Source organism: Amblyomma maculatum, chromosome 1 (genome assembly GCF_055883805.1).
Source record: "Amblyomma maculatum isolate TAMU_Amacu chromosome 1, ASM5588380v1, whole genome shotgun sequence".
Classification (NCBI taxonomy): Eukaryota; Metazoa; Arthropoda; class Arachnida; order Ixodida; family Ixodidae; genus Amblyomma; species Amblyomma maculatum.
Genome location: NC_139344.1, coordinates 106,777,060 through 106,849,148, shown reverse-complemented (window position 1 = coordinate 106,849,148; position 72,089 = coordinate 106,777,060). Strand labels below are relative to the sequence as shown.

The window sequence follows — 72,089 nt, the reverse complement described above, 5'->3', positions numbered from 1 at the left end:
GCCGCATAGCGACACATTGCAATCGTTGCGAGTGTTCCCTATTGTTCGATAACCAAACTCACGGGCAGAACAGTAGAAAAAAAATTATCACTTGCAATGATTACAGTGGACTTTACCAAATAAACGGGCTCAACGAGCGCGAAAAGCCATCCTGTGACCTTCTGATGAAGTAATAGATTTCTGCCCGTATCCTCATCCACATTGATATGCCTATTCATGTGCATGTCATATATTATCGTGTACTGCAAAACCCCTCTACTCCATTGCTCGTGCACTTCGCTGCGTGGATGTAGGCTGCCTTAAAAAAAAAATACTTATTTTATAGTTAGAGGAAGTGCTGGATTGCATGTTGCGACCTCGTTTTTTCGTACCAATTTTCTTTTGTGCTAAACATAATTATGCAGCGTTTCTGGCTCATTAAAAAAAAAGGGGGAAAATACATCCATACTGATGCACAATATATAGTGCTAATTCACTAAGATCACAGGGAATAGGAAAATGCCCACCGAAATTCAAAAACTATATGTAGTAGGCGTCAAGTACATACATGTAGCCCTAGCTATGTCTGTTAATTGAGGAGCGATAGCAAATACGCAGACGCACTCACGGGTAAGGTGAAATGGCATGGCGTATCCGCGCTGCTCAACCTGTCTTGATGGCGACGACCACGGGCTCTCTGAAAGCCCGCTCGGAGAGGCTGGCCGCTGCGTCAGCGCCGGAACACAGGGCAGCCCACGGATACCTGCTCGCACTCGCTCTGCACCAGACGCCAAGAATAGAACTGATATCGAAGTGAATTTGGCAAGCATGCAGGACCAAAGTAACGCGTCCATTTAAGGAAAAATGCACAGCTGCCCTCTTCTTATCAAAACTGGGAGCACTGATAGAATACCCTCAAAGCACTGCGTATTCAATTTCGATCCTATTGGCTCCGTGCGGCAATGAAGGCTGGATCTCTAGGGCGAATAGCTGCATGCGCGCTATTGCTGCACACTCTGCGACATGTAACAGATTTTCATTCTGGTACTCCTTCAAGGAAGAGAGCTTCCCATTACAAATTAAGTCAGCACTGCTGCGTCTAGCTCTTCTGAGGCAAATTGCTTCGCCGCCAACTCATCGTCACCACAGCCCTGATTCACTATCGCGGAGAATAATAGGCGGAGAAAATTTTCACTTCGCCTCAAACCTTCTAACACAAAATTCCTTCTAAGGAAACCGCGGTACATCCAGCGACTGAATTCAAAAGCAGCAAGATGCTACGAGCGTTATACCGTCCCGCAGAGTGCCGCGTTGTAGCGTGGCTTTAAAGTAGCGCCTTTACCTGACACACGAAGACTCCTGATGGTATCCGGGCGGCAGTCGCAGCTCTGCTCCCTGCTGCGCCGCTAGGGTCAAACCTTTTTCATTCTCAGGCAGCGCTCCTTCACAGCCATTGCAGGACGCTCGCATTCCGCCCTGCACGTGGGGCTTCTTTTTCGTCGTATGCTGACAGCGCGTGCAGCTCTCCGGTCAGAATAATCACGCTACACCCGAAGAAATTCCCTCACTAATACATTTCAGCCGTAAAGTATGATACAATAAATTAAGAGCGGCAAGTTACAATTTAAAACTTCACAAAGAAATAAACCTATGACCCCTCAATATCAGCCTACAGACCGGAAGCACTTTGAGCATTATAAGCGTCGCGCCTGAGTATGTTTCATGAAATCAGTTTGCGGGTGCCTCTTGGTAATGAAACGGTGGTAAAAAATTTTATCACAAAAACATTTTGTTTATTTCTATTAGCTAATAATTTCCGCAATTAGGCATAACATAAAAAAGAACAGATTCATCACCTGCGTCGTCAACGATCCCGGTTGTGCGTATGCGCCATTATATTATTTTGAGGTCAACAACTATCTCCCACATCTTAGGCTTCCTTAGATTCAGATCATGGTCCTGAAACACACATCGCTATGCAGGCAGTGATGGGAAATGCTACGCTCCCGCGAGGTAGGGGCCGAAAAATATCAAGAAAATTACGGGTCACTGAAAATAGCAATAATGTTTTTCTGAAGAATGTCCATCTTGCAATGGTAAATATCAGGAGTAAGAAAGATAATTGCGCAAGTCAACAATAGGTTTTAGTCCCCTAGGTTCCCAGTAATTTACAATCCGAGCTCACTTGAGGATTGACAAAGATTATCAGCCACAAGGGAAGCGATATACGGTGTTAGGCATTCGGCAGGGAGGATAAAATGGAGACTCCGAGGTTGTCCCCGCCAACAGAGCACACTTCTCACTTTTGTGTAAGAAGAATAAGAGGTAGCACAAACATATGTTTCAGAACACGAACTATTGCCCTCGAGACAGGTTCCCGTCCAGTAAACCTAAACAAATTCTGAAGTGGAGTGGCTTACAGCGTCACATATATATGACAATCAGTGATTTTCGTCTGCTCTGACAGATAATTTCCTATTTTCTGCTTTGACTTTCCTACCTTCAATTGACAACCCATAACAAGGTGGATCAATAACTACATTTCCTCTCTATATAGAGAAACTATATAATTTGAATTTATTTCAATATCAGAAACCTAACGAATATTTTTAGCTTTCATTTTTAACGTCTCTACTTGGTCCAATTATATATACCACCCGATGCACAAGATTTTCACGTCCCAATGTTGAAACCATGAAGCCTGGCGTGGTATCGAGGAAGATGCATTGTGTCGGGCATGTCTTGGAGCTGACGCGGGCGCTCTGAGACGTACAGCCTTTGTCAAAAATATGCAGCCCAAAGGTTTCACTTCTGAGCCCCGTAATGGAGCTCGTCGCGCTTCTAGAGCATTCATTATCTTATAGATGGCAAAGCTCGTCCTCACTCTACTCAAGCTTACATATATATTCCTGTACTATTTCTAGTAGCCCCATTACAAGGCAGCGAAGCGAACCCCTTGGGCCGTATATTTTTGACGAAGACTGTACACAGGTCGACAGCTAAATACTGGAGTGCTCTGTGCTTATACTGCAGTATATATACTTCTGATTCGATGCACTTAAAGTTATGGTGCAATCTCTGCGCCGACAATCTCCTCGCCTTTTTGCGGAACCCTCCATAATACCTTGCCGGATGCAATCGAATCTATCCTCTCTTCCTCCTCTTTACCGTCTATATTACTAACGTTTTGCAACCGCTTGTCTCCGGAAAAGAGGAAAGTATCGTCGAAAATCGATAATTCGAACGCGAGTGGCCAAGAGATTTATTCGAATTTCACGAAGTGCTTTTTTTTTAGTAACGTTGATTTTGACCTGACCATAACGTCAGTACGGATGAATTGCCTGTTCGAATAAACGCTGGCATGAATTTATATTTAGTATTATATGCATTGAAATGCAATCATAGGTGGCATTCTTGTAAGTGTTTAAGTCTAATTTGAAAGCTTTGTGTGGCTCCAGTGTTTCATGAATAACTTTGACTAATGCTTTATCTAAACCGATTAGGGCGACACCTCACCGCTCAACCTAGCCACTACTACCCAGCTTATGCAAACAGGGTAATGATGTGCACGTCGCAGTGATGTAAAAAGAGACGGGGTGCGGTTCTGTCGCGACTGTCATTGTGAACGTTAATATAGTGCGAAAACACTCATACCTACGCCCAAGCCCGACAATAAAAAATTATCTTGTACCTGACCCTTGACTGGCCCCCCGTGTCATTACGCCACCGTCCATATGTCTTTGCTCAGGTAAATTAAACACTGCCACAACAACTTAACCACCTTGAACTTTGAGCTCGGACTTCGTTATTTTTAGTGCAAAAGCACTAATTCACGACGTCAAACCCAACCAAAGATGCTGTGACCTGCATCTTTCGCGCTTGGGCGAAAAAAAAAACAACCCTTCTGAGTGTGATGGATGCAGATCGCCCATATTTTGGCGGCAATCTAGTACGAAATGTCGGCTGCCGCCGCAGCCGATCGCCCTGCGTATTACGCAGCATCAACACACTCGCTCTGTGCTTTGGAGAGACAGAGAGAAACTTTATTTGTAAAGAAAGGACAGTGACATGAGCATTCTTTGCAAGACAGCAGTGGCTTGGGCTACCGCTCTTGTCTGGGTAACTATACGTCTAAGCGTAGCAGAGTGGCGTCCCACTGCGCCTCCGTATGTTGTGTGTGTTATGGAGTGAAATTACACAGAGCCGGTGGGGAATGCGAGCTCCCGAGCCAACTAGACGCAGGAGTTACTCGAACGCGACACTTATCCTCAACTCGCGCCTCTGAGTCGCGGCCACGGCAGGTCCGGAAGAAATCGGCCGGGAATGAGCCCGCCAAGTGGCGTTTTACTTAACCCAAACATAAGGCAAAAACATACACTGCGGAAAAATGCCCCATCCAATAAAATAGAGTTCGGGTGGCTCACCAAGTTGTCGTGGTCGTCGGCCCGGCAGAGGAAGTGCAAGTTAGTTCGTCTGGGTCTCCGGGTGCAGGCGGAGCAAGAGAGTCAACTCTCGTCGCGAGCAATCCGGTTTTATTCCTCTCGGTTTGAATGCCGTGAAGTCATCGGTCGCTTCTCGGGGCACAACTACGAGAAGCAATTCCTCTTCGCGTTTGGAATGCACCCTTCCCTAAGTTGCCAGCGCGATGCCGTCGCGTCACAGCGTTGTATAGAGAGAGCGGGAAACGCTAAGTGTTTTCTCCCCCACCCTCCCCGGGCTAGCGCGCGTCGCCTCGTGACTGCCGCGCTCGTAGCTGGTTAGGAAGGAGAGCAGATACACGTGTATCCCCACATCCTCCCCTCCTTAAGAGGCCTCCCGAATGTATAAGTGGCAAGGGGATTGAATTGTGATGTCCGATAGCTCTCTTCGCTGTCACCGTAGGCGACAGCACCGTCAACGCAGCTCAACTGATCCAGGCTTGGCTTCCTGCCAGATGATGTGTGAATGGGTCTTGGTCTCGGCTCATGCCTCCTCACCAAGCGCGGCTGCGCCTCTTAAGTGAACTTGCGAATGCCCACTTACGTATCGGCTACAGATGTATTTGGGCCAGATTCGTGGCCTTGCCTATGTAGTGCTGGGTCAGCTGACTCCTGGACAGAGGAAACAAGCTGCGGCCTTGCTTCCATGCTGATGGTGCTTGGTCTTCCGGCCACGCCCCAGGTTTGTGGTGATAATGGGGCCGCGGTTGCACTGTCTGCCTGGGACTGGTCAGCTTGTACTCAGTGCCTGGCTGCGCGGTGTTCGTGAAAGTAGCAGCTTGCGCTCACGAACGCAGCGGTGTCGCGCGGTCATCAGGTGGGTAGCTCCGATGTGACACAGCTCGCAGATGGCGGCCAAGTATCCGAGATGGCGACTGGTTCTCTTGGGCGAGGCATGGCGCAGGGGGTTGGTAGCAGCTCCCTGACGATGCTCTGCGGTGGCTCGTTGTCAGTGGTGAACGATATCGTTCGAATGTGCCCTACTTATTTCCCCTCTGCGCAGAAAACGCCTGCACAGATGTAAATAACCGACTTAGGGCGTGCTGCGCAGCGGCTCAAACCTCACGACTCTCATGATGGTTAACGCAAGTCACTCTTATATAGGTTGACGAATGGCATGTTTGGCAGATGCGAATGGCACATGCAACAACTGGGGCTGCCAGCCGGCTCACGCCCTCACATTAGGCTGCTCAGGCAGATTCTATGTCTACGGCGCTAGTTATAGCGGGACGTTGTTTTCGCCATTTGATCCCAGCGCAAGTTTCGCGACTGCGGCGTGGGTCGGGCTGGGTCCTATACCTACTCTACGCATTACACCTAAAGCCTCTAGTCGCATAGATGCACGGGCGCGCCGGTCGGTTTCGACCGCAAGTCTTCGAGCCAGTACACGGGCGAAGAAATCTTTTTTCGCTCGCGAAACGTCCCGACTCATTTCGGCAATAGCGAGCTTGGAAACTGTTTTCTAGCGTCGCTGAGGAAGTGTTGGCGCCGAAGCACCTGGGCGGCTACTCTGTAGTGAGCTGCCCGATGCGAGCCGTCGTACTTTGTTTTCTGCTTCGCCCTAGCAGTGTTCGCGTTGCAGCGAGTCTTGCGTAAGGTCCCCATCATCTCAGCTCCGGCTGGTGGAGCGACTGGCGCCATCCTGCTTTCTGGTAGAACCAGGTCCATCGGATTTAGCAGTTCTCTACCCATACTGAGTGAAGGTGGCGCATACCCAGTCGACCCTTTAACAGTCGACTGCAAAGCGAACGCGATCTCCTGCAGATAGGAGTGTCAATGTCTGCCTCTCAGAGAACGGGACAAGCATGTGCTTGTGTTGTGATTGACTCTTTTAATGTGGTTCGACTGAGAATGATAGGTGGCCGTTTTCTGATGCTGAATGTCACGTGCATCGCACGAATCTACGAACAGATTTGCAGTGAAATAGGGCCCGTTGTCCGCCATCAGCTGCTCCGGGAAAACGAACATGATGAATACCGCCAACAAGTTCTCAATGATAACTCGTGCCATGAGCTTTCTAAGGGGGAAAAGTTCTACCCACTTGCTGAAGTCATCCGTGACCACCAGCAGAAACCTGTTCCTTCTCGGTGTCGTGGGATACGGTCCCTTGGTGTCAAACGCCGCGATTTGCCTGGGAACCTGGCTGTTAATCGGCTGCATGAGGCCGGGCGGCCATCCACCGTGGGGTTTCAGGCTTTGGCGCCCATGACGTCATCGGGCGTAAAGCCACACAACTTAGTGTAAGCCTTGGGGAAGCGCACATACCCTGCGATGCACGAGTCGTGAAAGTATATGAAAAGTGCCGTTCTTAACATCCGGGGTATAGCCACCTTATCGGAGGGAATTTTGGAGGGGATAGAGCTCAGCAGGATGTCGTCGGAATCCAGCAAATAATGCAGCGCGCTCACAGCAGTACCAGCTGTTCGAAGCACCGGCCTCATTACCAGTTGCCTCCGTTTTCGCGGTGGCCGCAGGAACCAGTCCGCAGGAAATAGGCAAATTTCCGTCGGAATTTAAATCCTCCATGCAGTAGGCCTCAGGTATATGCAGGCAGCACTAAGTATGTCAGTTAAGTTTTATTTTCTTCACATAGGGGGAGGGGAGGTGGGTCAGCAGGGACGCAGACGCACTTGCCGTCAAGGTGAAGATACACGGCGTGTCCGCGCTACCGAACCTGTCTCGACGGCGATGATCACGGGCTCACTAAAAGCACACTCGGAGAGGCTGGCCGCTGCGTCAGCGCCGGAACACTCGGACGCCCACGGATAACTGCTCGCACACGCTTTGCACCAGAGGCCAAGTAACGCAACTGATATCGAAATGAATTTAGCAGGCAGGTTAAAGAACCCCAAGTGGTCGAAATATTTGGAGCCTTCCACACGTCTCATAGACTGAGTAGCTTTGGGACGTTAAACCCTAAAACCAAACCAAGCCAAACCATGCTAAACGATTTTTGAATTCCGTCGGGAGCCATGGACCGCCATCGCCGGGATCGCTCCGATGACCCCAGGAGGGTGATTGAGCCCCTATCGTACTGAAGCCTCTGATTATATTACTTCCTTCTAATGATAATGTACTGCTCCATGGCACATGTGTGTTTAATTCGTTGCTGTGCTGTTGTATGCATTTCTCGAAGAGAAAAAACAAAGACTGGCATACTGTCGTCATGCGGCAGGGCTGCGCAAGGGATCGTGGTACACGTGGCGGCAAAATAATAAATGGGCGACGGCGGAGGGAGGGGCAGAAATACCTATGAAATGCAATCTTTTAGTACATATCAATCGTTCTTGCCTGATTGACAAAATGTTGGGAATAATAGATATCGCAGAGCTAGCTTAGCAATTGCGCTTGTGATTAAGGCTGATTTTGCTTCATACAAGGACACGCACACCACGCAGCACGCAAAGGGGTAAAGCGCTGCTACATGGCGTTGTGCGTAGCGCTGTGGAGTAACCATTCTTGTCATACACGCTTTATATCGTGAGGCGAAAAAACGCCCACCTCGGGAGCTTTCTGCCGATTGACGAGAATTTTATGCACATTTGACCTCAAAAAATACTGCCAAACTCCCATCCCCTCTTCCCCCTCCCCACCAACTCCCCGAATCCATCCTCTCAAATACTAAAAATAAAAAAACTGATAACAAAGAGTCGTATTTGTACACGGCTCCATTCATTAGGATTCGATAAAGGCCGCATTAAAACGGCGATATCAACCTTTTTTTCGTGCATTGACTGAACTGCAAGTAAACAATGTCTAATATTTTTTACTGCGGGTTATTTATTAGTCCTTTGCTTAATTGTGTAGGGGGGTCTGTGAAGTAAGCGAGGATTATCAGCATAGGTTCACTATCTGCGGGGTCGCACAACCCAAGATAGAAAGACCGGCAAGACTAACATGCACGCCTGAAATCATCGCACACCTGTAATTCTGTTGCTGTGGAAGAGGGTGAAAGCCACAACCCTTGCGAGCGACTGCCTACATGCTATATGTATATTGTTAACCGATGTATATATATATATATATATATATATATATATATATATATATATATATAATTATATATATATATTATATATATATATATATATATATATATATATATATATATATACGAGGAAGGATCTCTAGAATCGCTAAAGACATACAACTAAAGCTTGGCAAAATAGTGAGAAACTTAGAGAAATCAATCTTCTACGGGTGCCAGAACACTCGGGGAACCCAGGCATTACGGTTGCCAACGCATCCACTCGAGTAGAAACCGGCCGAGCTGTGGACGCCGCCTTGGATCTGGAGCTTTTCTGAGAGCACCTCACCCCAAAGCCCCATTACACTACACACTGCAGACTCGGGAAAACAACATACCCATCACTGCACAGTTCCCTATCCAGAGAGGAGCTTAGGGTGTGGATAAAATTTCAGTGATATTTTCTTATATCACTTCTGAGTTCCTTGTTTAAGAATTTAACCCGAATTTCGCTTAGCTGTCCGAGAACTCCTGCCTTACCTAATCACTCACTGGACACGTGGAATGAATTAAAGCCCAACGGCGTCTGACTCGGACATCCAATCCCGAACAATGGCGTGGGCCTGAGTCGCCAGAAATGTTTGTGGTCTCGCAGGTTCGTGCGCACCACCATTCCTTCCCCCTCCTCCCCCCCCCCCCCCTCTTCTGTTCTTTTTCCTCACGCAATAATGTTATGCTTGACTTGACCTGCGAGTCTGCGCTTCCTAAAGCTTGTGTATGTATGAGCAGAAACGGTAAGGTTCAAGTTCAGCTCGCTGTGACGAACAGCGATGTCAGTTATCCGCCCTTTGAAATTACGCCCTTGAAGTTTCAGTGATTAGGGTTGACCTGCGTTCGTCCAATAAAAGTTGAGAATTTCATACTTTATTGGATGATTTAAATTTGAAGCATGTCTTTCCGCGGGCCACCCAGTATCGCGCAAATGAATGACATGCTCACAACATTACTAACTTTAGAAACACAATATCAACCACCAAATCAAAACAACAAAACAAAAAACTCCTGATGCCAGAAACAGAATACCTTCACGGCTAGTATGGCGTAGCATTTAAGGTAACAAAAACTAGTGCCCCGGAGAAAGATCGCTTTCTGCACGAACTGGAGCCACCTGCAATGCAACCTTCCTTGCCAAGCAAAGTACTACATATTGATAGTGCTCCCGAAGAGTTGCAACTGCTACTCAAAGGTCCAAAAGAGTTCGGTTGAGTGGTGAAAAAGTTCAGTGCAGAAGCGGGGAGCCCTACGTTCCTTCACCGATGAGCTCATTACTTGGGGCTTTCCGGCTTCCTCCGAAATCATGGTCACAGAGATCACCTAATACTCTGTAACTGCTTCTGAAAGCCGAGGCCAGGACACAGCTTCAACGTGACATGGAGCAGCCAAGGCGATGGGAGACGATTAATTAGTATTCGATTTTTAGCTCCTGTGAATAAAAAGAAGGAGGTGGCGATTTGTAAAGTTTCAATGCACTTAGGTCCCCTCTCCTCGTATGCCCGCTTGTCCCTTGATAAGCTTGGCTAGTGCTACTATAAACCAGTGAGCAACGCCCATGCGGGCAAATGGCACACTTTCCAAGGTGTAGTTTAACACAGACTGCAGCCAGCTGCATTGCGGGTTTGTCACCAATAGTGCTCTACGGTCATATCTCTCACAATCTACCCTTTCCATTACTACTATTTGTATAATTCCAAGATATATTGGCTCACATTTAGGTGTGTAGTTGGTCAGGCGAACAATCGATGTTAGTATGCACGTATTTCGGGCTGTATGGAAAAGAGAGGGAGAAATGAAAATCTGCCATACTGGCTTCCTCGAATTCTTCACTGCAGCCGTACGTTCCGAATGAGCAGATGAACATCTGATACACCAACATTGCGAAGATGTGAGAACCGTACACTGACAGCCGCACACAACTAAGCGTCGGAGTTAATGGAGGCTGCAGCAAGCGCAATTGGTGAAGATTTTCGGAGGAACAAACTTTCGCGTGGGTAGACGTTCGATGAAATAAATGGTACATTCAATGCCCCCAGTTTACGCCAGCGCTGTGAAACCAGTGCCAGAAAACTTAATATTGTTCCGCATTACGTCTAAGTTAAGGAGTACGCGAGAGTGCCAGTGTAGGTAAGCATCTCAAACGAGAGCGAAAAAAAAAACACCATTACGCAAAGCAAATGACAATCATGGCCCGTAGCCTACGCTATTATGGCATAGCAAACTATCAGTCATTGTGGCTACTTACAGAGCGAAAAAGAAGCAAGAGGAAATTACTCTACAGGAAGGTTTTTGTCAGAGCTAGTCATTTGTTTCGATTCATAATTTGCATAAAATCGACAGGCATGATGAACTGAATATCAAGCTCTGGCGCCAAATACCAAGTGAGTTTGTTTAAAAAAAAATACCATTTACACCACAAGAAACGAAACAAGTAAAATAATCAAGGCGTAACTCAAAAGTTATCTCAACAAAGTGAGTTGCAGAGAGATAAAAATTGCGCAAGCAGCCGTGCAAGAATTAGAGGACACCTAAGTTCTTCTTAAAAAGGACGCGATAGCACCTTCGACCGCACATTTTCATCCAAGAAATTTTTAGTTTTGGGAAACTACTAAGAGGTCGGCAAAGTGTTCAAAGTTTTTTCTGAGTGATTGTTTTTGGGGAAAGAAAGGCGGAGTGTCTGTTTTAATTCTCGTTGGACACCCACACGTGCAATTATGCAATGGACGGCATACATTTGTGGGTGCATATGTCTAAACTGACGTCTTTCTGCAACGACTCCTTAATAATGTCATGGATTTCCTCCTTCCTCTCAGACCATAGTCAGTTTACTGTTATTGGCAACCATCATTCCCCATCCTCTCATGTTATTTTAGGTGTACAACAAATCTTATGTTACTTCAGGTGTACAACAAAAATCTTTCAATGGACCACTCCTATTTCTAGTTTTTATTAATGACATGCAGGCACTTCATCCACAATTGGCCTCTGCACTGATGATTGCGTGCTGTATCGCAACAACGGTTCCCCTTTGCGACCAACCTCTCCTGCAGCAGATTTAAATGTAGAAATCTGGTGCGCCACCTGACGGCGAAACTGAATATGTCCAAATGCAAGAGTATGCAAGTGTAGAGAAAGCATGCCACCCTTAATTATTCGTGCTCAATAAACTCCGCGGCAGTTTCACGTGTTGAGTCATACCTGATCTAGGTTTTGTTAGTAAGAATACACAGAACTGGTCTTAGCATTGTTGGGACCGGAGCTCCGGCCAGACTTCAGCAGCTGACAATGGAGGCGTACTGTTGTAACTGGAGTTCCGGCCAGACTTCAGCAGCTGACAATGGAGGCGTACATAGCGGACGCCGGCGAGCGACCGCGAACAAAAGCAGTGAAGCGGCGGCGACTGCAGGTGTTTCCGGCTGCGACGACCAACCCTTCCCGCCCTCCCCCCCCCCCCCCTCATACAGTATAGAGACCAGCTGCCCTTAGAGCCGTAATCCCCGTGGCGCCCCGACAGCGACAACTGGGCTCCTATTCTTGTGCTTAATAGGCACGAGACGCGTCGCCGAGCAGCATTGGCCCCGCTCGCCGAATTCTCGAGGCAAGCAGGTGACCCCCTTGGAATTTCGCGTGGTGAATGACCACCGTCAATAGGCGACTTCTCGGACCATTTTCCCCCCGGTACCGAAAGTTCATCGCCCGCACAAAATCGTCATAGACATCAGAAGATTTGCCCTCGCCACCGAAAGATTTGCAAGGAGGTTCACCCTCGGCAGTGGGCGGCACCTCGAGTGATCCCTTACCCCCTCTGATTGGATAGCATCGATGAACTTTGTTTCCCCAGCTAGGGAACTGGGGATACCAAACCCTATTCAACTGACGAATATTGTTTGGACAGATAGCTCCGTTTTCCTCTGATGACTTGAACCCTCTTGAGTACGTAGAAAGTGTATAAAACGTTACTTTTTGCCTCTCCTCCCTGGCTGTTTTCCACCTCGATGCATAGTCGCCTCCTGAGCTCGCTGAGGTGAAGCTCTCCCCCTAAACCCGACAAACATCAGCTGGTTGGCTGCGGTGGGATCGTCCACGCTTGTTCCTGGCATCGGAAATGGTGAGCGCATGACTTTCTCAGAGAATTTGCCAGGTTTGATAACTCAGGAACTTTATCAAAACTAGTAGATTTCATTTTGTGCTTTTGAAGCAGCAGTGTTTTACGAAAGTCATCGTTCAAAAATTGTTATGGACATCAGCAAGTTAAAGAAACAGGAGCTGATTTTGCTTTGCGAAGTGCTTCGTATTGAGGTGGGGAAAAGCCACAGAAAGACCCAGCTTATTGAGGCTATTCAGGAGTGTGGGGCGGATGGCAATGAAATTTCGGAGACTTGGGATTTCATTCCGGAGAAGTCCAGGGAGGCTAAAGAAGAGGCCACCAGACTTGAAGCTAAAGAAGAGGCCATCAGACTCGGAAAGCAGAGGAGAGGAAAATTGTACTCAGGCAGTTAGATCTTCCAATTGCTGAGGCAACGCGCGCCGGAAATAATTCTAACAATCAGGCTATTCCGACGGGCGCAACAATAAAAATGAAAGATCTCCTGCAGCCCTACGAGACAAACGAAGACTTTGGGCTGTTCCTAGTAAATTTTGAAAGGATCTGTGAAAAGGAGGGCATCCAGCGGGACATGTGGCCCCAGAAAATATTAAATGTACTTCCTTGTGAAGCGGTTGAAGGAATTGCCAGATTGTTGAAAGAGGATGCCGAAAGGTAGGATAAAGTTAAGGCAGCTCTCTTTAAAAAGTACTGGCTATGAGCTGAGGCATTCCGGCGCCGCTTTCGAGAGGCAGCACGGAAGCAACGCGAGACGTTTCATGACTTTTCGCACAAATTGAAAGCAGATCTAATCGAATGGCTCAAAGGTGAAGAGGCTTATAATAGTCGCGATAGAGTCATTGAGGTAATCTGCCTTGAACAATTTTACGGTTGCCTGGAAGATGAAATGCGCCAATGGGTGCAGGATAGGCTCTGCAAAAAGACCTGGGAACGCGCGGCAGAATTAGCTTACGAGTTCGTGACCAGTCGAAAATCGGAGAAAGCACGCATCAGATCCGGTGAGAAAATCGGTAGGGATAATCGGGCGCATTCTCACACACAGGGAAAAGTGGGAATTGCGTCGTCTAATATCCCGGTTGCACAACAAAAAGGTGCAGTAAGCAGCTCGAAGGAAGACGCGAGGAAAGAAAAGGTTTTAGAATCTAAGAAGCCGGTCGTCTGCTTCCGCTGCCAGAAGCCTGGGCACGTAGCGGCCGGCTGCCGTAATCCAAAAGTGGTGTTTTTGTTTCTGGATAACGAGGACGACAACTTGCGATTGTTGCAGCCTTATCTTAGGGATCTGACCGTAAATGGCAAACCATGCAAAGTTCTCCGCGACTCCGCTGCTACAATGGACGTCATCCACCCTGTATACGCTAGGGCTGGTGAATTCACGGATGAATGCGTCTGGATACGGCAGGCGGTTGAGGAGAATAGCGTATGTCTGCCGATTGCCCGTGTCGATCGAGGGACCGTTCTGGGTGCTTCACACTGAGGCAGCCGTCTCTCAAAACCTACCCCAGCACTAGAAAAGGGGCTGAATTTTGGAGACCATGCTGTCCAGGCTCTCACACGTGCGAAGGCGCGAGAAATCGCAGCGCAGACGAAGCTAGAGGAAAAGGGTAAGCATGAAACTGTAAGCCAAGTGCAGGATCACGGTGGCGAGCAGCAACAGGATTCACTCACTAATAGCGCTGATCTAGAAAGCACCGATAGGGGTGCTGGCTGCACTGACTGTCCCGAATTATGTGCAACTGCTCAATCTGAGCCAGGAGAGGACGTCAGTACGTATCTGATGCTGCCGCATTCAGAGGGTTTTCTCGAGCTCCTTCGGGTGGACCAAGAAATGTTTGCCGATGAGCAAGTGAGAGATCAGTCTGTGTAAAACTTGAGCGACCAAAAAGAAACGGGTGTGTCACACAAAAATGCCGCTTTCCATCGCCTCTCTGGCCTATGGTATCGCCAGTATAAGGATAGGAAAGGAGTAGAACACGATCAGCTTGTTGTCCCGTGTAAGTATAGGGCTCAAGTTCTCGCCCTCTCGCATGGAAAAGGTTGGGCCTGTCACTTGGGTATAAAAAAACTAAAGACAGGCTTCTGAGAGAATTCTACTGGCCCGGATGTTTTAAAGACGTCGAAAAATTTCTTCAGACATGCGACACTTGCCACAGAATGGGCAAACCAAACCAGACCAGAAAGGCACCTATGAAATTAGTGTCCATAATCACAGAGCCTTTTGGCGTGTTGTTGTAGATGTAGTGGGACCGTTGCCTTTAACTGCGTCAGGTTACAGATATATTTTGACTATAATTTGTCCGACCACCAAATTCCCGGAAACTGTCCCACTTAAGAAAGTAAGCTCTTTAGAGGTGGTCGAAGCGCTGCTTCCTGTGTTTTCTCGAGTGGGTTTTCCGGCCAAACTGCAGAGTGATCTGGGCAGCGTCTTTAGCAGCGCTCTGACAACAACCTTCCTTGAGAGATGCGGTATTCGCATTATACACAGTTCCGTGCGGAACCCACAGAGCAACAGTGTAGAGGCCTCGCACTCCGTATTGAAAAGAGTGCTAAGGGCTTTGTGCCATGAAAACAAAACAGATTGGGAGGATTCCTTGCCAGCTACCAAGTTTGCGTTGAGGTCCGTGCCACACGAGGCCACTTGCTTCAGCCCAGCAGAACTAGTGTACGGCCCTTCTATGAGGTCCCCGCTTTAGATGCTCCGCGATGCATGGGAAGGGCGCGGAGAGAACCCCCCAGTGGTTGAGTATGTGTTGCAACTACTAGAACGTCTTCAGTCATGTCGCGAGCTAGAGGAGGCTAACATGAAATCAGCTCAGGGCAAGGCGAAACTATATTACGACCGGAACGCCCGAAAACGAACTTTTGCTATTGGAGACAAAGTGCTCTTACTGACTGCGTCGCGGAAGAACAAACTAGATGTTTTATCGGAGGGTCCCTCAGAGCTTGTATAGCAGATTTCGGACACTAACTATGTTATTAGAATGCCCGGAAGACGGAAAGAGGTGAGGATCTACCACACCAATTTAATGAAACCGTACAGACGGAGGGAAGCCGTTGTGCAGCTCGCTGTAAATGTCCCTGAAGAGAAGGAAAATGATTTTTTTCCCTGAACTACAACTAGATTCCGCACTCGAAAAACCTTGCCAGAAAATGGAATGCGACGCCAAACTGAAAGATAAACAGAAAGAAGAGCTAGAAACGCTTCTGCGAGAGTTCAGAGATTGCTTCGTTGACCGGCCCGGCAGGGCTAACTTGATCGAACATGATATAGAGCTAATTTGCGACAAGCCCATCCTGTGCAGGCCTTACCGGGTTTCACCCCGGCAGAAGGAAATATTGGCAACTGAGATTCAGCGGATGTTAGACATGGGGCTGATTGTACCATCCGAGAGTGAATACACGTCCCCCATCATATATTTGAAGCGCCACGTAAAGACCCTCGTACATGTATCAACTACCGCCGTCTGAATGAGATCACACGCGATCAGAGCTACCTGATTCCGAATCTTGAGGAAAGGCTTGAGGCCATAAGTTGTGCTCATTATATATCCACGCTGGACCTCACTAGGGTGTATTGGCAGGTGACTCTGACCGAGAAAGCGAGCCGAATCGCCACTTTTATTTCCCCTCTAGGAACGTTTCGTCCTCTCGTCCTTACTTTTGTCCTCAAAAACGTGCCCTTTTGTTTTTCCCGTCTCCTGGACCGTGTGCTGCAGGGTATAAGGGACTATGCTCTTCCGTACTTGGATGACATAGCTGTCTTTTCTAAGAAATGGGAGGAACACCTCTGTCATTTGAGGGATATGCTGACAGGGTTACGTGAGGCACGCTTGACTGTGAGAGCGGAGAAATGCCAGTTGGGAAAAGCTCAAGTGACTTAATTGGGTCACATTGTCAGACGCGGTTATCGGAACCCGCTGGAACTAAAAGTAGAAGCAATATCCGAATTCCCCAGGCCATTCACCAAGACAGATATTCGTTCATTCCTCGTACGAACCGGATACTATCAACATTATATCCGCAATTTTTCCGAAATCGCCAGCCCCCTCACCGACAGTTTGCGAAAGAATGAACCTGTCAAAGTAGAATGGAATTCGGACAAAGAATGCTCTTTTCTGGCCTTGAAAGCGGCCCTGGCCAGCCAGCTTGTTTTGAGAACTCCAGACTACACGCGTCAGTTTGTGCTAAAATGCGACGCGAGTGAATGCGGTATGGGGGCCTCCTCAGCCAGCAAGATGACAATGGGGAGGAGCACCCTGCTGTATTTGTATGTAGGAAGCTCACCCTACGCGAGGAGGCCTATAGTGCATCAGAAAAGGAATGCGCCTGTCTCGTGTGGGCGATTCAAAAGCTGCAGTGTTATTTGGCAGGGTCTCCGTTTTTTGTAGAGACTGACCATTGTCCTTTGACTTGGCTTTGTAATGTGTCGGCCAAAAATGGCAGGCTGCTTCGTTGGAGTCTAGCCTTGCAGGAGCACGCATTTGACGTGCGTGATAGAAAGGGGAGTGATAATGCTAACGCTGATGGTCTCAGTCGAAGTTTCCCTGGGTAAAGTTCTCTGGTTGGGCTCCCAGATGTTAACTGGCTACGCATATCATATATTTCCTTTTTTTTTTTCTTGCGTAGTCGTTTTTTTGTTGTTGTTGCTGATGCTGTTCTTATTATCGTTTACCTACCGCTCAACCTTGGCATAGGTTCTCAAAGGAAGTGGCCTTCTATGGCATCTTTAATGTTACGACATGAATCAAAATTTTAGCTAGCATATTTGCCAAAAAAAAAAAAATCTTGTTCTTTCCTTCTCTCTGACATGGTCACTTTTGGAAGAAAACTTAAAATTCTCTGGACGAATTTCATTTTGTTTTCTTCACTTTGAAATGGCAATCATTGTTATGAAGGCAGCCTGGCACTTCTCAGAGTTTGTTTTGCGCTCTCTGCTTGCTGTGTTTTGGGCTTTGAGTGGCTGAGTCTGCTAGCGCTGTTCAACAAGGAAGCAGGAACCAGATGGCCAGGTCTGACGTGGCCAGACCGACCAGGCTGAACCAACTCTAGGTCTCTACGGGGTGCAGCGTTGGCTGCTAACACTACGAGACCTCTTCGGGCGGCGGACGGGCTGTTGTGACTGGAGTTTCGGCCAGACTTCAGCAGCGATCAATGGAGGCCTACTTAGCGGACGCCGGCGAGCGACCGCGAACAAAGGCAGCGAAGGGGCGGCGACGGCAGGTGTTTCCGGCTGCGACGACCAACCCTTCCCCCCCCCCCCCTCATACAGGATAGAGACCAGCTGCCCTTGGAGCTTTAATCCACGTGGCGCCAAGACATCGACAACAGGGCACCTATTCTTGTGCTTAATGGGCACGAGACGCGTCGCCGAGCAGCATTGACCCCGCTCGCCGAATTCTCGAGGCAAGCAGGTGACCCCCTTGGAACTCCGCGGGATGAATGACCACCATCAATAGGCGACTTCTCGGACCATTTTGTCATTGGTACCGAAACTCCATCGCCCGCACAAAATCCTCATAGACATCAGAAGATTTGCCCTCTGAAATCGGAAGATGTGCAAGGAGGTTCACCCTCGGCAGTGGGCGGCACCTCGAGTGATCCCTTGCCCCCACTGATTGGATAGCATCGATGAACTTTGTTTTCCCAGCTAGAAAACTGGGGATACCAAACCATATTTACCTGACAGATTTTGTTTGGACAGATAGCTCTGTTTTCCTCACATGACTTGTACCCTCTTCAGTATGTAGAAAGTGTATATAAACGTTACTTTTTGCCTCTCCTCTCTGGCTGTCTTCCGCCTCGATGCATCGTCGCCTCCTGAGCCCGCTGCGGTGAAGCTCTCCCCCAGAACCCGACACACATCAGCATGTAACAAAACTCGTGACTGATGCATCCAAAACAGTTGGCTTCATACGACGTACTCTTTCCTTATCATCCAGTTATTTCCGAAAACTCGTCTATGGGGTATACATCAGACCTAAACCTGAATTTGGCAGCACAATATGGAGTCCTCATCAGCATTACCTAATTGATTTACTTGAAGGTGCAATTAAATCGTCGATTGATCTCGACTAATTAGCTCATCGAAAAAAGGCATTGTGGCTGGGCTTGTTTCATAATCTTCATTATAACCGCCCTGACCTTCGAGACACCGTTATTGTACCACACACTCAATCGTCCGCTCACCTTTTCAATTCCTGAGTCTACAGAATATAAATGGCTCAACGAACGCCATCAATACATTTACGTTGTCATTGTTTATTGATGAATGGAATTCAGTTTCTGAATGTAGTCCAGGAACGTGACAGCTAGGAATTTAAACAGTTATTATCGGCTAATTTTGGTACAATAAAATAAACAACATTTGGTTTGTCAGATTTTTGTTTTCCCTACTTCCCTCCAGCCTCACACTGCACTACTCGTTAACTTATTACTACTCATTAACTTCACTGACACACTAACGGTTATATTTGTGCTTGCATACTCTTTTGTGAGTGTTTAATAATCCAAATAAATATTCTGTGCGCATATACTGACTTGAATGTATTGGTGCTCTTATTCGTTTTGCTTTTTTTTTTCATTGTTCAGTTGTTACGGTCTATTTGAAATGTCCAACGTTGCCATGTCTTTTTTGTTGGCGTTTTACTGTATAAAAATTTATGGCAATGAACATTATTTCCTGCCCTCCTCCCCTTTATATGATGCCCTGTCTAGGATCCTTAAGGGTCAATAGATGATGATGATGATGATGATGATATGTCGTAGGTTATATGTCCTGTCGGAAATTAGCCTCGAGCCTGAGTAACAGATCCAGGCTAAATGGAAAGCGAATTTGTATCACACTGCACAGAACCCTGCGCAAAGGAAGATTACAACGCTGTTTTGATATCTCACATGCGTATTTTTTCCACCAGGTTTTTCTAGATTTGGGGTTGCGGCGACAGAGACGCCTTTTCGATTGAACGAGCCGAACATGATGCTGCGCAAAACAAAAAAATGCAATTTCTTCTTCCCAATCGGCAGGCATGGCCTGCTCAACAAGCTCGAGTTTTTTTTTTTCTAGATAAAGTGCGCTTAAGTTTTTTCTTGTTCTTATCACCTGTCGATAAATTTTGTTTTTGCGTTCATAGCAAAAAATTCTAAGTTTGCGCTTAAGTCTGCTTATGCGCAGTAATTCGAATGCATTGCGCGTTCTATCACGCCGCTTAGTGGTGTCTCGCTTGCAAACCTCGACCGAACTCAGCGAGTTGGCTTATATATAGGGCGTATTTACATAGGTTATGCTTAGGAGGTGTGCAGATGTCACTTCCATGACGATCAATATATTCACTGAGGAGCGCGGCAGTTTACTGCACAGCGCAAGATTTTGTTGCTGTTTTATACGAGGCGTGATCCCCTGCGGCGATAACCATGTGCTCTCGTGCCGAGGCCAGGCTAGCTCCTCGTCCTTTCCGGGGCGGAATAATTTTTGGCGGGAACATTTTTTTCTTTATTCAGTTCATGCGAACACGCTCTGTCCACAAATCATGTCCACAAGCCCTGCTCACGCCACTCGTGAGCTAATAAATGCGAAGGCATTTTTTGGCGGGAACATTATTTTCTTTATTCAGTTCATGCGAACACGCTCTGTCCACAAATCATGTCCACAAGCCCTGCTCACGCCACTCGTGAGCTAAAAAATGCCTTTGCATTTATTTTGTTGAGAAATATGTGGCTACGACAGCTTTTGTTCCCAAAACCTAACGATCATTGTCGTTTTCTTTTAAGCATCGGCAAGTGTGATCAATGTAGTCACCGCTGCAGCCTAGATGCACTTCTGAAATCAATTATCTACGCTAACACTGTTGTAAGCATTCAATGGCCTGTTTCCAAACGTTACGCCGCGCAAGCTTGAAGAAGCGGCGCAGATGGAAGGGCCTTGTAGCCGCAGAAACAATCGCAGCCAATTGCGCAACCCGGCCGCCGCGCTGCTGCCCCTCGCCCCTGTCGGCAAAGGCGAAAAAGCACTCTGGTCCACGGGCCACGCATACATATCACCGCGCGGACCTGGTCTTCCTCACTTCGTGGTTCGCTTGTGCCTGCTTGTGTCTCTGCTTTAGCCCAACCTGAAGCCATGTGCAGTAAGGGTAAGGCTAGAGTTTCAGTACATGCTGACAAGCAGCATGTGCGAGTGATTCGCAGTTTGGAAATTCACCCTAGCAAGAGCGAGTGATTTCACTCTGCCTGCCTCTCTCTTACAAACATTCCGTACAATCATGCTATATTCGTGGATATTTTAAAGGACAAACACGTCTGTCTGTAAGCCATGCAGTATCACTCGAAGGAAACACGCTGACAACTATACTCACTTTATAACAACGAGGCCAACAACCAACTCAAACAACAAAACAAGAAAACGTTCTTTGCTGGCAAAAATAACACGTCTGCTCATCTATCTCGGCAGAACGTTTGCAGTAACCAGTCACGGAGAAGAACCAAAACAAACTTCTAATGTTAACAAAAATAAAACGTCTGCTCGTCTATCTCGGCGGAACATATTGCCGCACTGTTAACTTACTGGCACTCCCTCGTCTTCTTCGCTCTCGGTGCTCGACCGCCAGTCACTTCCGGGCCTTTTTTTTTTGCCGGTGCCTTTGCGTAGGTGAAAGTAAACCTGGCTACCTAGTTTTATTAACTTCTGTGACATTTTTGGTGGAGTTTCCGGGCGCATAAAAAATACATAGATCCTCCTAGGTGCCCGCTACGCCATTTACACACGGTGGACACGACACATGTACACAAGGCGAGCCGCCGGTTGAGAGGCTTAGTTCTCGAGTGTGGTCCCCTTGTCCCCCCCCCCCCCCCCCCCGCGAACCATGAAGACTACAGCGACAAACCAGATCATTCATCTTCCCATTATTGCCAAGCTGCTAATCTGCCCTACTCAGCGTATGCCCACGCTTTTCCATGGCGACAAGTTTGAAGACGTTGACGACTGGTGGACCAGCTACGACTGGGTCACTGTGTTTAATGCGTGGGACGAGGAGCGGAAGTTGTGGTCGAGGCTACCATTACAACCTGGCAGGATTTCCGGCGGCAGCTGCTCAGAACATTTGGCAACGTTGCCAGAAAAGAAATGTCTGAACTCGCTCTGCCGTCCCGAGCACAATGGCCTAATGAGAGCTACGCCATGTTTTTCGAAGAAATGACTCGGCTTTTAAACCGGGCGGATCAGGCCATGTCAGAGGCAAAAGAAGTGCGCCACCTTATGCGAGGCGTCAACGAGCAGCTGTTTGTTGGCCTTGTACGTGACGCTCCTTGCACTCTGACTGATTTCATGAAGGAGACGACAGGCATCGAGCTCACCCTGAATCAGCGATTTGCGATTTAATTGTTCTGCGAACATCGCTGCTGTGGACTCCCACTTGCCGATGGCCGGAAGCGACCGTGAAGCCTTCGTGAACTCATCCGAAGCATAGTGCGTGAAGAGCTGCCGAAGCTTCCCTCTCTCGAGTAACACCCGCGTTTTGTGGGCATCTCGGATGTTGTGCGCGTAGAGCTCCGCCAAGTAGTGCCATCAGTACTATCACCCCATCCGCCTGCGCCGTACATTATGATGTACAGCGAAGTGTTGCGCACCCGTGCGCCAGAACCATCGGCACCCTGCAACCCTCTTCCTCCCGCTCGTACATGCACCACGATATCCAGGTTCGACTGTTGTGCCAGACGCTCGACTATCCGCTCGCAAAGCACACGCGTGGCGGACGCCGCCAAATCAACCTTTGTGCTTTACTGCGGCGAAGCCGGTCACGTACTGCGACACTGCCCGTACCATCGGATGAGCTTGCGCGGATTTCCACCGGAATCCCCTCGGTCGCGCTATGGCGAACGATCTCCGGACATCGACCAATACCTCATCGAAAACATCCTATCTGCGTCCCTCCAGCGACAGCACTCCAGGTCACCATCGCCGCGACAGGTTTCCCCCAGCTTCCGTTCTTCCTTCAGGCAGTCCCGAAGTCCGCACCGAGAAAACTAAGACGGCGACCCTCGGGGGTAGAGCCGCCGTCGATGAACAATACGACCAATATCCTCCGCTCACCGATTCGATCACACAGACCGACCTCCGACTCTTCGCTCCGACCAACAGTCCGACCAGTTTTCGAAGATCGTTGAAGCTTTCCTCCGACGCCCACAATCGACGCACCGCATGACCAACGAGTCCAACGACCTCCCGACGATCATAAAAGCTTACCTTCGACGCCGCAATTCGACGCAACGAACGACCCGTCCGCCCGACGATCCCTGACCGTGACATGGTGCACTTGGTTTACGGCGAGCTACGTTCCGCCGAGAAACCGATCGTCGTTGATAACCACCACATGCCTGCGCTTATGATTCATGGCCTGCTACCATCCTGCGAAAAGTCCCGACTCCTTGGCACGGAGCGCCGATAAGGACAGCCGGAGGGCATGTGGTAACGCCGCTCGGAGTGTCGCTGCTCGCGTCGAGATTCGCCACGTAACTTTCTCGTGTTGCTTCGTTGTGCTATTAGAGTGCTCCAAGGACCTGATTCTCAGCCTTAATTTTCTTAGAGAAAACGGCGCAATCATCGATCTCCTTGACGTGACTTCACGGTGACGTTTTCCACTCACCGCGCAATTTCCGGCGACTACACACAGCACAGCGACAACTATACAAGCAGGCCAGTCTTTCGAGTCTGCGACGACCATGTCACTCTACCTCCACGCACCAGCTGTTTGTTACAGTGCAGTGCCACAACCCTCCCGCTCTTCAAGGCCTCGCGGAAATGAACGTGAATTTACTGTTGAGCGTACAAGTATGCGTAGCTCGGGCGGGTCTATGCCTTGAGTAATAAACGAACTGAACTGCTTTTTACGAACTTTAGCGCCGAGTACGGCAATTTACCGCGAGGTACAGCCATCGCTTATTTTGACGAAGTCAGTGCACCCTCCGCACACTACGCCCTTTCGGTGGCCAGCGACAACTCTCCCGAGAGCACTGGACATACTGTTCAAACTGACGTGGATCCTGCTTTGTATCTTATCCAGAAACGCCGCCTTCAAGCGATTGGGGACACTTACCGTGACTGCTTTGCCGTCACTTCCAAAGTGAAACAGAAGTCAGTAGCCAAACATCGAATTATATTTGATCCCACCGAGCGTCCTTACCGCCAACACCCCTACCGAGTATCGGCGAAAGAAGGAGGGCCTTTTCGGGCACAGGTTGATGAAATGCTCCGCGATGATGTGATCCAGCCGTCCACAAGCCCATTGGCCTCACCAGTTGTGCTGGTCGCTAAAAGGACGGAACACTCAGATTCTGCACTGACAATAGGAGGCTCAACAAAATTACGTAAAAGGACGCCTGTCCATTGCCTCGAATCAACGACACATTCGACCGATTCAGCCATGCACGATACTTTTCATCGCTCGATCTACGCAGTGGATACCGGCAGGTTTAAGTCGATGAACGTGACCGAGAGATGACCACGTTCATTGCTCCTGACGAACTGTACGAATTTAAGGTGCTTCCTTCGGTTTGTGTTCCGCTTCAGAAACCTTTCAAATAATGATGGACACTGTCCTAGCCAGCCTGAAATGGCAGACGTGCCTCGTCTAATTTGACGACGTTGTCATTTTCACTGCGACCTACGAGGAGCACTTCAAACGATTGACGTCCGTGCTAAATGCCATCCGCATGGCCAGGCTCTCATTAAAACCAGAAAAATGCCACTTTGCATTATAACAGCTCACAATTCTGGGTCACGTCGTGAGCGCTAAGGGAATTAGCCCTGATCCAGAGAAGACGACCGCCGTAGCTGCTTTTCCGACCCCCACTGATAAAAGTTCCGAGCTTCGGTTTTTGGGCTTCTGCGCGTGTTACACGAGATTTGTGCACAATTTTTCCCGAATAGCGGAACCATTTACTCGTCTAACAAAGAACGACCAGCCTTTCATCTGGACCGACAAGCAGCAAAGGGCCTTCGAGGAGTTTCGAAAGCGCCTCCAAACAGCCCCCGTACTTGGCCACTTCGACATTTCGACGTCACAAATGTGTACAAGTCCGGCAAGAAACTCAGTGACGCTGACTGTCCATCCCGAGAGCTTATCCCGTGTTCTTCAATTGAAACAGATGAATCCGTTTCTCTCGGTGCTCTCATGACGCCAGATCTCGCTCAACAGCAGCGAGACGACACCGAACTGCTGCCCGGCCCCTCATCGATTACATTGAGGGAACCGCCTCATCGCCGCCTCGCCTTTTCACGCATGGCCTATCGTCGTTCTGCATGCGTGATGGCGTCCTCTGCAAGAAAAACTACGCTTTCACAGACATGCAGTATCTGCTGGTGGTCCTAAAGCCGCTCCGTACCTACGTTTTGCAGGCATGCCACGACGAGCTTTCTGCCGGACATCTCGGTTTTTCTCGCACCTTGGCACGAGTACGACAAAAGTACTACTGGCCCAAGCTTGCCGCTATTGTTCAGCGCTATGCTAGGACGTGCCGTGATTGCCAACGTCGGAAGATACCACCTGTCAAGCCGGCCGGCCTGCTCCAGCCTGTTCCTCCGCGAGTACCTTTTAACCAAGTCGGTATGGACTTGTTCGGGCCGTTTGATACATCATTGGGCAACCGGTACATTATAGTCGTCACTCATTATCTTACCCGCTATTGTGAGACGAAAGGACTTCCCAGCGGCACGTCTACTGAATTGCGAACGTTTTCATCTTTATTATAGTCCTTCGTCACGGTGCCCAGGCTGCGATTGTTTAACTAACAGAGGCACTGCATTTACTTCGGATCTAAACCAGGAAATGATGCGGCTCAGTGGAACTTGTCATCGCAGAACAAAGTTTATCATCCTCAGACGAATGGCCTTACTGAGCGACTCAATAAGACCAATCGTCGATATGCTTTCTATGTACGTCGACGAAGACCATACGAACTGGGACCAGATATTACCGTATGCAACATTTGCGTATAACACCGCAGTCCAGGAAACGACCTGCTTCACACCGTTTCATTTGTTGTGCGGTCCTGAAGCTGTCCCCATGCTGGACGCAATGCTACTGCCAGATCGATTACCGCTACTGCCCACCGATCGATTACCGCTACTGACCAATTTGTGCAGCATGCCGAGGCCGCTCGCCAGCTGGCCAGACTGAGAGTCCGGACACAGCAAGCTAAAGGTGCTCTACGTTGTAACTTTCATCGCAGGGAGGTAATTTACAACCCTGGCGACACCTCTTAGCCAGCGGGATTGCTCCGAGAAGCTTCTGCGCCGTTACTTCCGCCCGTACGAAGTACAGCGAAAACTCAGCGATGTCACCTACGAAGTGTTTCCGCAGGAAACTGTTCGCTTATCCCGGCGGCAAGCATACTTGAAAGTCGTATATGTCGCCAGGATTAAGCCCTTTTACTCCCGCTAGGACAAACTACATGTGTCTTCTTTTTTTTGCTTCCTTTAACTGCTATATGTGAACGCGGAATCCTCGCCGACTACGGCTATCCTCGACCTCGCCACTCGGTATCGGGTCGATGCCTTTTCCAACGTGAGGGGCACAGCCGCAGTATCATCTTACTGGTACGCGCTCGTCTTCTTCCCTCTCGGTGCTGGCCCGCCAGTCGGTACTGCGCCTTTTTCTGCCGGTGCCTTTGCGTAGGTGAAAGTAAACCTGCCTGCCCAGTTTTAGTCGCTTTTGTGACAATATGCAGTAAACTGTTCAGGAGGAAAACAAAGAAACCTCCTCCTGATGACAAAAATGAAATGTCCTGCCCATTCGCTTGCCGTGATACTTGAGTAAACAAAGAATAAAGCCATCCGTCGAAGCAAGAATTTGAGAACGCTGCAGGGCAGCCTTGATTGGCTAGATTAGCGCAGCACAATAGCCGTGCCACCGCGGAGGTGCAGCTGCTACAACCACCGGATGGGAAGAGTTCTGGTGAGTGGTGAAACAGTTGACTACAGAAGCTGTGTCACATCCCGCCACTGATGAGCTATCATTTCGAGCTTTGCTTGCTCCATAAACAGGGTTGCAGAAGAGCTTCGAATACACTGTGACAATCTCTGAAAGCCAGGGTCGGAGCACGTGGTTCATGGTCAGCAGAGCTTTCTCATCGCACGGGGGAGCCAAGCCGGTGCAATTAGAGACTACAGCGTCCTTGGTATGCCTGTAAATGAAAAGAAGTTGGTGATTTGCAAAATTTTATGGATTGCAGACACCGATTCCGCATATTCCCTATAGTCGCATGAGAAGTCGGCAAAAATCTCTTTAACCGCTAAGTCGGGGATCGACGCGTATGAAGGCAGTGCCACTCTTTCCAAACTTTAATTTAAGTCAGATGGCAACCAGCTGCACTGAGTTGTTCTGGCCGAGCGTATATACCGACCACCACTGCCAAAGGTGGCCATGTCGAATGAATTTCATTTTTTGCGTCCAAGCCGTACATTGCGCCTGCATGGCTGCCTGGAAAGAAGACAGTAAAATGAAAATCTAAAGTTAACACTGCCTTCCAAAGAGTGTTGACTGTGGCTGTGGGTTGCAAGTTAGCATGCAAACACACCTGAGATGGAAATGGAAAGATATTATAAGCGTATGTTCACGCCCCGCAAAATAAGGTCGATTATAGGCTTACGAAGGCTGTGGGCAACGCTCGATGCAATCCCTTTCAGAGGAAGGAAATATCTCATCATATGAGCTTGCTCTTCGGGACGCTCTGAGGGGAAAATAATACGTGGGAATGTCAGTACTGCAGGTCTCTGAAGGTAGAGAAAAGACAATTCAGTATTGTTTAGTACACATAAGCGCAATGGATGCTGCGGCTGTTGTCTGCAAAATGGAGAAATTAATAATCCAAATACATGCAGCTTCGTGTGCTTAACAGCGGAAACACATTTTGGCAGATGAGAATTTGGTGCCCACTGGCCTTGTGGGAAAGCCTATGAAGATTCCGTGCTGGTGAGAATTATTGAATAATGAAAATATCGCAACGGGTACATAATAGAAAATGACATTTTAGTCTGAGCAAGCAGATAGTTTTGAGGAACACGCAATACAGGAATGTACGTGCAGCGAATAAACGAGAATCACACACTGATGCCAATTACCAAATTATTTTGTTTGCCAGAAAACCAATTGTTTACCTCATTTGGAAACAAACAAGTAAACTAAATGAATAATTCATGAAGAAGGAAAACTAGCGGATTGAGACTCACCCGCAGCATATGCAGCTATTTGGATCAGGAACACGTCGCAGTTTCCCTCACCGAAACCCGGAATTGCGATAAAAAAACTGTTATATTCTTACCATTTCTAGGGGTGTATTGCCACTCCCTGAAAATTGCAGCAACGGAAAACCAGGTGTCGTCACTGAAAATTAAAACATAACAAAAAGGAAGTCAATAAAGCTGTTTTTTCAGTATACATTGCAGTCATAAACTAAAATGCATACGCAATAAAATAGTTTGCTGGAATAAAATTGCTTGAAGTATTCCTCTAATCATGCCAATTGCCTCCATCGCGCCATTTTAGTACGTTGAATCAAAACGATTTAAAGCGCATTTAAAGACCGCATTGATACAACAATGATAATACTGCAAAAATGGTCTAAATCTAATATGTGCGTGAATAAAAGAAAACAAAAGCAGTGATATTTCGCCCGAAAAACAAACCAGTGTCTGCTGTATTACATTTAACTCAGACCGACCGGAATAGTTGATCATTTATGATGGCTTGGTGTCACCTTTTCTTCAACTATGTCATGGAAACAACAAGTAACTAACGTTGTGAAGCAATTGGCTAGTGTAACTGGCATGATCGGTTACATACGACACATTCTTCCCAAGTAGCTCAATCTATTTGTTTATACGCAGTTTTGTGTTCTCATCTCAATTACTGCCAACGTGTATGTGGAACTGCAACACACACATGTCTCCGTAAAATTCACACCTTAAAAGAAATTGATTCTTGGCTATGCATTTAATGTTAACTACAGGTCGCCCAGCAAAGGTATCTTTCTTGAAGCTGGTGTGATACCGATCTTTGAGTTGTACCAATACCGCTTAGGCATTCGTTTTAAAGTGGAAAATAAAAATAACATAAATATTTTTCGAAGGTTCGCAAATTTGAAAGAAAAAACAACAAACTACCCCACTGAGAGAGCCTGTAAACTGGATAGTGCCAACTGCACGCCTAAACTCCGGACAAGAAAGCTTGCAACATACACTTCCTTAACTCCTGAATGCTTACTCGTCTTTAAACCTTGACTTCTTTATATGCACCAATCGGATGCTGCGTAGCATGTATGTGGATGGTTTAGCTAAATTTCATTAATGCTGACTTACACCGCTATAACTGATTTTTTTTTTTTTGGTTCTGCGTTATACATCTGACGCATGAAATTATTATACGTTTGTTGAAAGTGATCTATTAGGCTGTTTCTGTTCCGTTCGTAGTGAATGATATTGCAATGTACTCAGCCATTCTTCTTTTGTCTCCTTGCAAACGGCTTTTTTTTTTTTTTGGGTTTCTGTTCAGTTCGCAGTGAATGATGCTGTAGAGTTCTCGGTTATCAGCTGCTCATTTTTTTCCCTTTCCTTCTTTTTTTTTTCATTTACTTGTATAAGACAAGAGAATGAATGCGTCGTTGTTTGTCAGCTGCTACTGCTGCTGCATTGCAAATAGGGGCTGTGGCTCGGTCAAGCTGTTTTTTTTTTACAGCTGTTTCTGCAACTCCTCTGTCCATGTACTTTTTGAGGCAGAAAACAATTATATTATTAATATTATACCTTGTTGTAAGGCAAGTGTTCGATCCCTGTTGGTGCATTTTTTATTTTAAAAAAATTCACAACATTCAAATAAATTACGACCATATTTCCTGGGGTATGTACCCCTTTAGGTTTCTTAATACCACGTTTTTTCTTCTTAACAGCAGCAAAACCATCTGCGACCGCAGCCAGGTTGTGACGGTACGACAACGGTTACACTATACAGTTACCTTCGCCGTAATCAGTTCCTGCCTTCAGTGAGTGTATGTTACCTTTAGGTTTCGTTCAGGGACAGCTCTCAGCAACAATCGCCTTTTAACATGCTGTAGACTATTATTTACGAATTTACGCGCGGCGATTTTTATTGAACGTCAGAAAGATGGCGCGACGTGCGCCACCGATGTATGATCCTCTTTACAGTAAGTGATTTTGATCCATGAAACTATTTAATAATTGTTGCGTTTTAGTTTCCGTACTGCGCTTCATGCTAAGACAAAACGTAAGGTAATTTTCAGTGCTGCACCTGGCACTTCCGTTGCAGCAGTTTTCGGGGAACGGCAATACGCTTTAATCCCTGGATGTCCAGTCGGTTGGAATCGGCTAGTCCGGGTATGCATCCCGGAGGTCGGGACTCTCGCCGTGGGGGGCTGTCCTGCTGCTCCTTGTGCACACTCTGCTGGAACATCAGCTCCTGCTTGTGGTCTCGTGCCTAGTAGGTTATTTAATTGATTAACACTTATTACTAAGAATATTAGTCATTTCTAATCAATTGTAGTTGTTACAAATCGCTGTTATACATATGGACATTACAAGACATTAATAGGTGTTTTTAGTCATTATAGCCTCTACCCATCGCTACTATAACCTCAATAATCGCTAACTATCACTATAACTCATTTTTTTTTCATCTTTAATGTGTTTCCATACAGCGGCCATTTCCTGATGACGCGTCCGGCGGTCTCCAATGGCGGTTACTTTCTGCCGACGCGCCATAAGCCTAGAAAGGCTCTCGCCGTGAAAATACACTCTTTATCGGAAAGCGGTCAAGGAAAATGTAACTTGTCCAGCTGAACACGCAGTCTTGAACTCAAAATTGGGAGCTGCGGTAATAGGTCCATAAAGGAATTCATGCTCTTTACAATACCCATACCATTAACTCGCCACTGATGGTTAAATCTCCCAAGGGAAGGCTGCCACGAGCGAGTATGCCTCCGCGAGTATGCCTCGACATACAGTGACTTGTATAGTGAGAGGCATACCATAATAGGCGCTTTCGTCGGCGGTTCAAATACCTTTCTCAAATCGACTCCAAGGCGACTGATCGTAATGCTAATATAATATAATAAGAACTGGACCTTCGGATCACTGTTAACCACGGCCACTGTCGATAGGTACTAACACCCATCTTCAGCAGTGCTCTCAATAATATATATCTCACGAGTCTTGCGGCAGCTTATGATATGCTTTTGTCTGCTGAGGGTGCATCCGCGGAATTGCTATCAGCTCCCTGATACCACAACCTTGACCATGCAGCTGCTAGCCACTTTATTGAGGTTGAGTCCGAGTCGCGAACGTAAGGAAACACCGCAATCGGTCGCTTTTTTTTTTACCTTTTCCTCCCGGTCTCTATTGACGTGGCCTGAGCTCCATGGAAACTTCTCCTGCACGCTACATAATACACCCCCCCCCCCTACCCGTCCCCTAACTCACAAGTGCTTTCCTGTACTCGACAGGTCCTCGCTTGGTCAGCTTGGGATGCACGCTATGTCAAGGAGCTTATTTCCTTGGGTGATCTGGGATTGAAAATACAGCCTACACTGTCAGCTATGGCTAGACAGAAGTCTTACGTCGAAGCTTTGAAGTCCTTTGTTACTGGGCACTTCTTGTCGGAAAGAAGCCCCTCAGTTTCACTAACGAACATGGCGATGCCGATGACAGTAGTATCTATAGTTGTGCATGAGCTTCTGAAATTATCTTATTTATAAATGAAATTAACATAGCCTTGAACATGTTTAAAAAGCATAGCAAAACTACATATAACATAACCTGGCCATTAATGTACACTAGTACAAGCCAACGTCGAAGGTGTAACAAATGGAAGGAAAAAAAAAGCAACCCGTCGTTGCGATTGGTGGCATTCACTTACGTACGCAAAGAGTGAATGCTTGTTGACAGGCACAAGATTAACGTTGTACCATTTTCCCTGCGCAAGCCACTGCGCGTAGTCACAGTCAACAAAGAAAGGACAGCCATAAGATGTCGCAAGGAAGATGCGATTGTCGTTGCACAGGGCACCACCAATGTCGCGTACATTAGTTGTGTGCTTCAAGGCTGCAGCTAGAGTCGCACACTCATGCAGGTCTACGCATGCAGAAGGAGCATGACCAAACGTTGCAGGCATTGCTAGTATTCCCCATTTTTCGATAACCACCTCTGAAGTGCAGACAATTAGAAAAAAACTCCGCTTGCAATAATTGTAGTATATTCTATCAAGCAAACCGGCTCTCCGAGCGAGACAAGCCATCCTATGATGTCCAGATGAAGAAATTAATCTCTGCACGTATTCTTGGCCACAATTTAGTCGCTATTCATATAGACATTCTATATTATCTTATCCTTGCAAATCTCCTCTTCTCCTTTGCTCGTGTACATCGATGCGTGTATGTAGGCTGCACTTTCTGAAAATCCTACTTATTTTGCAGTCGGAGCAAGATCTGGCTTGTATGTTTCGTCCTAGTTGCTTCGTTCTAACTTTCGTTTGCGCTAAACATTATTATGCAGCGTTTCCGGCCCCTGAAAGAGACCGGAAAATACATCTATACTGAAGCAAATTATAGAGTACTAATTTACTAAGGCCACAGGGCATGGCACAATGCCAGCCAGAATTGAAGAACTGCTTGTGTTAGGCTTCAGGTACATGAAAGCAGCCCTAATTAGGTCTGTTATATTTAATTCTTTTCATATAGAGGGAGGGAAGGAGGGTTAGCAAAGACGCAGACGCACTCACATTCAAGATGATGTGGTATGGCGTATCCGCGCTGTTCAGCCTGGCTCGACAGCGATGACCACCAGCTCTCTGAATGAACACTCGGAGAGGCTGGCCGCTGCGCAAGCACCGGAACCCAGGGCAGCCCACGAATATCTACTCGCGCTCGCTCTGCACCAGAGGCCCAGAATAGTAACTGATATCGAGGTGAATTGAGCAAGCAGGCAGGAACCACGGCCGCTCGATGGAAGCGCACTAGGTGCGCTTCCATCGAGCGGCCGTGCAGGAACAAAGTTGCGCGTCTAGTTAAATTCGAAAAGCGCAGCTGCCCTCCTCCAAGCAAAACTGGGAGCACTGAAAAAATGCCCACACAGCGCTGCGCATGCCTTTTTCATCCCATTAGGTTATTCCGCCATTGAAGGCGGGACCTGTAGGGCGAATGGCTGCAACGCGGGCTATAGCTGCACATTCGGCGACATGTAAGAGATTTTTATTCTAGTACCCCCACAAAGAAGAGAGTTTCCCATTATAAGTTAGGTCAGCACGGATGCATGCACCTCTGCTGAGGCCAATTGCTTCACCACCAAGTCATCGTCACCACAGCCCTGAGTTCGCCTCAAACCTTCTACTACAACATTCTTTCTACAGGAAGCTTTGATATAGTTTGCGACTGAATTCAACAGCACCTACATGCTCCGAGTTTTCTATCCTCCGGCAGGATCCAGCGTTGTAGTGTGGCTAAAAGTAGCGCCTTTACCTAGACACGAAGACTACACTTGGTATCCTGGCGTCCATCGCAGCTCTGCTCCTTGCTTCGTCGCTAAGGTCAAACTTTTTCCACTGTCCGACAGCACTCGCTCGCAGCCATTGCAGGACGCTCGCCTTCCGACCAGCACGCGGAGCTTCTTTTTCGTCGTATATTTGCCAGCGCGCGCAGCACTTTCCTTGAAAAGCGGTCCACGCACCGCTTAGAATAATCAGCCTACGCCAGGAGAAATTCACTCCAAAATACACTTCAATTGGAAAGTAGGCTACGATAAATTACGAGCGGCAAGGTACAATTTAAAACTTCACAAACAATATAAATCTACAACACCTCAATATGAGCCTACAAAGAGGAATTACATTGAGCATTGAGCGTCGTACTTTAAAATGTCTCTTGCAATCTTTTTGCGGGCGCCTCTTGGCAATAAAACATGGTCTAAAAGTTTTGTCACATAAACATTTTGTTTGTTTTTCTTACAAAATATTTTCCGCATTGAGGCATAAAAAAAACACATTCATCGTCTGTTTCCTCAACGATCCCGCTTGTGCGTATGCGCCATTGTATTTTTTCGAGGTCAACTATCTCCCATATCTGAAGCTTACTTAGATTTAGATCAAGTTCTGGAAACGCAAATCACTATGCAGGCACAAACTTAGCACAAACTTATGTTTGCGAATTCGGCACTGTCTTATACCAACTAGAGCTGTCGAATCAGTCTCCTGTCCTGTGTAATTAAACACATTCTGGAATGGAGTGCCTTAATGCGCCACATATAATGCAGTTAGCGATTCTTGTCTGCACTGACAAAAAATTTCCCTTTTTCTACTATCACATTCCTACCTTCCATTTGACTACTCATAAAAAAAGTGAATCAATAAATGCAGTCCTTCACTCTATGGAGAAGAGATATATTTAGAATTTATTTCAATATCGGAAACTTAATGAATATCTACGTCATCTTTAATTTACAATGTCTCTGCTTGGTCCAATTGTATATATCACCCGGTGCTCGAGATTTTCACGTCTCAGAGTTGAAACCGTGATGCCTGGCGGGGTATCAGGTAAGTTGCCGCAAGCAATGTGTCCAGGGCATGTCTTGGAGCTGGAGCAGGCGTGCTGAGAGGTACAGGTCGACAGCTAAGTACTGGAGTGCGCTGTGCTTACACTGCAATGTATATACTTCCGGTGGGATGGCACTTACACTTCAAGTGCAATGTCTGAGCCGACCATCTCTTCGTCTTTACGCGGAAGCCTCCATAAAACCTTGCGTGTTGCAATCAAGTCCATCCTATCTTCTTCTTCTTTGCCATCTTTATTAACGTTTTATAACCGCTTGTCTCCGGAAGGGATCAAAGTATCGTCGACAATTGATAATTATAACGCGATTTGCCGAGAGATTTGTTCCCATTCCACGAAGTGTTTTTTTTGTCACCTTGATTTTGACCGGGCCAAAATGTCAGTTCGAATGAACTGGCTGTTCGATTACACGATGCTTTGAGTGTATTGGTATTAGATGCAATTATAATCAAGGGCAGCAGTCTTTGTAAGTGATTCAGTCACAATTGACAGCTTTCAGTGGCTGCAGTCTTGCATCGATAATTGTCAACTGTTGCATGTCTAAACCGATTAGAGCGACACCTCATCGCTCAACCTTGCCACCGTTATCAAGTTTATGCAAACAGGGTAATCTATAGACGCGTCGTAAAATGAGACGGGGTGCCGTGCTGTCGCGACCGTTATTGTTAACGTTTTTATAGTGCGAGAGCACTCATACCTGGCTCGGCTAATTCGAACACCCTAACAGCAACGTAACAACTTTGCCCTTTGCTCTCGGACTTCGATATTTTTAGTGCAAGAGCACTACTTCACACCGTCCAACCCAACCAAAGATGCTGTGACCTGCATCTTTCGCGCTTGGGCGAAAAAAAAAAAAAAACAAACCTTCTGAGTGTGGTGGATGCAGATCCCCGAATTTTTGGTGGCAATCTAGTACGGAATGTCATTGCTGCCGCCGCAGCCGATCGCCCTGCATCTTACGCAACATCGACACACTGTCGCTATGTGCTTTGCAGAGAGAGAGACAGAAGGAGGGAGAGAAAGAGAGAAACATTTTTTTTTAATGAAAGGACATTGGGGACTGGAGTCTTCTTTTCAAAACCGCTGTGGCCTGGGCTGCCGCTCTTAACTGGGTTACCAGACTACACTGAGTCACTGTAGGCCAGAGCATAGCAGAGTGGCCTCCCACTGCACCTCCGTCTGTTGTGTATGTTATGGGGTCAAACTACACAGGGCCAGCGGGGAAGGCGAGCTCCCGTGCCAACTACAAGCAGGCGTTACTAGTAAGCGACACGTGTCCCCAACCCGTGGCGCAGAGTTGCGGCTACGGCGGTTCCGGGCGAAATAGACAACGAATGAGCACGCTAGGTAAAACTTTGCTAACCGTAAGGTAACACGAAAAACACACTGCGAAAGAATGTTGTATACGATAAAATAGAGTTCGGGTGTCTAACCAGGTCGTCGTGGTCGTCGGCCGGCCAAGGGAAGGTCAGGGTATTCCATCAAGGGTGTCCGGGTGCAGGCGGCGCAAGACAGTCCGCTCCCGTCGCGAGAACTCCGGTTTTACCCCTCTAGGTATTGCATTACATGAAGTCATCGGTTGCTTCTCGGGACCGAACCACGAGGAGCAACTAGTTCCTCCTCGCGTTTGGAATGCACCCTTCTCTAAGTTACCAGCGCGATGCCGTGGCGTCGCAGCATAGTATGGGCAGCGAGACAAAAGCCAAGTGCCTTCTCCCCCACCCTCTCCTGGCGAGTGCGCGTCGTCTCGTGACTCTGCCGCCTCGTAGTTGGTTAGGAAGGAGAGAGGATATCCCTCTAGTAAGCATTCCTTTTACCAGCAGGTTCCCGAAAATCGCGCTACTTTCGTGGACATTTTGAAGGACAACCACGTGTGTCTCTAAGTCATGCGATATCACTCGAATGAAACACACGCTGACAACAACACTCACTTTATAACAACGACGGCAACAACCAAATCAAACAACAAAACAAGAAAAGTTTCTCCTAGTGACAAAAATAACATGTCTGCTCATCTATCTCGGCAAAACATTTGCAGCAACCACTCAAGGAGAAAAGCCAATAAACCTTCTCCTAATGACATAAATAAAACTTCTGCTCATCTATCTCAGCGGAACATATGCAGTAAAATGTTCAGGAGGAAAACAAAGAAACCTTCTCCTGATGACAAAACTGAAATGTCCTGCCCTTTCGCCTGCCGTGATAATTGAGGTAACAAAAAATAAAGCCATCAGTGCAATGTAGCCTTGAGTGGCGCGGATTAGCGCTACAAAATAGGCACGCAACCGCGGAGTTTCAGCTTTTACAACCACAGGCTGGGAAGAGTTCTTGCGAGCGGTGAAACATTTGACTGCAGAAGCGGTGTCGCATCCCGCCACCAATGAACTCATCATTTCGAGCTTTGCTTGCTCCACAAACAGGGTCGCATAAGAGCGTCGAAGACGTTGCGACAGGCTCAGAAAGCCGGGGTTGGAGCACGTGGTTCCTGGTCAGCAGAGCTTTATCGTCGCACGGAGGAGCCAGGGCGGTGCAATTAGAGACTACACGGTCCTTGATGCCTGTAAATGAAACGAAGATAGTGATTTGCAAAATTTTATGGCGTGTAGACACACTTTCCACATATTAAAGATAGTCGCTTGATAAGTTTGGCAAAAGGTTCTTAACCGCTATGTTGGTCGCAGGAAGGCAAGTGCCACTCTTTTCAAATGGCAGCCAGCTGCACTGGGCTGTTCTCGCCCGGCGTATACACCGACCACCTCTGCCATAGGTGGTCATGTCGAATGAATTGTATTTTTTGCGTCCAATTCATATTCACTTAATAGTGTACTCCATAATCCGATCAACGCTCCTTTGACTGCAGTCCTGCATTGCTGCCTGGAACGAACACGGTAAAATGAAAATCTTACGCTAGCCCTGCCTTCCATAGAGAGTTAACTGCGGCTGTAGGTTGCAAGTTAGCACGAGAACACACCTGAGAAGTAAATAAAAAGATACGAGAAGCGTATGTGCACAGCCCCGCAAAACAGGGTAGATTCGGAGATCACGAAGGCTGTTGTCAGTGCTCAGTTCGACGCTTTCGTTGGAAGGAAGTTTCTCATCTGTTAATAGTCTGGATTCTCATTTTGAGCAGCCACTGGGAAATCTGTGCATGAGTATATGACATGGCTCTTCAGGACACTCTGAGGGGAAAATATGATGCAAGACTCTCAGTATTGAAGGTATCTTAATGTAGAGAAAAGACAACACTTCAGCATTGTTTAGTGCACATAAGCGCAATGAATGCTGCGTCAGATGTCAGGACACTAGAGCACTTATTAATCCAGATACTTTCAAATACTCGTGCTAAACAGCGGAAACAATTTCCGTTGAGAATTTGGTGCCCACTGGCCTTGCGGGACAGCCAATGAACCGGCTGTGTTGAGTTATTGAATGGGCAATGAAAATGTCGCAACGGGTACATATTACAAAGTGAAATTTTAGTTTGGGCAAGTAAGTTGTTTTCAGGCACATGCATTAGAGGAGTGTACGTGTAGCGAATAAACTAGAACAACACACTGATGCCAAATACCAAGTGAATTTCTTTGCGAGAAAACTACTATTTTACCACACGTCCACAAACAAGTAAACAAGTAAATAGATCAGCAGCATATTCAGCTGATCGGGAACACTTTGCAGTGTCCCTTGCCGAAACCAAGAATTGAAACAAAGACTTGGTTTATTCGGACTATTTCCAGGGTGCCGCGAAGTCCAAAAAAAAAGCGGTCAGTTATTGTATATACAATACGAAACTACCAAACTCGGAAAAATACTCACCCTTTCCTCCCTCGGTGTCTAGTTGGTTGGAATCGGCCAGTCCGAGAATGCGGCCAGGAGGTCGGGACCCTTGCCGGGGGCGGCTGTCCTGCTGCTTCTTGTGCACACTCTGCTGGATCATCAACTCCAGCTTGTGGTCTTGTGCCTAGTAGGTCATTTTGGTCATTACTAATTATTAATAAGAATTTTAGTCATTTCTAATGAATTGTAGTCGTTACAAATCGCCTGCAGACATATGGGCATTACAAATCATTAGTAGTCATTATTAGTCATTATGACATCTACCAATCTCTACTATAGCCTCAATAATCACTAACCCTCAGTATTAATCATTTTGCCTTATTTAATCTGTGTTCATAAGGCGGACATGTCTTGATGACGCGTGCGGCGGTCACGAACGGCGGTCACTTTCTGTAGACGCACCATATGCTTAGAAAGTCTCTCGCCATAAAACACTCTTTACTGGCAAACGGTCGAGAGAAATGTTACTTGTCCAACTGAATATGGAGTCTTGTACTAAAAACTGGGAGCGTTGGTACTAGGGCCTCCAAGTAACCTGCATACTGTTTCTAGAGGTATTCGCTGGTCGAGTTCCGAAGGACCATGATGTGGGACCGACTCAAAAAACGACGACGCTGAGGTTAGAGAGACGTCAGCTGTCATCAACGCTAGCGGTACAGACCACTATCGTTTTTGGATATTCCCCGTAATATCCCATGGTGGTAAATCGATTCTATTCCCTGTGACAAGCTGTACCACCGCTGTGGACGCCACGTCGGTACCAATGCAATGTCTACAGACTCCGCTCCCGCCATGTCCGCTACTCCTGTCATGGCCAACCTCCGTGACCCCGGAAGCTACTACGGGACCGGCGAAGTAGATGCAGACGACTGGCTGGCCCTATACGAACGCGTCAGCAAACAAAACAGGTGGGATGCCATACTCATGCTCGCGAATATCATCTTTTACTTGATCGGGACCGCGGTGGGGATCGAAACCCATGAAGATGGCCTGATATCATGGGATGTCCGCAAGAAGAAGCTCCACGATCTGTTTGGAAAGCATTTTGGCCGCCAACTCGCCAGCCAAAGTGTTCACCTCTCACGCTAAGACATCCACAGAGTCGTATCTCACATCCAGGGCGTCCTGTCTCTGTGCCGCTAAATCGACCAAATCATGTCTGAGGCGGAAAGGGTCGGCCACAACATAAAAGCCAATGCCGACGATGCCTTCAACCTGCTGTTGTTCAAGGATTGTTCCACCGTGTACTTTATGCTGCAGGTGTGCCGACGTCTCGTGCAAGAAAATCAAAGGTTCATTTCTCACCGTTTCGATAGGCTGCCGAACACGGCCGCTAGCTGCTCCTGTGTGGATCTTCTGATTCTTCGACAACCTACCAACGACAGCACTTTGACCCAAAACATCCACCAAGAACTTGAGGCAATGCCTCCAGCAGACTCTCTATCGCATACTCCGGGCCACACCCTGGCTACTATATTACTCATTCAGGCTGTTGTTCGTCAGGAGGTTGTGAATATGGGCACACATTTCGGCCCGTAGCCGAAACCGTGGATTCCAGACCTGCCAGCCTAGTGATTGCTACTGCCTTCTCCACCACTCGTTTGTCACCTGATAACGGTACCGAAATCCGAATGAATGGCGTACCCATGAGAATTGCCATATCTGGTTTACTTGTTCACTTGTTAGCCACATCTCACATCACTTTTGCAGCCGTTGATACACACCATCTCGTCAGGTCACCTACTTGGACCGTCGTGGAAACTATGCCTCTCGGTAATCCTCACTTCGTGCCCACCAGTCCCGCGTTGACCACGGTGCAACTATTCGTGTTGCCAACCGTTCGCCATCCCGGCAAGCCCGACGCTCACGTTCTCCTCTCCCTCGCCGCCGTCCTCCACCGTACTTTCCCACCCACTTACCAGAAAACTAGCTAATGACGCTCCCGGAGATGACGCTGCATTTCTGACCCGGACCGAAAAACCTCTGCTGACCGCTGCCCAACACAATGACTGCATAGATGTCCTTGTGGATGAAGTTACAGTTACAGCTCTTATATATACCGGTGCCCAACTACCTGTTCTCAGCTGCTCATTTCGCCATCGCCTCAAGAATGTCCTTACACGAACCATCTCGTGCGCAGATCACGTCTCGAATGGCAGCCCTGCTGTTGTGGTTGGCATGTGTACGGCGCAAGTTACCATTGCTGGCCGCCATGCCTCAGTGTTGTTCACCATTCTACAGGAATGTCCCCATGGTGGTATTCTTGATATATACTTTTTAACAGACAGCAGTGCTCTCACTGATTGCTCTGCCGGCCTACTCCGCTTGGACCTTCCGCTCTGCTCACCCCGATTTCGCTTAGCACAGTTCAGCGGCCTTCCTCCTGAATATGCCGTTCACATCTCTATGTCACGATTCCCACCTGTCGCAGGTGGCGACTATCCCACGTGTTTACTGATGTCATTCTGCAGCTGCACGTTATCCTTTCTCGTCTAATGGTACATATCTCCAAGAGCCACATCACTCTCCCTGTCCTCAAATTTAGCTTGTCAACTCAAGTTCTGTTGGAAGGAATTTCACTTGCTGCGCTGTCCCCGTTGATCGATCGTACCGTTTCAGCTCTGACTACAGATCGACCAACTGCCGTTCCTATACAGCCAGTCCTTCGTCCTCCACATCGCGTCCTGAACACGTTGACAGTATGATTGCAGCTGATCTCCAACCTCAATTCGCCGCGGATTTACACAAGCTTTTGCTCGCATATAGTGACCTTTTTGGCTTCGATACCTGTCCGATGGGTGAAACAACGGTTTTCACCAACCGCATTGACAACGGGGACGCCAGTCTTATTCACAGAGGGCCCAGACCAATGGCTTCACGGAACGACTAATCGTACACTCTCAGACATGCTTTCAATGTACGTGTCTAACGACCAACGGGATAGGGACGTTCTGCACCCTTTCTGATGTTTGCCTAACGTCGCTCCATTCTACCGGTGGATGCTCTCTTTTTTACCTGCTATTTGGCCGACATCCGTTATTGCCCTTCGACTCCACACTACCCGCGGCAGATGCCTCCAGCACTTACGCAAATAATGTCCGACGGAATTGCGCATGCCAAGGTCTCTGCATGCCAAAACTAAATAATGCCGGTACAAGAGGCGCCATCGTGTTGTGCGCTACACTCCTGGTTACTCCGCCGGGGTGGCGCAGTGGTTACGGCGCTTGACTACTGTTCCCAAGGGCCCGGAATCGAATCCCGGCCTCGGCTGGCGCTTTTCGATGGAGGGAAAAGCAAAGCGCATGTGTGCTGTGCGATGTCAGTGCACGTTAAAGAACCCAAGGTGGTCGAAATTTCCGGAGTCCTCCACTACGGCGTCTCTCATAGCCTGAGTCGCTTTGGGACGTTAAGCCCCACAAACCAACTAAACTCCTGGATCTCTTGTCTTGCTATGGCTCCCGTGCCGTCGAGTGGGGTCGAGTGAAACATTTTGTTCCGTTACACAGGGACTTACCGGGTTTCGCGCCCCGTGACCGACGTCACATACGAAACTGAAATTGTGCATCCGAGGTCCTCGTCCTGAGTGCCATCGTCTGTTTTGGTGCATGTGTCCCGCATCAAGCCCTATAAATCATATTCTATATAATTAACCTAGAAAGCACAGGGGCAGTGCTTTTCCCGAGGGGCGTCGGGGGGGGGGGGGGGGGTTAGTGTTACTAGCGGTATTCGCTGGTCGAGCCCCGGAGGAGTATGAAGTGGGACAGATTGCCAAAAGGCGACGACGCTGAGGGTAGACAGATTTGAGCTCTCGTCAGCGCTAGTGGTACAGACTGCTAACGATTGTGGATCTTCCCTATAACAATACTACTTACCACCCGTACCACTACTTCGCCATTGACGGCTAAAGCTGGCGGGTAAGGCTGGCACGCGCGAGCTGTATGCCTCCACATGTGATGACTTGAGTGAAAGGCATACCATCGAAGATACTTATGTCGTCGGTTCAAAGCCCTTTCTCCCAATAGGCTCCAACGTGACTGATGTTGACGCCAATATAATATAAGAATTGGACCTTCGGATCACTGTTAACCACGGCTATGGTCGACAGAAACTAGCGGCCATGTTCGGCGGCGCTTTCAGCAATGTATATCTCACGATTCTTGCGGCAGCTTATGATATGCTTTTGTTTGCTGCCGGTGCATACGCGGAATTTGTACGAGATCCTGATAGCACAACGGTGACCTAGCAGCCGGTAGCCACTTTTTTTAGGTTGAGTACAAGTGGGCGAATGAAAGAAACACAATAATCTCTCCCTTTTATTTTTTCCTTCCCTACCCCCCCCCTCCATCTTGACGTTGAGTTCCATCGAAATTGCTCCTGCACGCTACATAATCCCAACCCCCCCCCCCCCCCCTATGAAGGCTATGCATATACTCGACAGGTCCTCGCTTGGCAAGCTTGAGATGCACCCTATGTAAAAGGAGGTTTATTCCATATGGTGATCTGGGATTGGAAATACAGCCTGCGCGTCAACTTAGGCTCAAGAGGAGTCTTCCGTCGACGTGCTAAAATATTTTGTTGCTGGGCAATTCTTCGGCGGAACGACGGCCCTTAGTTGCACTTGCGAACATGGCGATGACAGTATTTATAGTTTCGTGACCTTCTGAACCTGTCTCACTTGTAAATGCAACTAAAATAGTCTTCAACATGTTTAAAAAGCACAACAACACTAGATATCAACAAAACCTGTTCATTAATGTACAGAAATACAAGCAAACATCGGAGGTGCATCAAATGGAAGAAAAAAAAGGAAAAGGAACCTGTCGTTGCGATTCGTGGTATTCACTGACTTGCGCAAAGCGTGAATACTTGTGACAGGTGCTAGATTAACTTTGTGCCATTTTCCCTCGGCAAGCCATCGCGCGTGGTCGCAATGAACAAAGAAAGGCCAGTCATAAGATGCCGCAAGGATCATGCGATTGTCGTTGTTGAGTGAACAATCGATGTTGCGTACATTAGTTGAGCGCTTCAAGGCTGCAGCTATGATCGCACACTCATGCAGGTCTATGCCTCAACGACTGAGGCATGGGACGAAAAAGTTTGGTTTAAATTGGCAATCGGTAGCCGCATAGCGACACGTTGCAATCGTTGCGAGTGTTCCCTATTGTTCGATAACCAAACTCACGGGCAGAACAGTAGAAAAATAATTATCACTTGCAATGATTGCAGTGCACTTTACCAAATAAACGGGCTCAACGAGCGCGAAAAGCCATCCTGTGACCTTCTGATGAAGTAATAGATTTTTGCGCGTATCCTCATCCACATTGAAATGCCCATTCATGTGCATGCCCTATATTATCGTGTACAGCAAAACCCCTCTACTCCATTGCTCGTGCACTTCGCAGCGTGGATGTAGGCTGCCTTTAAAAAAAAAAAAAAAACTTCTTTTATAGTTAGAGGAAGTGCTGGATTGCATGTTGCGACCTCGTTTTTTCGTACCAATTTTCTTTTGTGCTAAACATAATTATGCAGCGTTTCTGGTTCATTAAAAAAAAAAAGAAAAATACATCCATACTGATGCACAATATATAGTGCTAATTCACTAAGATCACAGGGAATAGGAAAATGCCCACCGACATTCAAAAACTATATGTAGTAGGCCTCAAGTACATACATGTAGCCCTAGCTATGTCTGTTAATTGAGGAGCGATAGCAAATACGCAGACGCACTCACGGGTAAGGTGAAATGGCATGGCGTATCCGCGCTGCTCAACCTGTCTTGATGGCGACGACCACGGGCTCTCTGAAAGCCCTCTCGGAGAGGCTGGCCGCTGCGTCTGCGCCGGAACACAGGGCAGCCCACGGATACCTGCTCGCACTCGCTCTGCACCAGACGCCAAGAATAGAACTGATATCGAAGTGAATTTGGCAAGCAGGCAGGACCAAAGTAACGCGTCCATTTAAGGAAAAATGCACAGCTGCCCTCTTCTTATCAAAACTGGGAGCACTGATAGAATACCCTCAAAGCACTGCGCATTCAATTTCGATCCTATTGGCTTCGTGCGGCAATGAAGACGGGATCTCTAGGGCGAATGGCTGCATGCGCGCTATTGCTGCACACTCTGCGACATGTAACAGATTTTCATTCTTGTACTCCTTCAAGGAAGAGAGCTTCCCATAACAAATTAAGTCAGCACTGCTGCGTCTAGCTCTTCTGAGACAAATTGCTTCGCCGCCAACTCATCGTCACCCCAGCTTGATTGACTATTGCGGAGAATAAAATGCGGAGAAAATTTTCACTTCGCCTCAAACCTTCTAACACAAAATTCCTTCTAAGGAAACCGCGGTACATCCTGCGACTGAATTCAACAGCAGCAAGATGCTCTGAGCGTTATATCGTCCCGCAGAGTGCCGCGTTGTAGCGTGGCTTTAAATTAGCGCCTTTACCTGACACACGAAGATTCCTGATGGTATCCGGGCGGCAGTCGCAGCTCTGCTCCCTGCTGCGCCGCTAGGGTCTAACCTTTTTCATTCTCAGGCAGCGCTCGTTCACAGCCATTGCAGGACGTTCGCCTTCCGCCCTGCACGTGGGGCTTCTTTTTCGTCGTATGCTGACAGCGCGTGCAGCTCTCCGGTCAGAATAATCACGCTACACCAGAAGAAATTCCCTCACTAATACATTTCAGCCGTAAAGTATGATACAATAAATTACGAGCGGCAAGTTACAATTTAAAACTTCACAAAGAAATAAACCTATGACCTCTCAATATCAGCCGGAAGCACTTTGAGCATTATAGGCGTCGCGCGTGAGTATGTTTCATGAAATCAGTTTGCGTGTGCCTCTTGGCAATTAAATGGTGGTAAAAATTTATCACAAAAACATTTTGTTTGTTTCTATTATCTAATATTTTCCGCAATTAGGCATAACATAAGAAGAACAGATTCATCACTTGCGTCCTCAACGATCCCGGTTGTGCGTATGCGCCTTTATATTATTTTGAGGTCAACAATTATCTCCCACATCTTAGGCTTCCTTAGATTCAGATCATGGGCCTGAAACACACATCGCTATGCAGGCAGTGATGGGAAATGCTACGCTCCCGCGATGTAGGGGCCGAAAAATATCAAGAAAATTATGGGTCGCTGGAAATAGCACTAATGTTTTCTGAAGAATATCCATCTTGCAGTGGGGTAAATTTCAGGAGTAAGAAAGATAATTGCGCAAGTCAACAATAGGTTTTAGTCCCCTAGGTTCCCAGTAATTTTCAATCCGAGCGCACTTGAGGATTGACACAGGTTATCAGCGACAAGGGAAGCGATATACGGTGTTAGGCATTCGGCAGGGAGGATAAAATGGAGACTCCGAGGTCGTCCCCGCAGACAAAGCACACTTCTCACTTTTGTGTAAACAGAATAAGAGATAGCACGAACATATGTTTCCGAACACGAACTATTGCCCTCGAGACAGATTCCTGTCCAGTGAACCTAAACAAATTCTGAAGTGGAGTGGCTTACAGCGCCACATATATGACAATCGACGATTTTCGTCTGCTCTGACAGATAATTTCCTATTTTCTGCTATGACTTTCCTACCTTCAATTGACAACCCATAACAAGGTGGATCAATAACTACATTTCCTCTCTATATAGAGAAACGATATAATTTGAATTTATTTCAATATCAGAAACCTAACGAATATTTTTAGCTTTCATTTTCAATGTCTCTACTTGGTCCAATTATATATACCACCCGATGCACAAGATTTTCACGTCCCAATGTTGAAACCATGAAGCCTGGCGTGGTATCGAGGAAGATGCATTGTGTCGGGCATGTCTTGGTGCTGACGTGGGCGCTCTGAGACGTACAGCCTTTGTCAAAAATATGCAGCCCAAAGGTTTCACTTCTGAGCCCCGTAATGGAGCTCGTCGCGCTTCTAGAGAGTTCATTATCTTATAGATGGCAAAGCTCGTCCTCACTCTACTGAAGCTTACAGATATATTCCTGTAGTACTTCCAGTAGCCCCATTACAAGGCTGAGAAGCGAACCCCTTGGGACGTATATTTTTGACGAAGACTGTACATAGGTCGACAGCTAAATACTGGAGTGCTCTGCGCTTATACTGCAATATATATACTTCTGATTCGAAGCACTTAAAGTTATGGTGCAATCTCAGCGCCGACAATCTCCTCGCCTTTTTGCGGAACCCTGCATAAAACCTTGCCAGATGCAATCGAGTCTATCCTCTCTTCCTCCTCTTTACCGTCTATATTATTAACGTTTTGCAACCGCTTGGCCCCGGAAAAGATGAAAGTATCGTCGTCAAGCGATAATTCGAACGCTAGTGGCCAAGAGATTTGTTCGAATTTCACGAAGTGTTTTTTTTTTTTTAGTAACGTTGATTTTGACCTGACCATAACGTCAGTACGGATGAATTGCCTGTTCGAATAAACGCTGGCATGAATTTATGTTTAGTATTAGATGCATTGAAATATAATCAAAGGTGGCAGTCTTGTAAGTGTTTAAGTCTAATTTGAAAGCTTTGTGTGGCTCCAGTGTTTCATGAATAACTTTGACTAATGCTTTATCTAAACCGATTAGGGCGACACCTCACCGCTCAACCTAGCCACTACTACCCAGCTTATGCAAACAGGGCAATGTATGTGCACGTCGCAGCGATGTAAAAAGAGACGGGGTGCGGTTCTGTCGCGACTGTCATTGTGTACAATATTATAGTGCTAAAACACTCATACCTACGCCCAAGCCCGACAATAAAAAAATTATCTTGTAACTGACCCTTGACTGGCCCCCCGTGTCATTAGGCCACCGTCCATATGTCCTTGCTCGGGTAAATTAAACAGTGCCACAACAACGTAACCACCTTGAACTTTGAGCTCGGACTTCGTTATTTTTATTGCAAAAGCACTAATTCACGCCATGAAACCCAACCAAAGCTCAAACGAAAAAAAAAAAACAATGTTCTGAGTGGGGTGGATTCAGATCTCTGAATTCCTCGCGGCAATTGGGTACGAAATGTCGTTGCTACCGCCGCAGGCGATCGCCCTGCGTATTACGCAGCATCAACAAAGTCTCGCTCTGTGCTTTGGAGAGAAAGAGAGAAACTTTATTTGTTGAGAAAGGACAGTGACATGAGTATTCTTTGCAAGACAGCAGTGGCTTGGGCTACCGCTTTTGTCTGGGTAACTATACGTCTAAGCGTAGCAGAGTGGCGTCCCACTGCGCCTCCGTATGTTGTGTGTGTTATGGAGTGAAATTACACAGAGCCGGTGGGGAATGCGAGCTCCCGAGCCAACTAGACGCGGGAGTTACTCGAACGCGACACTTATCCTCAACTCGCGCCTCTGAGTCGCGGCCACGGCAGGTACGCAAGAAATCGGCCGGGAATGAGCCCGCCAAGTGGCGTTTTACTTAATCCAAACATAAGGCAAAAACATACACTGCGGAAAAATGCCCCATCCAATAAAATAGAGTTCGGGTGGCTCACCAAGTCGTCGTGGTCGTCGGCCCGGCAGAGGAAGTGCAAGTTAGTTCGTCAGGGTCTCCGGGTGCAGGCGGGGCAAGAGATTCAACTCTCGTCGCGAGCAATCCGGTTTTATACCTCTCTGTTTGCATGCCGGGAAGTCATCGCTCGCTTCTCGGGCACAACAACGAGAAGCAATTCCTCTTCGCGTTTGGAATGCACCCTTCCCTAAGTTGCCAGCGCGATGCCGTCGCGTCAAAGCGTTGTATGGTGAGAGCGAGAAACGCTAAGTATCTTCTCCCTCACCCTCTCCTGGCCAGCGCGTGCGCCTCGTGACTGCCGCGCTTGTAGCTGGTTAGGAAGGAGAGCGGATACACCTGTATTCCCACATCCTCCCCTCCTTAAGAGTCCTCCCGAATGTATAAGCGGCAAGGGGATTGAATTGTGATGTCATCTAGCTCACTTTGCTGTCACCGTAGACGTCAGCGCCGTCAACGCAGCTCAGATGATGTGTGAATGGGTCTTGGTCTGGGCTCATCCCTCCTCACTAAGCACGGCTGCGCCTCTCAAGTCAACTTGCGAATACCCAGTTACGTATCGGCTACAGATGTATTTGGGCCAGATTCGTGGCCTTGCCTATGTAGTGCTTAGTCAGCTGACTCCTGGAAAGAGCTGACTCCTGGAGTGAAGGCGGCGCATACCCAGTCGATCGTTTAACAGTCGACCGCAAAGCGAACGCGATCTTTTGCAGATAGGAGTGTCAATGTTTGTGCTCTCTCAGAGAACGCGACAAGCATGTGCTTGTGTTATGATTGACTCTTTTAATGTGGTTCGACTGAGAATGATAGGTGGCCGTTTTCTGATGCTGAATGTCACGTGCATCGCACGAATCTACCAACAGATTTGCAGTGAAATAGGGCGCGTTGTCCGTCATTAGCTGCTCCGGGAAAACGAACATGATGAATACCGCCAACAAGTTCTCAATGATAACTCGTGCCATGAGCTTTCTAAGGGGGAAAAGTTCTACGCACTTGCTGAAGTGATCCGTGACCACAAGCAGAAACCTGTTCCTTCTCGGTGTCGTGGGATACCGTCGCTTGATGTCAAACGCAGCGATTTGCCTGGGAACCTGGCTGTTAATCGGCTGCATGAGGCAGGGCGGCCGTCCACCTTAGAGATTCAGACTTTGGAGCACATGACATGATCGGGCGTAAAGCCACACAACTTAATGTAAGCCTTGGGAAAGCGCAGATGCCCTGTATGCACGAGTCGTGAAAGTATAACAAAAGCGCTGTTCTTAACATTCGGGGTATAGCCACCTTATCGGAGGGAATATCGGAGGGGATATAGCTCAGCAGGATGTTGTCGGAATGCAGCAAATAATGCAGCGCGCTCACAGCAGTACCAGCTGTTCGAAGCACCGGCCTCATTACGAGTTGCCTCCGCTTTCGCGGCGGCCGCAGAAAATAGTCCGCAGGAAATAGGCAAATGTCCGCCGGAATTTAAATCCTCCATGCAGTAGGCCTCAGGTATATGCAGGCAGCACTAAGTATGTCAGTTAAGTTTTATTTTCTTCATATAGGGGGAGGGGAGGTGGGTCAGCAGGGACGCAGACGCACTCGCCGTCAAGGTGAAGATACACGGCGTATCCGCGCTACTGAACCTGGCTCGACGGCTATGATCACGGGCTTACTGAAAGCACACTCGCAGAGGCTGGCCGCTGCGTCAGCACCGGAACACACGGACGCCCACGGATAACTGCTCGCACCCGCTTTGCACCAGAGGACAAGTAACGCAACTGATATCGAAATGAATTTAGCAGGCAGGTTAAAGAACCCCAAGTGGTCGATATTTTCGGAGCCTTCCACACGTGTCATAGCCTGAGTAGCTTTGGGACGTTAAATTCTATAACCAAACCAAGCCAAACCATGCTAAACGATTTTTGAATTCCGTCGTGAGCCGTGGAGCGCCAGCGCCGGGATCGATCCGATGATCCCAGGAGGGTGAGGGAGCCCCTATCGTATTGAAGGCCTCTGATTATATTACTTCCTTCTAATGATAATGTACTGCTCCATGGCACATGTGTGTTTAATTCGTTGCTGTGGTGTTGAATGCATTTTTCGAAGAGAAAAAACAAAGGCTGGCATACTGTTGTCATGCGGCAGGACCGCGCAAGGGATCGTGGTACACGTGGCGGCAAAATAATAAATAGGAGACGGCGCAGGGAGGGGCAGAAATACGTATGAAATGCAATCTATTAGTACATATCAATCGTTTCTTGCCTGATTTACAAAATGTTGGGAATAACAGATATCGCAGAGCTAGCTTAGCAACTGCGCTTGTGATTAGGGCTGATATTGCTTCATACAAGGACACGCACACCACGCAGCACGCAAAGGGGTAAAGCGCTGCTACATGGCGTTGTGCGTAGCGCTGTGAAGTAACCATTCTTGTCATCACGCTTTATATCGTGAGGCGAAAAAACGCCCACCTCGGGAGCTTTCTGCAGATTGACGAGAATTTCATCCACATTTGACCTAAAAAAATACTGCCAAATTACCATCCCCTCCTCCCCCTCCCCTTCCACTCCCCGAATCCATCCTCCCAAATACTAAAAAGAAAAACACTGATAACAAAGAGTCGTATTTGTACACAGCTCCATTCATTAGGATTCGATCACGGCCGCATTAAGAAGGCGATATCAAACTTTTTTCGTGCGTTGAGTGAACTGCAAGTAAACAATGTCTAATATTTTTTACTGTGGGTTATTTATTAGTGCTTTGCTTAATTGTGCATTAGGATCTGCGAAGTAAACGAGGATTATCAGCATAGATTCACTATCTGCGGAGTCACACAACCCAAGATAGAAAGACCGGCAAGACTAACATGCGCGCCTGAAATCATCGCACACCTGCAATTCTGTTGCTGTGGAAGAAGGTGCAAGCCACAACCCTTGCGAGCGACTGCATACCTGTTATATATATATATATATTGTTAACCGATGTATATATATATACGAGGAAGGATCTCTAGAATCGCTAAAGACATACAACTAAAGCTTGGAAAAATAGTGAGCAACTTAGAGAAATCAATCTTCTACGGGTGCCAGAACACTCGGGAAATCCAGGCATTGCGGTTGCCCACGCATCCACTCGAGTAGAAAACGGCCGAGCTGTGGACGCTGCCTTGGACCTGGAGCTTTTCTGAGAGCACCTCTCCCCACAGCCCCATTACACTACACACTGCAGACTCGGGAAAACAACATACCCATCACTGCACAGTTCCCTATCCAGAGAGTAGCTTAGGGTGTGGCAAAAATTTCAAAGTGATATTTTCTTATATCACTTCTGAGTTTCTTGTTTAAGAAATTAACCCGATTTTCGCTTAGCTGTCCGAGAACTTCTGCCTTACCTAATCACTCACTGGACACGCGGAATGAATTAAAGGCCAACGGCGTATGACTCGGACATCCAATCCCGAGCAATGGCGTGGGCCTGAGTCGCCCGAAACCTTTGTGGTCTCGGAGGTTCGTGCTTCCCACCATTCCTGCCCCCTCCCCCCCCCTCTTCTGTTCTTTTATGCGAAGCATATTAACGTAGGTTTCGGGCCTTCGCGCGACGCCCGGCGGTGGCCACCATTGACCCTGAAGTGGGGTCACGTGACATGACGTCACGTGATGACGTCACACCGGCTGCAGATGGGGCCTCATATCGCGCCGTTGGTCGCCTCCCGGCGGTGGCCACCATTGACCTTGAAGTGAGATCACATGATTTGACGTCACGTGATGACGTCACACCGGCTGCAGTTGGGGCCTCATATCGCGCCGTCGGTCGTTGCCCGGCGGTACACTGTACCCGGCGGAGGCCTCCACGCTTCGGTTCGCGCCGTCGCGCGCGACGTGGCGGCCGCGTCACTATCGCTGCATCACGTGATATGTGACGTCACGCCAGGGATGAAGCGGCGCCAAGGGCGGCGCGCGCCCGCCTTCGCGCAGTCTCTGTGGCTGCAACCGCGCCAGCGTCTTTGCGCCGGGCGTGTATGCGTAAGTGACGTGCAAACCAAGAGTCATGCATTTACGGACCATAAGTATGTGTTTGTCGGGCTGAAAAGAATAAAGTACGACGATTAACCTTAAAGCACGTCTCCGTTACTTAGCCCCATCCACACTGAGGCAGCTGCTTAACATGCTTCGCATCCACTGGGCTTAACCTTGATGAGCCTCCAATTTTTTTTTCCTCCCACAATAATGTTATGCTTGACTTGACCTGCGAGTCTGCGCTTCCTAAAGCTTGTGTATGTATGAGCAGAAACGGTAAGGTTCAAGTTCAGGTCGCTGTGACGAACAGCGATGTCAGTGACGCGCCCTTTTTGAAATTACGCCCTTGAAGTTTCAGTGATTAGGGTCGACCTGCGTTCGTCCAATAAAAGTTGCGCATTTCATACTTTATTGGATGATTTAAATGAGAAGCATGTCTTCCTGCGGGTCACCCAGTATAGTGCAAATGAATGACATGCTCACATCATTACTAACTTTAAAAACACAATATTGCCGCGTAGAAGACGAGGCCAAAGGTGATGAATGGCCCCCACAAGCGCGAGCCTGGAAGAGAAGGAAGTTGGAGCGCAAGACTCGTCCAGGTTGATTATTAAACCCGTCCTATCTTTGGGTCCTCCTTGGCGTTCTATCGAGACGTGACACTGGTGGAGGTGCTGGGTAGGCATAAGACTCCTGCCGGCAGTCCACAGCGAATCCCAGACATCGACACGCCTGTACATCGCGCTAGCCGCCGTCTTCTAGGCCTAGCCCCGGAGTACAACTATCTGCCAAGCGACTCTTCAAACGACCAAGTCCATCAAGTCTCCCAAGCCATGGCACATCCCAACCCTACGCCGGTGACTCTTCAGAACACCAAGGTGCCAGAGTGCTTTCGCGGGGAAGCGTTTGAAGATGTCGAGGACTGGCTTGACCAGTTTGAGCGAGTGGCCAAGATTAATCAGTGGAGCGCAGATCACAAACTTTGCAATGTTTATTTTGCCCTTCAGGATAATGCTAGAACGTGGTTTGAAAACCACGAGGCCAGCTTATCCACATGGAATGACTTCCGCCGCCAGCTCGTAGACACCTTTGCGAGAACTGATCGACGCGACAATGCGCTGCGCCTGCTTGAAGTGCGTGTCCAGAAGCCGAATGAGAGCGTGGCTATGTTTGCGGAAGACATGGCTCGCCTTTTTCGCCGTGCCGACCCTGATATGAGTGAGCCAAAGAAGTTACGGCATCTCATGCACGGTGTCAAAGAACAAGTGTTTGCCGGCTTAGTACGCAACCCACCTAAAACCGTGAGTGAGTTCATTAAGGACGCTACGGCTATAGAGCGAGCCCTCCAAGATCGGTGCCGCCAGTACAACCGACCAGCCAGCTGTGCTCCGACGACTGCGGCGGCGCTGAGTGGAACAGATCAGACCACTCTTCGAGACATGATTAGAGAAATTGTCCTTGAGGAGTTGCAGCGAGTTACGGTTGCGAAAGCTCAGTCGTCAGAGGCCCTCGTGCAGGATGTAAGGAATGAAATTCGGTGCTCCCTATCACCGTCTGGCCAGTGCAACGAGTTTCATCCAGTCGACAACGCGGCAGCCATTTCCGAACCACCATACCGCGTTCCACAACCGGTCAATTACACGGCCAACATTCCTGCACCTTATCACGAGCCGCAATCTGAGAGCTACGCCGCGGTCCTACGTCGCCCGCCTCCAGACCACGCCTCACCGAGCTCACCAAGCCGTCAGGAGACGCGATTATTCCAGGGGCCTCAGTGGGCGCCTTCCAGGCGCTCTCAACTACGCCGAACGGACAGGTGGCGCAGTTATGACAGCCGGCCACTCTGTTTCTACTGCGGACAACCTGGCCACGTATATCGGTACTGCCGTTACCGCGAAGAGGGGCAGGCCTTTCCGTCTGCTTCTGCTCGCCGCCGCTTCGACGCTGACACTGCTCAAACCGAGGACGGCCTTCCGGTCAGCAGGGAAACCGAATCCCCGGGCTTCCGCCGCCGCTCCTCCCCATCGCCACAGCGTTATTTTCCGCCGATGCGTCGTGGCAATGCTGACGTTGGCGGACGGTGGTCCCCTAGCCCTAACCGGGGAAACTAACAGCCGCAACCTCGCGAGGGGAGGTTGCACACAGTCTAAAAGTGTCAAAACCCTCACCACCGCCGCAACTGCCGACGGCCCGTGCTTCTGACGCTGCCGTTAGTATTGACATTGCCGCACTACCGCCGAAAATGTCGCACCAGATGAGCAGCCCCGACGACGAAGCTGACACCGCTGACCTTGCCGCACTTCCGCCGAAAAGGCCAAAAGAGACCAGCAACCCAGATAACGTTGTTAGCGCTGACCTCGCCGTTTCCATTGATGGGCGGTAGTACATGCTCTGGTGGATACCGGGGCGGATTTTTCAATTATTAGCCAGAAACTGGCTGACACGCTGCGCAAAGTAAAAACCGAATGGACTGGGGCAGTAATAAGAAGTGCTGGGGGCCAGCTACTGGCACCGATAGGGAAGTGTACTGCCCGGATAGGAATAGGAAACGCGGTGTTTGTTGGCAGCTTCGTTATTCTCCCTGACTGTTGCAAAGATCTCATCTTGGGCATGGACTTTCTGCGTCTTCATGGGGCTGTAATCAGCATTCGTGACAGCGTCGTTGCCTTCACCAACAATCATGAAGACCTTGGTTATGCGGAAGTACCACTGATGCCCTTACGCGTCGCCAATGAGACAGTGACATTACCTCCGCGATCACGCTCTCTTGTTGAAGTGAAGTGCGACATGGCGCATACCGGTGATGGTATCGCCGAAAGGGCAGTCGCCCCGGTCCTAAGCCGAGGTGTTTCTATAGCTCGAGGGCTAGTCAACTTGACCAATGGACTGACCGAAGTGCTGCTGACAAACTTCAGCGACGAGCGTCAGCAAATTCCGAAAGGCACAACTGTGGCCTTTTTCCACAGCATCCCAAATGCGCAGCACTGCTTCTCACTGCAACAGGAAGGATCAAAGTGCAAGACGCCCGTAACCACCGTCGATGTGGGTCCAAATTTGTCTTCTTCAGAACGGGGCCGTCTATTGGATCTCATAGATCAATTTCGAGACTGCTTTGCTTCCGAATCGCGGATCGGCCAAACGCCTTTGACAAAACATCGAATCATCACGGATGACTCGATTCGCCCGATTCGACAAAATCCTTACCGTGTAGCTCCGAAAGAACGTGCAGCCATTCAGCGCCAGGTGGCCGAAATGCTTAGAGACGGCGTTATCTAGCCGTGACAATATCAACCACCAAATCAAAACAACAAAACAAAAACCTCCTGACGCCAGAAACAGAATACCTTCACGGCTAGTCTGGCGTAGCATTTAAGGTAACCGAAAGTAGTCCCCCGGAGAAAGATCGCTTTCTACACGAACTGGAGCCACCTACAATGCAACCCTCCTTGCCAAGCAAAGTACTACATATTGATAGTGCTCCCGAAGAGTTGCAACTGCTACTCAAAGGTCCAAAAGAGTTCCGTTGAGTGTTGAAAAAGTTCAGTGCAGAAGCGGGGAGCCCTACGTTGCTTCACAGATGAGCTCATTACTTGGGGCTTTGCCGGCTTCCTCCGAAATCATGGTCACAGAGACTCTGCAACTGCCTCTGAAAGCCGAGGCCAGGACACAGCTTCAACGTGACTTGGGGCAGCCAAGGCGATGGGAGACGATTCATTAGTATTCATTTTTAGCTCCTGTAAATAAAAAGAAGGAGGTGGCGATTTGTAAAGTTTCACCGCACTTAGGTCCCCTCTCCTCGTATGCCCGCTTGTCCCTTGAGAAGCTTGGCTAGTGCTACTATAAGCCAGTGAGCAACGCCTATGCGGGCAAATGGCACACTTTCCAAGGTGTAGTTTAACTCAGACTGCAGCCAGCTGCATTGCGGGTTTGTCACCACTAGTGTTCTACGGTCATATCTCTCACAATCGACCCTTTCCATTACTACCATTTCTATAATTCCAAGATATATTGGCTCACATTTAGGTGTGTACTTGGTCAGGCGAACAATCGATGTTAGTATGCACGTATTTAGGGATGTATGGAAAAGAGAGGGAGAAATGAAAATCTGCCATACTGGCTTCCTCGAATTCTTCACTGCGGCCGTACGTTCCGAATGAGCAGATGAACATCTAATACACCAAGAATTCAAAGATGTGAGAACCGTACATTGACAGCCGCACACAACTAAACGTCGGAGTTAATGGAGGTAGCAACCAGCGCAATTGGTGAAGATTTTCGGAGGAACAAACTTTCGCGTGGGTAGACGTTCGCTGAAATAAATGGTACGTTCAATGCCCCCAGTTTACGCCAGCGCTGTGAAACCAGTGCCAGAAAACTTGGATATTGTTCCGCATTACGTCTAAGTTGAGGAGTACGCGAGAGTGCCAGTTTAGGTAAGCATCTCAAACGAGAGCGAAAAAAAAAACACCATTACGCAAAGCAAATTACAATCATGGCCAGTAGCCTACGCTATTATGGCATAGCCAAACAATCAGTCATTGTGGCTACTTGCAGAGCGAAAAAGAAGCAAGAGGAAATTATTCTACAGGAAGGTTTTTGTCAGAGCTAGTCATTTGTTTCGAGGTACAGTTTGCATAAAATCTACAATCATGATGAACTGAATATCAAGCTCTGGCGCCAAATACCAAGTGAGCTTGTTTAAACAAACATTTACACCACAGGAAACGAAACAAGTAAAATAATCAAGGCGTAACTCAAACGTTATCTCAACAAAGTGAGTTGAAGAAAGATTAAAAATTGCGCAAGCAGCTATGCAAAAAGTAGAGGACACGTAAATTATTCTTAAGAAAGGACGCGATAGCACCTTCGACCGCGCCTTTTCATCCAACAAATTTTTGGTTTTGAGAAACTAGGCAAAGAGGTCTGCGAAGTGTTCAACGTTTTTGCTGAGTGGTTGTTTTTGGGGAGAGAAAGGCGGAGTGTCTGTTTTTATTCTCGTTGGACCCCCACACTTGGAATGATGCCATGAACGGCATACAATTGTGGGTGCATATGTCTAAACTCACGTCTTTCTGCAAAGACTCCTTAATAATGTCCTGGATTTCTTCCTTCCTCTAAAAACATACTCAGTTCACTGCTATTGGAAAAATCATTCCCTAACCTCTTATGTTATTTCAGATGTACAACAAATCTTATGTTACCTCAGGTGCACAACAAGGATCTTTCAATGGACCACTCCTATTTCTAGTTTTTATCAACGACATGCAGGCACTTCATCCACAATTGGCCTCTTCGCTTATGATTGCGTGCTGTATCGGAACATGGGTTCCCCTTCTGACCAGCCACTCCTGCAGCAGATTTAAATGTAGAAATCTGGTGCGCCACCTGACGGCTGAAACTGAATATGTCCAAATGCAAGAGTATGCAAGTGTAGAGAAAGCATGCCACCCTTAATTATTCGTGCTCAATAAACTCCGCGGCAGTTTCACGTGTTGAGTCATACCTGATCTAGGTTTTGTTAGTAAGAATACACAGAATTGGTCTTAGCATTGTTGGGACCGGAGCTCCGGCCAGACTTCAGCAGCTGACAATGGAGGCGTACTGTTGTAACTGGAGTTCCGGCCAGACTTCAGCAGCTGACAATGGAGGCGTACATAGCGGACGCCGGCGAGCGACGTACGATGTACTCTTTCCTCATCATCCAGTTATATCCGAAAACTCGTCTATGGGGTATACATCAGGCTTAAACCTGAATCCGGCAGCACAATATGGAGTCCTCATCAGCATTATCTAATTGATTTAGTTGAAGGTGCAATAAAATCGTCTATTAATCTCGACTAATTAGCTCATTGAAGAAAGACATCGCGGTTGGGTTTGTTTCATAATCTGCAATATAACCGCCCTGACCTCGAGACACCGTTATTGTACCACCCACGCGATCGTCAGCTCGCCTTTTCAATTCCTTAGTCTACAGAGTATAAATGGCTCAACGAACGCCATCAATACATCTACCTTGCCATTGTTTATTGATGAATGGAATTCAGTTTCTGAATGTATCGTCCAGGAACTTGACAACTAAGAATTTAAACAGTTATTATCGGCTAATTTGGGTATAATAAGACAAACAATATTTGGTTTGTCAGATTTTTTTTTCACTACTTCGCTCCAGCCTCACACTGCAGTACTCATTAACTTATTACTTGTCATTAACTTCACTAACACACTAAAGGTTATTTCCGTGCTTGCATACTCTTTTGTGTGTGTTTATTAATCCAAATACATATTCTGTGCGCATATACTGACTTGAATATATTGGTGCTCTTTTGCGTTTTGCTTTTTTTTTCATTTTCGTTTGTTACGATCTATTCGAAATGTCCAATGTTACCATGTTTTTTTTTGGTGGCGTTTTACTGTATCAAAATTTATGGCCATGAACATTATTTCCTGCCCTCCTCACCTTTATGTGATGACCTGTCTAGGATCTTTAAGGGTCAATGGATGATGATCATGATGATGATGATGATGATGATATGTCGTAGGTTATATGTCCTCTCGGAAATTAGCCTCGAGCCTGAGTAACAGATCCAGGCTAAATGGAAAGCGAATTTGTATCACACAGAACGCTGCGCAAAGGAAGATTACATCGCTGTTTTGATACTTCACATGCGTATTTTTTCCACTAGGTTTTTCTCCATTCGGGGTTGCGGCGATAGAGACGCCTTTTCGATTGAATGAGCCGAACATGATGTTGCGCAAAACAAAAAAAGCAATTTCTCTTTCCTAATCGGCACGCATGGCCTGCTCAAGAAGCTCGCGTTTTTCCTCTCGATAAAGTGCGCTTAGATTATTTCTTGTACTTATCACCTGCCGAAAAATTTTGTTTTCGCGTTCATAGGGAAAAATTCTAAGTTTGCGCTTCAGTCTGCTTATGCGCAGTAATGCGAATGCATTGCGCGTTCTATCACGCCGCTTAGTGGTGTCTCGCTTGCAAACCTCGACCGAACTCAGCGTGTTGGCTTATATATAGGGCGTATTTACATAGGTTATGCTTAGGAGGTGTGTAGATGTCACTTCATGACGATCAATATATTCACTGACAAGCGCGACAGTTTACTGCACAGCGCAAGATTTTGTTGCTGTTTTATACGAGGCGTGATCCCCTGCGGCGATAACCTTGTGGTCTCATGCCGGGGCCAGGCTAGCTCCTCGTCCTTTCCGTGGCGGGTAATTTTCGGCGGGAACATTTTTTTCCATTATTCAGTTCATGCGAACACACTCTGTCCACAAATCATGTCCACAAGCCCTGCTCACGCCACTCGTGAGCTAACAAATGCCTTCGCATTTATTTTATTGAGAAATATGTTGCAACGACAGCCTTTTTTCCCAAAACCTAACGATCATTGTCGTTTTCCTTTAAGCATCGGCAAGTATGATCAATGTAGTCACCGCAGCAGCCTAGATGCAGTGGTGAAATCAAATACCTACGCTAACACTGTTGTAAGCACTCAATGGCCTGTTTCCAAACGTTTCGCCGGGCAAGCTGGAGTAAGCAGCGCAGATGGAACGGTCGTGTAGCCGCTAAAAACAAGCGCAGCCAATTGCGCAAGCCGGCCACCGCGCTGCTGCCCCTCGCCCCGTCGGCAAAGGCGAAAAAGAACACTGGCCCACGGGCCACGCATACATATGACTGCGCGGACCTGGTCTTCCTCACTTCGTGGTTCGCTTGTGCCTGCTTGTGTCTCTGCTTTGCCCAACCTGAAGCCATGAGCAGTAAGGGTAAGGCTAGAGTTTCAGTACATGCTGACAAACAGCATGTGTGAGTGACTCGCAGTTTGGAAATTCACCCTAGCAAGAGCGAGTGATTTCACTCTGCCTGCCACCCTCTTACAAGCATTCTGTACAATCATGCTATATTCTTGGATATTTTGAAGGACAACCACGTCTGTCTGTAAGTCATGCAGTATCACTCGAAGGAAACACGCTGACAACATTACTCACTTTATAACAACGAGGCCAACAACCAAATCAAACAACAAAACAAGAAAACGTTCTTCTGCTGGCAAAAATAACACGTCTGCTCATCTATCTCGGCAGAAATTTTGCAGTAACCAGTCACGGAAAAGAACCAAAACAAACTTCTCCTGTTAACAAAGATAAAACGTCTGCTCGTCTATCTCGGCGGAACATATTGCCGCAATGTTAACTTACTGGTACGCGCTCGTCTTCTTCGCTCTCGGTGCTCGCCCACCCGTCGCTTCCGGGCCTTATTTTTTGCCGGTGCCTTTGCGTAGGTGAAAGTAAACCTGGCTACCTAGTTTTATTAGCTTCTGTGACATTTTTGGTGGAGTTTCCGGGCCCATAAAATATACGTTGATCCTCATAGGTGCCCCCTACGCCATCTACACACGGTGGACACGACACCTGTACACAAGGCGAGCCCGCCGCTTGAGAGGCTTAGTTCCCGAGTGTGGTCCCCTTGTCCCCCCCCCCCCGCGAACCATGATGACTACAGCGACAAACCAGATCATTCAGCTTCCCATTAGTGCCAAGCTGCTAATCTCCCACACTCAGCGTATGCCCACGCTTTTCCATGGCGACAAGTTTGAAGACGTTGATGACTGGTTGATCATCTACGACTGGGTCGCTGTGTTCAATGCGTGGGACGAGGAGCTGAAGCTGCGGAATGTTTATTTAGCACAAGATGTGATCGATGCTACCATTACCACCTGGCAGGATTTCCGGCGGCAGCTGCTGAGAACATTTGGCAACGTTGCAAGAAAAGAGATGGCTGAAATCGCTCTGCTGTCCCGAGCACAACGGCCTAATGAGAGCGTCGCCATGTTTGTCGAAGAAATTGCTCGGCTTTTTAACCGGGCGGATCCGGACATGTTGGAGGCAAAGGCAGTGCGCCACCTTATGCGAGGCGTCAAGGAGCAGCTGTTTATTGGCCTTGTACCTGACCCTCCTTGTACTGTGGAAGATTTCACGAAGGAAACGATAAGCATCGAGCATGACCTGAATCAGTGATTTGTGCACTGTAATTGTTCTGCAAACATCGCTGCTGTGGACACCCGCTTTCCGATGGCCGGAAGCGACAGTGAAGCCCTTCGTGAACTCATCCCAAGCATAGTGCGCGAAAAGCTGCAGAAGCTGTCCTCTCTCGAGTAACATCCGCGTATTGGGGGCATCAAGAATGTTGCGCGCGAAGAACTCCGCCAAGCAGTGCCATCAGTACCATCACCCCATCCGCCTGCGTCGTACATCATGACGTACAGCGAAGTGTTGCGCACCCATGTGCCAGAACCATTGGCACCCTGCAACCCTGCGCCTCCCGCTCGTCCATGCAACCCGATATCCAGTTTCGACTGTTGTTCCAGACGCTCGACTACCCGTTCGCAAAGCACACGCGTGGCGGACGCCTGACAATCAACCTTTGTGCTTTACTGCGGCGAATCCAGTCAAATACTGCGACACTGCCCGTACCGTCGGATGGGCTTGCGCAAATTTTCACCGGAAGCCCCTCGGTCGCGCTATGGCGAACGATCTCCGGACATCGACCAATACCTCAGCGAAAACGTCCCACCTGCGTCCCTCCAGCGACGCTAGTCCAGGTCACCATCGCCGCAACAGTTTTCCCCCAGCCGCCGTTCTTCCTTCAGGCAGTCCTGAAGTCCGCACCGGGAAAACTGTAGACGGCGACCCTCGGGGGTGGGGCCGCCGTCAATGAACAATACGACCAACATCCTCCGCTAACCGATTCGATCACACAGACCGACCTCCGACCCTTCTCTCCGACCAACAGTCCGAACTCTTTCCGAAGATCGCCGAAGCTTTCCTCCGACGCCCCCAATCGACGCACCGCATGACCAACGAGTCCAACGACCTCCCGATGTTCATAAAAGCTTACCTTCGACGCCGCCATTCGACGCAACGAACGACCCGTGAGCCCGACGATCCCTGACAGTGACACGGCGCACTTGGTTTACGATGAGCTACCTTCTGCCAAGAAACCAATCGTCGTTGATAACCACTACATGCCTGCCCTTTTGCTTTATGATTCATATGGCCTGATACCATCCTGCGAAAAGTCCTGACTCCTTGGCATGGAACCCCGATCAGGACAGCCGGAGGGCATGTGGTAACGCCGCTCGGAGTGTCGCCGCTCGCGTCGAGATTCGCCATTTAACTTTCTTGTGTTGCTTCTTTGTACTAGCAGAGTGCCCCAAGGACCTGATTCTCAGCCACGATTTTCTTAGAGAAAACGGCGCAATCATCGACCTCCGTGACTTCATGGTGCCTTTTTCCACTCACCACGGAATTTCCGGCGACTACACACAGCACAGCGACAACTATACAGGCAGACCAGTCTTTCGAGTCTACGATGACCATGTCACTCTACCTCCACGCACCAGCTGTTTGTTACAGTGCAGTGCCATAACCCTCCCGCCCTTCAAGGCCTCGCGGAAACGAACGTGAATTGATTGTTGAGCCTACAAGTATCCGTCGCTCGGGGAGGGTCTTTGCCTTGAGTAATAAATGAGCTGAACTGCTTTTTACGAACTTTAGCGCCGAGTACCGCAATTTACCGAGGGGTACAGCCATCGGGTATTATGACGAAGTCAGTGCACCCTCCGACCCTACGCCCTTTCGGTGGCCAGCGAGAACCCTCCCGAGAGCACTGGACATACTGTTCAAACAGACGTGAATCCTGCTTTGTATCTTACCCAGAAACGCCGCCTTCAAGCAATTGTTGACACTTACCGTTACTGCTTTGCCGTCACTTCCAAAGTGAAACAGAAGTCAGTAGGCAAACATCGAATTATATTTGATCCCACCAAGCGTCCTAACCGCCAACACCCCTACCGAGTATCGACGAAAGAACGAGGGGCTTTTCGGGCACAGGTTGATGAAATGCTCCGCGATGATGTGATCCAGCCGTCCACAAGCCCATGGGCCTCACCACTTCTGCTGGTCGCTAAAAAGGACGGAACACTCAGATTCTGCGTCGACAATAGGAGGCTCAACAAAATTACGTAAAAGGACGTCCGCCCATTGCCTCGAATAAACGACATGTGTGACCCATTCCGCCACGACCGACACTTTTCATCGCTCGATATACGCAGTGGGTACTGGCAGATTGAAGTGGATGAACGTGATCGAGAGAAGACCGAGTTCATTACTCCTGACGGACTGTACGAATTTAAGGTGCTTCCTTCGGTTTGTGTTCCGCTCCAGAAACCTTTCAAAGAATTATGGACACTGTCCTAGCCGGCCTGAAATGGCAGACGTACCTCGTCTACATTGACGACGTTGTCATTTTCACTGCGACCTACGAAGAGCACTTCAAACGATTGACAGCCGTGCTAAATGCCATCCGCGTGGCCGGGCTATCATTAAACCAGAAAAATGCCACTTTGCATTCCAGCAGCTCATGATTCTGGGTCACGTCGTGAGCGCTGAGGGAATTAGCCCTGATCCAGAGAAGACGACCGCCGTAGCTGCGTTCCCGACCCCCACTGATAAAAGTTCCGAGCATCGCTTTTGGGGTTTGTGTGCATATTATACGTGATTTGTGCACAATTTCTTCCCGAAAAGCGGAACCATTGACTCGTTCAACCAAGAACGACCTGCCTTTCATCTGGGCCGACGAGCAGCAAAGGGCCTTCGAGGAGCTTCGCAAGCGCCTCCAAACAACGCCCGTACTTGGCCACTTCGACAAGGAGGCTGACACAAAATTGCATACCGACGCCAGTAACGTTCGCCTCGGTGCAGTTCTCGTTCAACGGCAAGATTGCGTTGAGCGGGTGATTGCTTACGCCAGCCGCACCATGTTTGAAGTTTGAAGTTTGAAGTTTATTTTCATTTCAAATAAACTTTCATGTCTCGTTCCGAAGTGAATTATTCTGCTACTGAAAAGGAGTGCCTTGCAGTTGCGTGGGCGGTAACAAAATTTCGGCCGTATTTTGGTGGTCGGCTGTTTAGAGTGGTCAGCGACCACCACTCAATCTGTTGGCAAGCGAACCTTATTCAGGCCGGTTAGCCCGCTGGAGTCTCCGCTTACAGGAGTTCGACGTGACTATTGTGCACACGTCCGGCAAGAAACTCAGTGACTCTGACCGTCTATCCCGAGACCTTATCCCGTGTTCTTTAATTGAAACAGATCACTCCGTTTTTCTCGGTGCTCTCACGACGCCAGATCTCGCTCAACAGCAGCGAGGCGACACCGAACTGCGGCCCCTCATCGATTACATTAAGGAACCGCCTCATCGCCGCCTCGCCTTTTCACGCATGGCCTGTCGTCGTTCTGCTTGCGTGATGGCGTCCTCTGCGAGAAAAACTACGCTTCCACAGACATTCAGTATCTGCTGGTGGTCCTAACGCCGCTCCGTACCTACGTTTTGCTGGCATGCCACGACGAGCTTTCTGCCGGACATCTCGATTTTTCTCGCACCTTGGCACGGGTACGACGAAAGTACTACTGGTCTGGCCCAAACTTGCCGTTATTGTTCAACGCTATGCTAGGACGTGCCGTGATTGCCAACGTCGGAAGATACCACCTGTCAAGCCGGCCGGCTTGCTCCAGCCTGTTGTTCCTCCGCGCATACCTTCATACATCATCATTGGGCAACCGGTACATTATAGTCTCAACTCATTATCTTACCCGCTATTGTGAGACGAAAGGTCTTCACAGCGGCACGTCTTCTGATATTGCGAACTTTTTCATCTTTAATCTAGTCCTTCGTCACGGTGCCCCAGCTGCGATCGTTTAACTGACATAACACGTCATTCGCTTCAGCTCTAACCCAGGAAGTGATGCGGCTCAGTGGCACTTGTCATCGCAGAACAAAAGCTTACCATCCTGAGACGAGTGGCCTTACTGAGCGACTCAATAAGACCATCGCCGATATGCTTTCTATGTACGTCGACGAAGGCCATACGCACTGGGACCAGATATTACCGTATGCAACATTTGCGTATAACACCGCAGTCCAGGAAACTATCTGCTTCACACCGTTTCATTTGTTGTGTGGTCCCGAAGCTGTCCCCATGCTGGACGCAATGCTACTGTCAGATGTTGCCTGCCGATCGATTACCGCTGCTGACCAATTCGTGCAGCATGCTGAGGCCGCTCGACAGCTGGCTAGATTGAGAGTCCAGACACAGCAAGCTAAAGGCGCTCGACGTTATAACCTTCGTCACAGGGAGGTAATTTACAACCCTGGCGACACCTGTAAGCAAGCCAGCGGGATTGCTCCGAGAACTTTCTGCGCCGCTACTTCGGCCCGTATGAAGTGCAGCGCAAACTCAGCCACGTCAGCTACGAAGTGATTCCGCAAGAAACTGTTCGCTTATCCCGGTAGCAAGCATATTTGAAAGTCGTATATGTTGCCAGGATGAAGCCCTTTTACTCCCGCTAGGTCGAGCTACATCATCATCATCAGCCTGATTATACCCACTGCAGGGCGAAGGCCTCTCCCATATTTCTCCACTTAACCCGGTTCTGTGCTAGCTGCATCCATTTGACCCCTGCGAACTTCTTAATCTGACCGCAGGCTGACCGCAGCGCCAACGCCGGAACACAGGGCTGCCCACAGGGCTGCTCGCACTCGCTCTGCACCGTAGGCCAAGAATAGGAACTGATATCGAAGTGAATTCAGCAAGCAGGCAGGAACAAAGTAATGCGCGTCCAGTTGAATGAGAACTGCACAGCTGCCCTCTTCTCAAAACTGGGATCACATTCGCGAAGAATAAAAGGCGCAGAGAAATTTCATCATCATCATCATCATCAGCCTGATTATACCCACTGCAGGGCGAAGGCCTCTTCCATATTTCTCTACTTAACCCGGTTCTGTGCTAGCTGCATCCACTTGACCCCTGCGAACTTCATCCGCCCACCTAACTTTCTGCCGCCCCCTGCTACGCTTTCCTTCCCTTGGAATCCAGTTTGTTACCCTCAGCGACCATCGGTTATCCTCTCTTCGCACTACATGTCCTGCCCATGTCCATTTCTTCTTAATTTCCACTAGAATTGTCGGTATCTTGAGTTATTTCTCTGACCAACTCTGCACGCTTTCTATCTCTTAATGTTACCCCTACTATTTTTCGTTCCATAGCCCTCTGGGTTGTCCTCAACTTAAGTAGAACTCTCTTGGTTAGCCTCCACGTTTCAGCCCCATAGGTGAGTACAGGCAAGATGCAACTGTTGTATACTTTCCTCTTGAGCGATACCGGTAAGCTGCTAGTCATAATCTGCAAGTGCTTACCAAATGCGCTCCATCCCAATCGTATTCTTATTTCCTTTTCGTGGTCCGGATCTGCGGTTACTACCTGTCCTAAGTAGACATATTCGCCTACAACTTCCAGTATTTCGCTACCTAATGTAAACTGCTGTTCCTTCCCGAGGCTGTTGAACATTACCTTAGTCTTCTGCATATTGATATTCAAGCCTACCTTTCTACTTTTCCTGTCTAGGTCATCAATCATTATTTGCAGTTCATCCCCCGAGTTGCTTAGCAAGGCAATGTCATCAGCAAATCGCAGATTACTGAGGTATTCTCCATCTACCCTTATCCCAAACTGCTCCCATTCCAAGTCTCTGAATACTTTCTCTAAACAAGCTGTGAATAGTACTGGGGAGATTGTGTCTCCTTGCCTAACACCTTTCTTTATGGGAATTTTGTTACTTTCTTTATGCAGAACTATGGTTGCTGTGCAGCCACTATATATATCTTCCAGCACTTTCACGTACAGCTCGTCTACCCCCTGAATTCGCAATGCCTGCATCACCGCCGAGGTTTCAACTGAGTCAAATGCTTTTTCGTAATCAATGAATGCTATGTATAAGGGCTTGTTATATTCCGAGCATTTTTCTATCACCTTGTCTGTGTCTTTTTTTTTGCTTCCTTTAACTGCTTTATGTGAACGCGGAATCCTCGCCGACTACGATTATCCTCGACCTCGCCACTCGGCATCGGGACGATGCCTTTTCCATCGTGAGGGGCAATGCCGCAATGTCATCTTAATGGTACGCGCTCGTCTTCTTCGCTCTCGGTGCTGGCCCGCCAGTCGGTCCCGTGCCATTTTTTGCCGGTGCCTTTGCGTAGGGGAAAGTAAACCTGCCTGCCCAGTTTTTGTCGCTTTTGTGACAATATGCAGTAAACTGTTCAGGAGGAAAACAAAGAAACATTCTCCTGATGACAAAAATGAAATGTCCTGCCCTTTCGCCTGGGTAATACTTGAGCTAACAAAGAATAGAGCCATCATTTCAAGCAAGAATTTGACAACCCTGCAAGGCAACTTTGTGTGGCGTGGATTAGCGCAGCACAATAGCCATGCCACCGCGGAGTTGCAGCTGCTACAACCATCGGCCGGGAAGAGCTCTGGCGGGCAGTGAAACAGTTTACAGAAGCAGTGTCACATCCCGCCACCGATGAGCTATCATTTCGAGCTTTGCTTGCTCCATAAACAGGGTCGCAGAAGAGCGTCGAAGACACTGTGGCAGTCTCTGAAAGCCAGGGTCGGAGCACGTGGTTCATGGTCAGCAGAGCTTTCTCATCACACGGGGAGCCAAGCCGGTGTAATTAGAGACTACACCATCCTTGATATGCCTGTAAATGAAAAGAAGTTGGTGATTTGCAAAATTTTATGGCTGGCAGACACCCATTCCGCTTGATAAGTCAGCCAAAATTTCTTTAACCGCTAAGTCAGTGATCGACGCGTATGAAGGCAGTGCCACTCTTTCCAAACTGTGCCCAAGTAGCACAAAGTGGGCTAAGACGTGGGGGCCTGCGTTTGCCCGTGAGGGCAGCCCATATGGGCCCCATGCGGGATTTTCAACACGTACCCAGAGGGGCCCCGCGTGGGCTGCCCAATTTCGCCGCGATCGGTCCCAAACTGTATCCGTATAAGCAGCCCAAATGGGGCTGCCCGCATTCAGCCCAAATAGGGCTGCCCGCATTTAGCCCAGGTAGACGAATGTGGGCAGCACACCAGAACCATTAATGGGTCCCACGTTTGAGCAGGTAGTGACATCCCATTGATCAAGGTTTTAATTTTTAAGTCGATTAATCCCTCCAATAACTGCATTATACAGGCGCGGGATTGCCAAAGCCAGTCCGTTTCGAGCTGACCCACGTGCTGCCCTCATGGGTTGAATCGGGCATTTTCAGGGCTGCCCAAGTTCCAATAATCAAATGTGAAACATTAAGCACTATTTTTTTTTGCTTGTATGCTACACTCAGTAACATGAGAGAAATTTATTCCCAACACTACAATAATGTGGGCTGGCCCACATCACCCCAGCATGTTTGTCTGAATATTTATTTCGGTGCTGCGTGCAGAATAGTAATGCCGTGGGAAACATTTGGAGGTCGTACAGTACATACTCGTAAAGCGCAACAGTTACTGTTGCATATATTCGGTCGATACTGCATAATTAACGTAGTTTGTAGAGTAAACATAGATAGTCTTTATTCATTGCATAGATATGCTTAGGATATGCAGTTATGTGAAGCCTCCAAAAGAGGCAATTAGTGGCCGGTATAACATGATTGACATAAATAAAATGGTGCCTTAAAGATAGGGTGGAGACGTTTCAGAGTGGCATGCCCACCTACGGCCAATTTGGGGCCCTCTGCGGCCTTTCATGGGCCGCCCCAATTGGGTTGATCTTATTTTTACCGCATGGACTTCGAATATATGTTGCATTTTCCCACAAGTACCCCAAGAAATACCAGTGTGGTCAGCGTAGCGGTGAGCTCGCTTTTCAGCCCGGCCGCAAACCATGTGGGACCTATTCGGTTTTTGCGTGGGCAGCCCCAAACGGACTAGCCCGTCATCTATTTGCTTTAGGCCCACATTTGCATCGCATCTGCCCTAAATTGCCCCGCTAGACACCGATGCGGGCAGAAGCGGGAAGGAGTACTTGCCTGTCCCGCTAACGGCCATGCGGAAATTATCTAGGTATTTGGTGGGCAGCCCTATTTGCGGCAGTCCAGAAATTTTCTGCATGAATTTCACATTTTCGTCTGACCTTCCCTCAAGTACCCCTCAAGGATCCCATTTTGGCAATGTGCGGGCATACCCGTATTTAGCCGCGCCGCGGCCTATGCGTGACCTATTCGGCTTTTGAGTGGGCAGCACCAATTAGATTAGCCCAGGCTTTTCCTACACAGAGCCTAAATTTTATTTGCATCGGTCTTAAAATTTCCCAAGCGGAACCCTTGAGAGCCAGATGTGGGAATATGATTCTCAGTTAGCCCTTTCCGCGCCTATATGATGCCCAGAGGGAAAAAGCAAGGGCAAGCCCAATTTGGGCTTGCCCACTCGATCCCTAAAGGGGGCCCTCATGGGTGTTATTGTGGTTACCCAAGCCCAACTTGCCCATACGGGCCCCAGGTGGGCCACGTAATGTGTGCTACTTGGGTAGGAATTTCATTTTTTGAGTCTAAGCCGTACATTGCGCCTGCATGGCTGCCTGGAAAGAAGACGGTGAAATGAAAACCTGAAGTTAACACTGCCTTCCATAGAGTGTTCACTGTGGCTGTGGGTTGCAAGTTGGCATGCAAACACACCTGAGATGGAAATGGAAAGATATTAGAAGCGTATGTTCACACCCCGCAAAACAAGGTCGATTCTAGGCTTACGAACGCTGTGGGCAAAGCTCAAGGCGATGCCTTTCGGAGGAAGGAAATATCTCATCATATGAGATTGCTCTTCAGGACGCTCTGAGGGGAAAATATTACGTGGGAATCTCAGTACTGCAGGTCTCTGAAGGTAGAGAAAAGACAGCAATTCAGCATTGTTTAGTACACATAAATGCAATGGATGCTGCGGCTGTTGTCTGCAAAATGGAACAATTAATAATCCAAATACATGCAACTTCGTGTGCTTAACAGCGGAAACACATTTTGGCAGTTGAGAATTTGGTGGCCTAGTGGGAAAGCCAATGAAGATTCCGTGCTGGTGAGAATTATTGAATAATGAAAATGTCGCAACGGGTACATAATATCAAATGACATTTTAGTCTGCGCAAGCAGATAGTTTTGAAGAACACGCAATACAGGAACGTGCGTGCAGTGAATAAACGAAAATCACACACTGATGCCAATTACCAAATGATTTTGTTTGCCAGAAAACCAATTGTTTACCTCACTTGGAAACAAACAAGTGAACTAAATGAGTAAATCATGAAGAATGAAAACTAGCGAATTGAGACTAACCCGCAGCATATACAGCTATTTGGATCAGGAACATGTCGCAGTTTCCCTCACCAAAACCCGGAATTGCGATAAAATACTGTTATATTCGGACCATTCGTAGGGGTGTATTGCCATTCCCTGAAAACTGCAGCAACGGAAAACGAGGTGGGGTCACTGAAAAATAAAACACAACAAAAGGGAAATCAATAAAGCTGTCTTTTCAGTATACATTGCAGTGCACAAATTAAAATGCATACGCAATAAAACAGTTTGCTGGAAACTTTGCTGGATTAAAATTGTATGAAGTTTTCCTCTAATCACGCCAATTGCGTCCGTCGCGCCATTTTAGTACGTTGAATCAAGACGAATAAAAGCGCATTTAAAGACCGCATTACCCGTCGCTTCTGTAGCGCAATGGATTAACAACACGGAAAAGGTTTTCAGGAGTTAGAAAAGTTATTTAATATAACAATGATAATGCTGCAAAAATGGTCTAAATCTAATATGTGCGTGAGTAAAAGAAAACACAAGCAGTGATATTTCGCCCGAAAAACAAACCTGTGTCTGCTGTATTACGTTTAACTGAGACCGACAAAAATAGTTGATCATTTCAGATGCCTTGGGGTCACCTTTTCTTCAACTATGTAATGGAAATAACAAGTAACTAACGTTGCCAAGCAATTGGCTAGTGTAACTGGCATGATCGGTTGCACACGACACATCCTTCCCAAGTCGCTCAATCTACTTCTTTATACGCAGTTTTGTGTTCTAATCTCAATTACTGCAAACGTGTATGTGGAACTGCAACACACACATGTCTCCGTAAAATTCACACCTTGCAAAAAAGGGTTCTTCGCTATGCATTTAATGTTAACTACAGGTCGGCCAGCAAAGGTATCTTTCTTGAAGCTGGTGTGATACCAATCTTTGAGTTGTATCATTAGCGCTTAGGCATTCGTTTTAAAGTGGAAATTAAAAATAACATAAATATTTTTTGAAGCTTCGCAAATTTGAAAAAAAAAACAACAAACTACCCACTGAGAGAGCCTGAAAATTGGATAGTGCCAACTGCACGCCTAAACTCCGGACAAGAAAGCTTGCAGCATATATTTCCTTAACACCTGAATGCTTACTCGTCTGTAAACTTTGACTTTTTTGCGTAGCATGTATGTAGAAGGTTTAGCCAAATTTCATTAATGCTGACTTACACCGTTATAACTGATTTTTTTTTGTTCTGCGTTATACATCTGACGCATAAAATTATTATACATTTGTTGAAAGTGATCTTTTAGGCTGTTTCTGTTCCGTTCGCAGTGAATGATATTGCAATTTACTCAGCTATTCTTCTTTCGTCTTCTTGCAAACGGCTCTTTTTTTGTGTGTGGTCTCTGTTCAGTTCGTAGTGAATGATGCTGTAGGGTACTCAGTTACCAGGTGCTCATTTTTTTCCCTTTCCTTCTTTTTTTTTTTCTTTTCTTGTATAAGACAAGAGAATGAATGCGTCGTTGTTTGTCTGCTGCTTTGCAAATGGGGGCTGTGGCTTGGTCAAGCTGTTTTTCTTTTACAGCTCTTTCTGCAACTCCTCTGTCCATGTACTTTTTGAGGCAGAAAATAATTATATTATTATTATTATTACACCTTGTTGTAAGGCAAGTGTGCCATTCCTGTTGGTGCAATTTTGAATTGAAAAAAATTCACAACATTCAAATAAATTACCGCCATATTTCCTGGGGTATGTACCCCTTTAGGTTGCATAATACCACGTTTTTTCTTCTTAACAGCAGCAAAACCAGCTGCGACCCCAGCCAGGATGTGACGATACGACAACGGTTACACTATACAATTACCTATGCCGTAATCAGTTCCTGCCTTCAGTGTGTATGTTACCTTTAAATTGCGTTCAGAGACAGCTCTCAGCAACAATCGCCTTTTAACATGCTCTAAACTCTTTTTTTACGGATTTACGCGAGGCGATTTATATTGAACATCGGAAAGATGGCACGACGTACGTCACCGATGCATTATGCTCTTTACAGTATGTGATTTTGATCCATAAAACTATTTAATTCTTGTTGCATTTTAGTTTCCGTACTGCGCTTCACGCTCAAAACAAAACGTAAGGTAATTTTCTGTGCTGCACATGGCACTTCCGTTGCTGCAGTTTTCGGGGAACGGCAATACGCTTTCCAGGGTCCCGAAGAGACACCCCTCTACTCCCCCCCCCCCCCCCCCCCCCCCCGTAAAAAAAAACAGTCAGCGACTGTATGTACAATGACAAACTTCCGGACTCAGAAGAATACTCACCCTTTCCTCCCTGGATGTCCAGTCGGTTGGAATCGGCTAGTCTGGGTATGCATCCCGGTGGT

General features: G+C 47.9%; 1 protein-coding gene and 1 long non-coding RNA gene across 2 annotated transcripts in view; both read right to left on the bottom strand.

Moving 5' to 3' along the window:
* The window catches only part of LOC146203446 (uncharacterized), a 6,558-nt gene extending 5,109 nt beyond the window's left edge, over positions 1-1,449 (bottom strand). Inside the window, exons 1-2 of the long non-coding RNA XR_014702363.1 lie at positions 1,322-1,449; positions 608-757 (exon numbers count right to left, since the gene is read on the bottom strand). This is a non-coding gene — a long non-coding RNA (uncharacterized LOC146203446). The remainder of the gene's footprint in view (positions 1-607; positions 758-1,321) is intronic.
* A 34,619-nt stretch (positions 1,450-36,068) lies between these two features.
* Positions 36,069-43,876, bottom strand: LOC146203445 (uncharacterized). Its single transcript, XM_084585591.1, has 3 exons — positions 43,743-43,876; positions 37,991-38,135; positions 36,069-36,735 (listed from the first exon to the last, which is right to left on the bottom strand). The coding sequence occupies exons 2-3, from the start codon at positions 38,109-38,111 to the stop codon at positions 36,473-36,475; spliced, it is 384 nt and encodes a 127-aa protein (XP_084441717.1). The 5' UTR covers positions 38,112-38,135; positions 43,743-43,876; the 3' UTR covers positions 36,069-36,472.
* Between the last annotated feature and the right edge of the window lie 28,213 nt (positions 43,877-72,089).

What these genes read in the sequence shown, in the direction of transcription:
- LOC146203445 (XM_084585591.1), bottom strand. Translation starts at nt 38,111, where the DNA reads ATGATCCAGCAGAGTGTGCACAAGAAGCAGCAGGACAGCCGCCCCCGG. An exon ending in AGACACCGAGGGAGGAAAGG is followed by an intron (nt 36,736 to 37,990) that starts GTGAGTATTTTT and finishes TTTCATTTACAG; the next exon opens with GCATCAAGGACCGTGTAGTC.